The following is a 72089-nucleotide window of genomic DNA, read 5'->3' on the forward strand; positions in this document are numbered from 1 at the left end:
AGTGCCTTATAAGTAGAAAATATGAGCTCTAGCAGAAGCCATTTTTTTTTCCAACAAATAATACCACATGTTCCATCATTAGCCAATTGGCTTGTGCTAGAGCCCATACTTTCCCAATTATAAGCAACTCCATATGTTCATCCTTGATCCACATGGGACAAAATTCTCAGCAAGGTCAATATTCCTTGTGCCGAGCCACTGATTGGAAATGGAATCTTTGCCATATGCCAAAACCCACTAGAAGAACTTAATAAAAGGCACTTGTAGTATATATGCCTTTTTTCCTGTTTTCTTTTTAAGAGAATCATGCTTAAGCAGTTAATTTTAGTTATTGAAAGTCAAACAACAGTGACTACTCACTATTTGATCAAATCATATACTAGTGATATTATCAAATAGACATTATTGATTCAAAATCAGAGGAGAGTAATACATACTCTTGTATCCAGAGATTGCGGGCTGCTAGCAATCTTAGGTCTAAAAGCATTTGGATTGCGCTCTAAGGTAGCTCCAACAGCCTCTTGCCTAGCCTTCTCATTTGCCACATTATTGCAACAATTTAAGCAATTGCAACCGTTACAATAAATTCCAGCAGCAAAGCACTCGCAATACCTAAAAATTGCAAAGCTTCCTTCTTATAATAGCAAAAAGAAAGATGTATGAAAAACAAGATATAATAAATTGCGATGTCAACGAGAACTTTTTAACTGCAGCCTTGCAGGAATCTTATGAAAGGAGAAAAAGATTATTGGAACTGAATTATGTGTTTTTAAAGAGAAATTTGAGTAAACCATGTTGTTTAGGCTAATGGTTGACAAAATGGCCAGCCATAGGGAAGACAGGACAAAAACCAGGGAAGCAACTTTGATTTTTACACTAGACACCTTTCAAAAAGTAAGAATTATACAGATAACCTATGCCATTGACCATGGAGCATGTTAACATGTTGAAATTTATAAGAAGACAAGCACAAATAAAGCAAAATTCACGCTGAAAATGCATGCAAATAACTTACAACTTCAAGCATCGAGAATTTTTGCAATTACATTGCTTTGGTTTCTTAGGAGTACCATCTTTTGCTTCAACATTCTTTCTTGGACGTGGTCCAGGAGACTCTTGCTTGCTGAACAAAAACACATTTGTGCAACAATTAATATGGAAAACAGATCACCGATGAGAAAAGCAAAATAATAGTCACAATCAAATGGAGGAAAAAAGGCATTTGGTTAATACAAGAAAATGCAGATCAATTCAAAAAGTTTAGATGATCTTTAGATTGATTAATTTATTAAACTCCCTACCTAGCAATCACTTTGCACAATCTAATCATACATTAGCCACTCATAGTTCTCTTTCACAATATATTTTCGAGCTTCAAACAGAATTTAACCCGATTATTTTTCTTTCAACTTGTCGTAATTCTTATATTTGTATCAAAAGTTTGTTTTGCGCTAATCGCATCTTACGTCAGAACGAATTTATCTTCGAAATTGAATCTGTATTGAAATCTTCCATCATAAGAATGAGAGAAAGAAACTTACGCCAGCGGCATTGTTGGCAGCGGAAGTATCTGCACGGGGTGAGGAATCCGACGCACCACCGGCACTTGCTGTGGCAGGGCATGCAATTGCGGAATTGCCTGCGACTGCTTCGGTGGCGTTTGTAATTGTAAATGCAATAGAGGCTGCGGTTGAACCTGTTGGGGTGGCGGCTGCGGTGCATGTGTCTGTAACCTCAGATGTGATTGTGGCGCCTGCGACGGCGGCAAAACCACATTCGCTGATGCTCTACAAATTGCCGAAAAATCCAACTGCCGCGCCAATTTTTTTGGCGCAAAATCAGAAACCGCTTCACTTTGTTCCATCAATTTTTAAAATAAATCACAAAATCAGAATCCAATTGCCACGCAAATCTCAGTGTCTTTCAATACACAAACACAAGCTAGAACAAGTATTGAATCTTCAACCAACACTCAAATCCGCACGACAAGCACAGTGAAACGACGAGCTCGAGCTCAGCAATGGATGATGAGTTCTGAAAGATTAGGGAGCTAAGCTGAGGGTTTTCTTTTTTTCTCCCTCGTCAGTTTTGAAATTTTAATTTTAGCATTATTGGAGGGCAAGATGAGGATGGCGATTGATCTGACGGATGAACTTGAAAGTGTTCGATAAACGGTTCAGATTTGAGTAAGAGAGTACGATTGGTCAAAAGCCGTTGGATTAGCGATATAAGCTTTTGGGCCTTAGGTATTTAATTGGGAAAGCGATGATGGGGGAATTTGGCGGCAATGAAGTTTGATAACGATGGAATTTTGTTTCTGTTACACACGTGTACGGTAATGGTTAGTGATTACTTGACTTAAGGTATTAATCAACGGTCGATATTTGAAACTTTGGGGATGAGCAAGAAAAACTGTGTTTTATAGTTATTTTTTTTATTCATGATAAGGAATATTTATTTTATTAAAAAATAAAATCAATTTAAAATCTCCCAAAGAAAAGAATATATCCACAATTAATTTTGAAAGCGAGAATTCGTTGTGTCAAGGGAGTGTCGCAAACTGCTGGCTAAAACGCCGTCGTGTTAATGAATGGAATTGGAAGGGGATTTTGTCGTGCGGCATCATAATTATTGACTGGACAGAGCGGGGCCCTCCTCAAGATTTTTTTTCACAACAGAGACTGACAAAATCTTAAATTGTTATTGGAAAAAATCCAGAACGCACGGTCGCACAGTTGCAATGGTGAGAACGAAAGCTGGGCCATAATAATTTATATGGTGAGAAAGAGCTGGAACCAAGGTCTTTTATTTTAACAGGGGATTAAGAGGATGAGACTTGGAATTAAAATTTTAATTTTTTTTGAATTATATTTTTTAAAAATATATTTTTAAAAAATATAATATAAATATATTTAATATATAAATTAATTTTTTAGAACATATTTTATTTTTAAATTATAAAAAATAATAATATCATAAAATAATTTAAAATATAATAAATTAATAAATTTATTGTACTTAATCGAGGTTCCCACATATGAAAAGTACAGCACGAAATTAGTTTGGTAATGTAAATTAAATAAAAATATTTTTTTTATTTTCTAAGGAGTTATATTTTTTTAATTTATTTATTTATAATTAAATAAAATTTAAATATATTAAGTGAGTGATATGTTTTTAATTATATTATTTTTTATTATATAATAAAGATAATATATTTTTTAAAAAAAATTTAAATTTTGACACAAAATAAAAATTTATTATATACATAATAACATATTTATATATTAATAAATTTAATATTTTCACCATTTAAAAAACACTTGGGTAATTTTTATTTAATTCCAATGGATTCATTTTGTAATTTTTTTTTATAATTTAAGTGTGAACTTTATTTTTTAATTTATCAAAGAAAATAGCAGAAATTTGTGGTCTCAACTCAAAGAATATATTACTCGCCAGAGAAAGAAATCCAAGGGCTAACATGGCTCGTTGCGCGAACATGCGCTCACAATCATTACCCAATTATGATTCTCAAAAATTATAAATATTTAATGTAATAATGTAATTGAATATATATTTTTTTAAATATGCAACGTAATAAAATTTTAAAATAATAATTATTTTTATTGATATAAAATAATTCAATATATTGTTATATGTTATTTAAATACCTTAATTTTTTATTAGATGGATAATATCAAACATCTAATATACTTTATAGTTTTAACCTTTTAGATAATGATTTCATTAGAATTCTCATTTTTAAAATGAAATAAAATAAAAATAATTTGAATAAATAATTAGGGGATAAAGTCAATAATTTATCTTGTTAATATGTTTTTATCTTTTTTTTTTTCTTAAATATCTCTCCCCCACTCCTTATCAAAAAGTTACTGTTTTCTTAAAGAGAATAAATTTCCGTTTTTTCTTTTTATTTTTTAAGAAAATTATCATTTTTATAAAAAATAAGAAATAATATAGAAAACGTGTTCACCTCAAATAAGTAAAAAATGATGTGCTAAATTTAAAAAAAAATTATTCATATTTTTATAATTAAAAAAATAAATTATTATAAAACATATATTTTATTTTATTTTTAAATTTTTAATATGTATTATTCATTTATTTTATAATAATCTGATTAATTTTTTATTATCTTAAATAAATATTTTTTAAATAATTATTCAATTTTAAATTGTAAAAAATAACATAATTTTAGTTATATAAAAGTTACAATTTATAAGGGAAAATAATAGAAATGTTGATTAAGGAAAAAGTGAGAATCCAAAGGAGTTTTTTTTTTTTTTAAATATAAGCAAAGAATTTTATTAAAATAAAGAGTTCAAACAAAGCAAGCCGCAAAACAACCAAATTAAAACCAAACTGGGAGACAACTAAACTCATAAAAAAGCAAGATAAAGACTATTAAACACAAAAAGAAAGAAAATAGAAGACATGTCAAAGCAAGTGTTGAATAGTAGCAGCTTTGATTTGAGATGAGATAGAACAGTATAGAAAAATTCTTATCTAAATTTGATCTATTATAAATTTAAGTTATAAATATGTAAGACTCATAAATTTAACAGATGAATCTCACTGTATATCTTGAAATTTGAGTCTATAATAAATCAAATTTAGGTAAAAAAAAACTGAACAATATAATATATTTAGCAATGTTTTTATTCAATTTTTTTGCTCAATGTGATTATTGAGAAAAAAGAAAAAAACAACAAGAAACAAAACGGTACGTTTTGAAGGTACGCTTTCTGGAAGAAAATTCACTTGCCTCTTTTTATGGATATGTATTGCTGAGAAAGTAAAATTGTGTTTTATTATTATAAAATACACAAATTTAGGGATATATTAAATTTTTTGAAAAATTTGGAGGTCTGATAGGTTAAAATGCACAAATTTAAGGCGCGTATATGTTCTTGACAAAAAAAAAAGTGCTATAAATATTAAGAAATTAAATGAATTTCTAATTTTGTGATCAATTGCATAAAATTGTAATTGATTTGATTAAATTAATTTAAATTCAATTAATGTTGTGTATCTTTTCTGCCTTTGTACGTGTTTTTAACCAATTAAAAAAAATCAGATTAAATTGTAATTTCATGAAAAGATTTAGCATTTTTTGCTAGTTAAGACGCGTGATAATTAATAAAGTTTAATTTAATTATTTTTAAAATTGTGAGATGTCAAATTTAAATCTTAATTAAAATTAATTATATAAAAAAAACATGATTGATCATGTCAAACATTCTTCCGAGATCAATTTCAATTTTTATATAAAATTACAACTTTAAGAAATTTAATTTAAATTATCAAAATTAAAAAATATATATATTACAATGGATTTACACCAAAAAAATTTTAATTTCTTTAATTATCACAATTTAGAATTTTTAGCGTATTTACGTAATATGTTGTGGTCTATAAATTAAAATATCTTAAATTTTAGTTTTAATATGAGTGAATCATAATTACCTTTTATTCTAATTACTTTTCTACATATCTAAATTTAATATGCATGATTTTTTAAATTAAAATTATGGGTTCACCTTTACAAACTGTAAATATAAATAAAATTAAATATAAAATCAAATCAGTTATCACTCTCGATGAGTAAAAATTTTTATTTTAAAATTAATACAAACTATAATTAATAAATATATAGTCTATCACCGATTAATGAAAAACAAAAACTTCTATTTCAGAACTAATATAAATAGCAGCCAATAAATGATTTATTAATTATTTATTATAATTTTAATAAATTTATTAAATAAATTAATTTAATTATTTAAATATTTATATGTTATAAGCTTCATATGAGGTGGTATGTATTTAATTATTAGAGATATCATAGATGAATCCGTTTAAAAAAAAAAAAAAAAAAGCTAAGTTTGTTTTAATCCACAGCCTATTCGGCATTGTTTTTTTTTTCTCTCTCTCTCTTCGTCACGCTTATAAAGGAGAAATATATATATATATATATATATATATATATATATATATATATATATGATGAAACTCGCAACGTAAACAACGTACGGCGGGTGGGTCACAGCTCCCTCCGCTTTATACAACAGCCACTATCCCTCTGCAACCTACGGCGGGTGGGTCACAGCTCCCTCCGCTTTATACAACAGCTACTATCCCCCTGCAACCACATCAAGCACAGGAGATCAGGTGCCATGCACATGCTCTCTTATATATATATATATATATATATATATGCTATCTGTTATAGGCCTAACATTATTATAGCATGAGTGCATGTCTGATATATGCACATTCATCTGTTAAGATGAGATGCTACTCATCTTTTATGCGTGTAGGATAGAAATCTTTACTTTTATATATCTTCATCATTTAAAAAAAAAATAAATTGCAAAAATATATATTATATATTTGAATTTAATAATTTTAGTTAATATAAAAAAATTAACATGAAAAATAAAATAAAATTGCATAATATATATGTATGGTTAGGTAATGGTGGACAGATAATAATAAAAGAAAAGAAACGTGGCAGTGGAAAGCTCATTGGAGAAGGTAGGAGTGGTCTCTCTCTCTCTCTCTCTCTCTCGAGTATGGTCACAACTCGCAAATGTATATGGCAAATGGGTAATGAGGTAGGTGGAGCTATTGGACTGCGATTTCTCACCCAACCTTTGCCCTCTATATATACACATTAATTACATAATTTAATGAAAATTAAAGTCATTCAATTCTTAAAAGGAAATATTTCCTATAAAATTCATTAACTAGAATAATCAAAATTTCCTGCATAATTATATATAATTAAACATAAAAATCTAATATTTATAATTATATGCATACCATTATTAAGGGAACAATAGGATTGAAATAAATGCGATGGTCCTCAATAAAAATGTATCTATCATATAAATTATGATCAATTAAAGACTCAGTATACAAAATAATATACGGTGAAACTCAAGATTTAAAAATAATTAAATTTAGGTAAAAATATATAGTGAACTACATTAAACATAATTAATCCTAATAACACATGCATGCATGCACGTATAAATCATTTGTTAACTTTCTTTTTTATAATGTGGATGTGATTTCGTGAAATCGTTTAATGGAAAATATTACACAATATTAAGATAAGCAAAGAACCTAACAGTATATATAGATATGAGATGATATTTTGGTCTCTTCTCTCTCTAGCATATGTCCCATATTCACAAAATTGTTTTGGACGCAACACAGTACTGTGCATCTGTGCATATGTTTGCACAAATTATCACATCAATTCGATTGGTTTTCATACATACAGACCTGTTCATCAATTAGCTATACCAAAATTCTTCTTTTCATGAAAATAACATATATAGATTCTTTATACTTGATGATTTTTTGGAAGGTTCCATCGAAATGTCCAGGTTTAATTCTCATGTACCTTTCTTAATTATTAGCGTCTTCTTAGCTATATGTCAAATTTCCATTATTTTAGTAAATAAAGGTTAGGGTTTTCAATTTTCCTTTGAATTAACAGTTTTACTAGCTGATCTAATAATTGTAATTATTCTATTAGCTATTAACAGTTAAATATTAATTATTTATATAGTTATTTAAACTATAAGTGTTCTAGTAAAAATGAATGTTGTTAATCATAATCGAAACACTCTTTTAATCTCTAAAATTTAGCAGGTAACTTTTTATGAATTTACTGTTTTAACTGCTAAATGCTAATATAAATAAGAAAGCTAATGTTTTAACTATACTAAACATTACCTAATAAGTTATTGCCGAGAGTAAAATCCAGATTGAGTAATTAAGAATATAATAAGAATTTAACAACACTAGTGCCTGCAAAGGAGAGAGACAACTCGAAAGGAGTAAACTCACCAAATAGACTGCACAATTCTAAAGGTAGTGTTCAACGCCAAGTTGGCCAATTTATCGACAGCTGTATCTGCTTCCCTATAGCAATGGCACAAAAGCAATGGCCAAAAACTATTTAAAAGACCTCTACACTGGGAAGTCAAGTTCACAATACACAAGTTCAGCTCCTTTATGCTAGAAAGCAAATCCAAAACTATCTTAGAATCCAATTCAATTATCAATCTCCTGAAACCCATATACCACCCAGGTTCGATGCCATGGATAAGTGCCTGAAATTCAGCTTGCATCGAATTACAAATCTCAGCCTACACTTTTTCTTTAAATCTATGCTTAGTGGAAAATAAAAATAAGATAAAAAAAAGATTATCTAGGACCATATTATTGAAAAGAAAAAGACAAGCATTTGTATAAAATTAAAGTGAGTTCTCCAAAAAGACGATAATTAATTTATAATCCTGAACAGCGAACTACTCCTGTGATGGGTGTTGCAGTTGCTCTATTTTTTATATTTTTATTTATTATTTTATCAATAAATATATATAAGCAGAGAAGAAGAAGAAGAATTGGACAAAGCAGCTGATGGTACTTGATGCATAAAGGTCCAAAAAAGCTCCGAATAAGACTAAGATATACTTCTCAAAGTAAAAGCATGATTTGATTAATTAATTAATTAAGTATAGTTTAACATAATCAACAATTAAGGTTGTATCTAAAAGCAAAAAGCAGGGCTTAATTGGAAAATAAAAGGCAACGTACAGTAATCATATAGGAAGGTAAAAAGTACAACTTCACTTATGGGTCTAGCTAGGCCATGGATGTCTTGTGTATGTATATTTGGCGGAGAACCCAATAAAGCTGATGAATGAGTAAGATTCAGAAAAATCCACGGATATTGGGTCCCTCAACAGTGCTCATCACTCATCAGCCACACCAAACCACCACCGGCACCGCCACCACCACAGAAAGGATCGATCGGCACACCAGGTTATTGGGTTTTCAAGATATTTAGCAGATTGCAACAAATTCATATAATTATAATCAGTTTTCTGAAGACTTTTTATTTGGTAGTGGAAGGAAAGGCCTTAGGTTGTGGAAGCATTTCCCATCTGAAAGCATTATACTATTTGATGTATCTGCTGGAACTATTCATGCATCATCATGATGATGATGATGAGGGCATTTTCATATTTCACATATGGAGATTGAGGGTTGAAGTATCCCTTTCAAGTTTCAACCAAAAAAGAAAAGAACATTATATGAGTTTTTAGTTTAAAGGGAATAACAAATAATAAAAGCAGCATATGTAAAGAGCTAGCTAGCACAGCATGAGAAATATATGAGAAAGGAGAGAACTATACACATGCATATTACATAATGAGAAATTATTAAGTGCTTTCAGCGTATATGTATTTTCTCTTCTCTTATAATTATGTGAAGTTTATTCTCTATATTATAAAAAGAACTCACATTTTTATAAAAGAAAGAATATTATTTTATATTTTTTCCGCATAACTTATACGATAAAAGATAATAAAGATTTAATGCATCTATTGTTCCACGTAAAATTATTATTTGCTAAAAAGAAATGTGATAGCAGCCATATGCAAATCATATAATTGTAATTCATGGCCAATGGTATATTCATATGGCGATGAATATTTGTGCCAAGGGATTAAATACTTCATGGATAAATTTAATTTCTTAAATATATCTCTTTGATGTATAGCTTATATTTAATTAATATTCTCTATCGTTATAAATATTTATTGCATTTTTGTTTTGTTGGTTAACATTTAGATAATTACATCTACCAGATTTTATAGAGCATTGAATGTTAATATGGCCCTTTGATGTAATGGCATCTCTTTTGATGTGGGCTAATTTGTTACAATTATGTAATTAACTAAATAAAATTTTAATGAAATAATAAATTAATTTTTTTTATTACATTTAATTATATTAAATCAAATATGTATTTGATATTAATTCCTTAATTCTTCTTTTTAATTATTATGAACATATATTTAATAAACATTGAAAATTATATAAAAGTATCATGTCAAACCACATGGTTCTTTAATTTGTAATATAAGTTGCTATTTATATTATTATATTTTATATATTCAAAACATTTTATTTTTGGTAAAGAAAAGAAATAAGAGTTCATATATAATTAGCAAATCAAAGCACACATTTGGTGAATGATGGGTTGAAAAAAAAAATTTTTCTCTTCTATTTGCAAATTTATCAAAATGGGTTCACATAATTGGACATGTTAATTTCAAGTCTGTATAAATTTGGCCACTAATCACTTCTCCAACTCTCTCCATTCAAGCTTATTATGTGACTTTCCTCCATTTCTAGCCCAATGCCTAGGGTTAGATATTTATTCACCAACAATGGCCTAGGGTTACATCTGCCCAAATAATTTAAAAGTTAAAAAAAATAAAGTTAGGGTTTTTAAGTCTAACTAATCCCACTCTCTCACAAGACGCCTGGTCAACACGTGCCAATTAGAGGCAACCTTTGTGGAAAAGGCATCTTTGGACTAGGATGACATGACAAGGACTAGTTTATGTTATCCTGCAACAGAGCGTGTAAAGTACGCGTCAGGGAGACAGTGACTTTCACTATTTGCATCTAGGGTTTTTCCTTTTAGCCTCACAAAGCGTAATGGATTGTGATAAGACCCGCACCTTCCGACCACGTGGAGTAGTTCCATTGGGTGGATTTCTATTCACGCAGGTTCTCTCTCTACCTTTCTCTCTTTCTCTCTCTAAAAATCTGTGAATAAAATAAAAAAAATTAAATAAATATTTATTATGACATGGCATGGGCATGTGTAATGGATGATTTTAATACACCAAAAACCTGCTTTCAAAGGCACAATATACAAACACTCTCTCTCCTTCTTCTCTCTCTCTCTCTCTCTCCCTACCTAAGGAATCGAAAACCTCTAAGCTTAGGGTTTCTCGAATACCGCACTCTAATTCTTCTCCGCTACCTTTGAATCTCTGCTCATAGCTTGTACCTTCTTCTTTGCCGCTAAATGCTCCATCTGTTAGTACCATTTGTTTGGCTAGCCGTGAAGAATCGAGCCCAAGTCTGTGGAAGATAGAGTCTGTTGATGGTTAGCTGAGATAAGGTGCGTATTATGCTTTAATTACTGTTTTTTGTATTTGTTCGTGTGTTTGGGGTGGGTTTTTTTGGGTGATTTTTATTGGTTTTAGCTGAGTTTCAGCTGGTTTGTTTGAGGTATTTAGGTCATTTCACTGTATTTAGTACGTCAACTTTGGTCATAATTGTGTATTTTGTCATCTGGGTATTATTTGAGGGATGAATCTGCGGATTTCTGCGGTATTTCATGTAGTATTTTGTTGGTCTTCTTGTGGTGGAAGATGTATGGACTGTTCACTGGTCATCAATTTTATATGCGACGAAACCCTAAGTTAAGTTTTTCATTTTGTGGATTGAGGCGCGCTATTATGATATGTAAGTTGCAGCTTTTAGTAGTCTTTTTTGAAAGTGGGTCTGTGTTTCTTATTGTTATTATCATGAGATTAACAACTGCTTGTCTTGTGCGGAACACTATAATTAGTTTTGTGTAACCCTAATCTTATGCTTTGTCTTACTGTTGTCATTTTCTGATTTAATCTGCAATTGAAATGAATGGGTTCAATTCCATGTTTGAATGTGTTCTTTGTAAAGCATCAATATATGGTAAGTGCATGCCTAGATTTGTTATCATGGGAACCTAGGGTTTCTAATTAAGTTTTTCCTTTTTAATATCATGTGCTTTTATTTTTTAAGAGGTTGTTATTTTATGTCTTAAATCACTCTAAATGGTGATCTTTTGGTTTCTTACCTATTCAGAATGAGATTCACAGATGGAATGATTAGTTTTCACCATAATTATCTTTACAATAAATTAACCCTAACATGATGGTTTGGGATTTTTTTTCTTAAGATCATTTGATGTACTAGAATTTGCATAGCTTGCGTTTCATCCGTATTTTATTTTTTAAACTGAACTGTTTATAGTATTTAGCATATGATTATAGTGTCACTTAAGATTTTGGTCGTGTGCTCATAGGTAATTCAGTTTTTGAACACTTGAGGATTAGTTAACTCTAACATGGAGAAGAATGTTGTGGTGGAGGAGAATAATCAAAGTAACAGTTCTAACCTTCTTTCCAAGTCTGTGGAGTCATCCATTAAGATTGACTCAATATCTATAGATCTCATCAATGCCAATCAGAAGACAGATGCAGAAAACTGTCAACATTTTTCAATACGGTAAGCCTTGATTGGAATTTTTTTAAATAGTTTTGTAGGCTTTAAATTAATAGTATTATGCTGTATGGCTTAGTTACTCATGTATCACATGAGTAGGGATGGTGCATTTGGTCTTTCTTCATAGAATTTGTCTGGCAATCATTGACAGTCTATCGTTAATTAATGACTGAGTTTTTAGCACCTTGTTTATAAGGAATTTTTATATATATTGTTACTCCTTTAGGGTTCTTAATAACATCATTTTATGTTCATATACACAATCTCAGGTTTCCATATGTATATTTTTGTTTTACCATTGAATATACTGTCAATGACAACTGAAAAGGAGAATTTGTTTGTGGCCTAGTCATCTAGTGATAATTGAGCTGCTTACTGTTTGTTGAAGTGAAATTATAAATACAATTAGATATTGTGGAATGTAAAAAATGAGATTTGGTATGTTGAGATTTTTTTACTGGCTACTGAGAGTACCTTGTTAGGCATTATCATGTTACTGCTATAAATGATTATGGATTTTCTACCAAACTATGCCTTACACATTGCCTTTATTGCAGTGGATATGTATCTGAATTTCGCAAAAAAGACTGGAAGATGTGTTGGCCATTTGCTCCAGACAGTGACTGTAACAAGCATGATGAACAAGCACGTGGGCTTCCTTCCTTACATGTTCCAAAGTTTAGATATTGGCGTTGCCATAACTGCCTGTCAGATATTGGTGCCAAAGGCATTGGAAATGATTATGGGACCATCCTTACGTCTTGTACTGGTGCATTAAAATCAAATAGCATTTGTTCCCATGCATCGATCCTTGAAAATGTTGCAATGCTACTATCTGATTTTCAGCAATCTCCACAGCTACACATTCTTGAGGAGAAAAAGGTTGATGCTAATGTTTCAGCTAATCTGAATAACGCCACTGAATATCATCCTGTGCCATGCATTGATAAAAAAGAAAAGAAAACTGAAGTTGCAAGTCCCACCGTAGGTATATATATACTCCAATCTGACCTCTGGTGCAGCATCATGTTCACCTTATTAAATTATTTGGTTCATTTTTGTCTTCTCTCCAGGGCACAATATGGAGTCCGCTGGTAATTTGAATGAGGAAATGCATAGATTGACTACAGAAATTCCAAGCCTGACGCAGAAAACATATCATACAGAAGACATAGGTAATTTCGCTAATGATAACATAAACATGCCTATTGGAATCTGCTGCTAATTAAAACAATGTTTGTGCTAGCTTTGATACTTCTACACTCATTCCAGTAATAATGCTCCTGATATCTGCTGCAGTAAATCTAAAATCAAAGTGTAATGGATCTATAGACCTATTCAAGCCAGCCTGTGGACATCATGAAGTTGCTGACGCTGAATTGACTGGAAGTCTCAATTGCATGGTTAAAAGTTCTTCTAAGATTCATGAAACTGGGAAAATAATTTCTCTGGATGATCAACACAATGGGTTAACAGCTTGTGGAAAATCAGAAGAAGCAGGTAATATTGACAAGGCATGTAGTGCAGACAAAGGTCAAGCAAGTGGGCATCCTTCCCTGAAATTGGATGAGTGTGATTATGCTTCATCTGAGAGTGCTGAGATCATGGTTGGGAATAATCTTCAGGATCTTCATCATGATAATTCAAGTGGGTTGCATCGGAGAAAAACTAGAAAAGTGCGTCTGCTAACTGAATTGTTATGTGAAAATGGTGATGGAGACACAGATAATGTTAGGACTGATGATTCTTTATCCACTGTCATTCCTGATGCATTGACAGTAGGTGATAAGCTCCGTGCTCCCCTAAGTCAGGTGGCTATCTCAGGAAATGTCAGAAGGGGTTTGGGTCAACATAGGAAAAGGAAGTTGGATCAGGATGAAGACTGGAGACCCCTGGAAACGAGCTCTCCCATTAAAGCATGTAAAGAAGCTAGGATCTTAAAGAGAGATCTGGAATCCACTGATGCAATTGAAAAGGCATTTGCTAGAATGCACTTACAAACTAGTATGAAGAATGGTTGCACCAAACGTAGAATTGATGGAAGTCCTAGTATAGGTAAGAAGAAAAGCAAAAAATCCCTGATTTCAAATGAAAGCTCATCTTTAGCAATTATACAAGAAAAGGTGCCTAATGGAATTGGGAACAAAACTGGAGACATATCAAATGGTAATGCCGCTGATGGAGTTTTGCTCAAATCCATGCATAATGAAGTTACAGACAGAGAGGCAGATTTTTTCCCTTTGTCCACTCAAAGAAATGATAGGAAATCAAGTTTTAAGAAGAAAAGTAAGATGCCTCAAGTTGATGATCCACAGGCTTCCTTAATTCCTTGGAATCATGGCATGCTCAAAGAAGATCTCATAAGTAGAAAAGATGCTGAGTTCTTGCAGACTGAGCCTTTAAGGCTTCCATATCATTCAGCACAGGTTACAGCCAGTGAAAAAGGACTAAATCTTTCTCTTAACAGCTACATGACCAAGCAAAAGTATGACATGCGGCACAATCTACAGGTTGAAGACAGGCGAATGTCTTTGATTACTCAGCAAGAGGGCACTGCAGAAGATCAAGTAAACAGGAATGCTGCAGAAACCACATACGTTGGCAATTTCAGTTTTGCTTCTAAGCCAATATTGGATATACCTTGTGGCAAGGGAGAATATATCGGCATGAGTAGCAAGAGAACTACCGGTAGAATGCCCTTCCATAACGAGAAGCAGAACTACACATCTCAGTTTGATATCGGCAATTGTTCTCACCTGCAGCAAAAGGTTATAGTTTTCACATTCTTGCTAGAATACCATGGTTTTATATGTTTTCATGATTTATATATGGAGAGGGACAAGCATTTTCTCCCCGATTTTCATCATTGTTTATGTTTTGCTGGTTTCGTCACTTATTATTATTATTATTATTATTAATAAAATTTGAATATATGATTCATTAGTGCACTATAGGAAAGTAACTTGAACTTTGATAATTGATTAATGTGAAATTGAAAATTTCTGATTTTTCAGATAATTCATTGAATGATGATGACAGCTCTCTTTCCATTTTGATCATGGAGTGAATGTTATGGCATAATCTTCTTAGTGGTTTCATAATATGGCTTATGTATGCTGCATTGTTGACTCACGCAATGCACTGAAGTGAATTGTGTGTGTTGCGCCAAGAATGTAGCTTATTCATTGGTCATATTTGTAGCACATATTTGGATATTTATAAAGCAACGTGTGCGAATTGTGTGTGTTCCTTTTAAATCATGCAGAATTAAAATGATTTAAGTGTATCAATGCTTGCCTTGATTGGAACAACATCTTTATTTCTTTTTTCCAGAATTTTTATGGTACAACCGGCAACATGAAAACAATTGGAATTCAGGAATGTTCAGTACTTGCAAGGAAAGACGGTGACCAGAGAGCTAATAAGGTGTCTGAACAGGGAGCTTTAGATGACATTCCCATGGAAATTGTTGAACTCATGGCAAAGCATCAATATGAGAGGTGTCAACCTGATGGTGAACATGATAGATGCCAATTAGAAATGACTAATAATACTAAGATTGGTCAGGCAATGGATTTTAGTAAAGCATATGGGAGTGGAGAGATGAGCTTATTTCAGCAGGAAACTTCTCAAAAACGAAATCTTCCTGTTAAAAATGGAATAACCAAGAGGGGTGAAAATCTGGGACCTGCCAAACAGAAGTCAGTTGAATACTTTTCCCGGGCTGATCTAAACCAATTCAATATGAGCAAGCTGCAACAAACTCCTGCTCCTCCAGGGTTTAAGGCATTTTTTCAGTGTCAAGAAAAGCCATCAAGTGGATTCCACCATTCTGCTTCCAGTTCTGGCAGGCAAAATAGTGCTCAAAATTGCAAGTGGGTTGGGGATGTGGTGGGGAAGAGGTCCTTTCATAACTGTTTGCAGACCTCAGGAACATGTAATGCATGCCAGGGCATTCCCCAGCAGAGTAAAGAAACAAATCATCTTTGGTCCACCATGATGCCAAATCACATGCCTTTTGTGTACAACATTCCTCAAAAGTGTGCTGCGCTATCTCCCAATTTAGATGTCCTCTCGAATTCTCCTTGCAGTATGCCTAAGGAAAATAGAAGCGGTGATCATGGTCTGAAGCTTCTAAATCAGAATGCTGCCAGCTTTGGAAGGCCAAATAGAAATGGTTCTGAGACTCTCAGGACATGTTCAGAGTACCCATTTCCTTGCAAACATAATGGGATTGAGCTTAATCAAAAGCCTATGGGATCTTTAGATCTGTATTCTAATGAAACCATACCAGCAATGCATTTGCTTAGCCTCATGGATGCAGGACTTCGGTCTCGTGCACCAATAAATCTGGATGTAACCCCGAAGTTCCTGAAAAGGCCTTCCATAACTCATGATCAAGAGCCTATTGAGTTTTCTAGGCTGGATTCTGGAGCCTATCAAGCCACCAATACCATGAAGCACACATCATATGATTATCAGGGTAAAAATAAACTTGCAGAGGATTCCCATGGACGAATTTCTGCCATTCCAGCAGTTGTTGGTCCATCTGCTTCTTCATTTAAACATGATAAATGTTTCAAGGCCACTGATTTTTTCAGTCAGGTTTCTCAAGAAAAAGTAAAGGGAGAAGGCTTTGATTCACGCACACAGAATAAAGGCTGTAGATCACAGAAGTCTATAGGTCCAGGTGGAAATTTCGGCACCAATTGTGGATCCATTCCAGTTCATAGCATGCAGACAATGTTTTTTGGTGCATCAGATTCTATGTTTCCTTTACAGTTTCAGGGACTGGAAAATTTAACTAAAAACAAGTTGGAGGTCCCTAGTGGCACTCGGCCTGTTCATCCCCACAAAAGCAGTTCTGAGACTGGAATCTGCAGTGTGAATAGAAATCCTGCTGATTTTAGTGTGCCAGAAGCTGGAAATTTATACATGATTGCAGGTGAAGATCTAAAATTTGGAAAGCTGGTTCCTTTTGCAAATGGGTATGGCTCGAATAAATTGATTGGGCAGAAGCGACCAAAGAAGCATTCTGCTGTGAAAGACCATCGGCGACATCTAACTTCATGAACCTCACCGGTTTCAATGCTGGTAGCTCTTTCTAAAACCTCTATAATCTTGCTGGCTGACTATTTAATTGGCTGTTGATTATATGGCTTATCTTTCTAATGATCATGCTTGGGCATGTTCTTGAATTTTGCTCTTACTTCAATTTCTGTTTTCTCAGCAGGTAAAGACTCGGTTTACCGGCTTCTTCAAAATGAAATCAGATGGTAAATGCCAAAGTAATATTTTGCATACAGGTCGATTTTTAATTCTGTAACCATGATTCCATTTACTTCAGGTCTTGCTGAGTTATGGAGGCCATACTGGGCATAAGGTTGGGCTTGTATATATCTACATGTGCCTTGACCTCCACAAGCAACTTTATATGTATGTATTTTTTGTATGTTTCTTGTATTTTAGTGTGCTTATTATACATGGTTTTGTGGATTATTTTAAAAGGTTCTATAAAAGCCTAATGCTGCCCTTAGCTCTCAAAAGAACGCTTCTTTGTACTACAATGAGGGCATTTGCTCCAATCTTGAGCGGGAATTTAGGGTGGAAACAAGCAGCAGTACATTAGATACTATGATGTACTTGAATACCTGTGGCCAGAGATTGGTAACAGGTTCATCAATAAATTAGCAGTCAAAGGGTTCACTTGTTTTTTTCATTTTTTTTTTATCTTTGTTTATGAAGGGATGATGCAACAGTAAAATTTTGGGTTTGGAAAATAACCCATTTAGATATCATTTCATAAAGACAAGCATGTCATATATACCGTTGATATAATGAACATGTATTTGATATGTGTTGAAGAAACTATGCATTGAGCACCTCTTAAAGATTTGCTGCTTGATGTGGGTATGTTTTTTGTTCCAATAACACATCAGCATCTGGATATGTTAGTTAGAGAATGCCAAGTTCTATGTTTAGTTGTGATGTGTATTATCCATGGAAAAACTCAGTTCCCACTTGTGTATCCAATGCTTTCTGCTCATTAATCCATGTTTGGGTAGTTTTTCATAATAATTTTCATTCTGTCATTTTAATCTGCTGGATCCAGATTGTGAAAACAGTTTGAATTCTCACGAGCAAGGCCGTTGCTTAATATTGGTACAAATTACCAGTTTTTCTTTTCATTGAAAAGCATTATTTTTTTTTTTTTTTGTGGGATTTCCTGACCATTTATTCTTATCAAAATGATCAAAATGCACTATTTTTATTTTTGAAAGTAAAAATAATTAAAAAAAAAGTGAGGGAAGATTATTTAGCACAATTTTTTAACTGTTATATTTTTTTGAAATTAGTATAAATATTTATGTGCATAGCATGTATTATAAAATTAAAAGAAGGGGAGGGACGGTTTCAACTTAAAATTTTCTAAATATTTTTGTATAGAATGGGATTAATTAAGAATCAATGAATTTTTTTTTTTAAAAAAAAAGGTAAATAAAATTTGGTTCATAAAATAAAAAAACCCATCTCATGCATTAATTCACCATTGGAGTGTGAAATAGTTAACGTCTTTTACTTAAAAAAAAATTGCATCATTTTGGTTTGTTGTAATTTTAATTTACTGGTGAACTTTCGACATATTTATAATATTCATATATTGACGTAGAATAGTAATTAGCAATATTTATTATGTTATTAATTGATTTATATTTACAAATTATGTAATTACAAATCCCATAAGAGTTTAAAATGTTAATGAAATCAAATATTAAGAATTAATTAATTTAAATTTAAAAACACAGAAACGTAGTCATCAAATTCGAATAACTAATAAATAATTTACCATATTAAATGTCAAATCACGATTTTTGCATAAAAAGTTGCGTTTTATCCAAGTGGTTAAAGAACAAATATATTAAACATTTTGCATAAAGGTATTGCATATTAAATATCAAACAACAACTCATGCAATAATAATATTCCAACTAAAAACCTTTTATTATTGCTTAGTTTTTTTTAATGTTAATTACAAATTATTATATTCATTATATAAATTCATAATTTATTTTTTTATATATAATATAATATTATCATAAATTATATTTAATTATTTAAATTACAATATTAATTTAAATATTATTTTAATTAATTATATAAATAAAAATATTTATTAATTTAAAAATTATTATTTTTATTGAATCATATTTTTATGGAAATCATATGTTATATTGTTAATGTATAATATCAACTTAATTAATTATAAATTTAAATATAACACAATAAGAAATATAATAATAAATTTTAAATTTTAAATGAATGAAGACGTTTAAAAATTAAAATAAATTAATAATAAATATAAATTAATTTATTGAATTAAATTAATTTAAATTCTATTATTTTACCTTTTTTTAAAAAAATTTTAATTTTTATATATTTTATTTATTTCATAATGCAAAATAATATTAATTAATGAAACAGGTAGGTAAATAAGAAAATTATTTATAAAATTAAAAAATAATAACTTTTAAAATGTGATGCATTATCATTATAATTTTTTTATTTTCATTATATTAATATTTTAAAATATAACAACATTATATTTTTTAATATAAATAAATTTAAAATATATATATTTAATAAACATTTTTATTTTATTTAAATTATAAATTATATTATAAATATTATAAATACATTATAAATAAAAATAGATATATAAATTTAATCATGTATTTTTAATTATTTCATAATAATTATATAATAATATTTTCAAGCAGTTAAATTATTTTTTTCTTTTTTTTCCGTATCTTTCTCTATTTTTATTATTTTAAAACTACAAAACATAATAACTTCAAATTAATATTGAAAGGAGTATAACTTTTCATATAAATATATACAAAAATATAATTAAACTTTCTTGTAACCACATGGTTAAAATAAACAATTTATCTAAGATTGATTAATAAATTAAAAATAAAAAATATGTTCTTGCGCATAAATATATTAACAAAATAATTAATCTACATTTAAACTAAGTAGATACAAGATAATTAAAATATCATATAATCACATCTAAAATATACTTTTTTATGTAAAAATATATTAATAATCTCAAATATTATTAGATGCATCAATATTAAACATTAAAAAAATAAGAAAATTAATCTATTTTAGCCTATATAAATATCATTGAATTTCTCAATATATTGATTTCATTTAGGGATGATAGGGTATCCAATTCGACCGAACTCTAACAAAATATGTTTTAGTGGTATATATAATCAGATTTTTGATAGGTTTATTTTCAGAATTAATACCTATATCAGGTTTGGGTTGAATTCAGATTTTACATATTAGTTATCCATCACTCAAAGTTATTTATATAAATAAATAATTAAATTTAAAAAATATATTTTTATAATAACATTTATAAATTTTTATATATTATATTTTAAATAAATAGAATTTGAGTATTTTATAGAATTATTAAATTTTAAAATATAAATTATTAATAAAAATGATATAAATTATTAATTAAAAATATATAAAATTAAAAGATTTAGGTATTTTTTGGATAATATTATCAGGTTTGAAACAAATTTAATATTGAGAATATTAATCAGGTTTAGATTCGGATTTAGATAAGATGCTTTTCGTGAGTACTCTATTTGCATCACTAATTTCATTTGATATTGGCAATAATAGTAAAATTTTAATGATCACATTTACATACATTTATCTTATAAGAATGATACATGTGACATATAAAAACTCAAAACATTTAAAAATTTATAAATAAATTTTGCCCATTATAAAAAAAAATATAGTAAAAAAAACACATTATTTGTCAAAGTTAATTAGGCTTGCATCTATCAAAAAAATAGAGTGTTTAAATATAAAATTTATCTATTATATTTAAAAAAAAAAGCTATAAATTTATAATAAATAAATATTTGACATTAGTAGGATTAGAATTTCATATATAATAATATAAATATAAATTTTGTTCAATTAAATATTTATTTTTTAATGTAATTTTACAATCTAATATTATAAATTTGTAAATATTTAAAATGATTAAAATGATAAATTAGTAGAAGTGAAATTTGGTAATTTTATTATAATAAATTAAATACTATTTAATGAAATAATAATACTTATAAAAATAAAAATATATAATTATAATAGGATTTTCTATGTAAATTGAATTTTTATTAAAATAATATTAAAATTTTTATTTTTATTAACTATATATATTAATGTTAAAACTTAAAATTATTTACAAAGATAGATAAGTCGTTAAAAATTATGAGTAACAAATTTGTATATGATAGTAAGTGCAAATAAGATGTCACTAAAACTCAGCAATAAATTTATATATAATAGTTTTTTCGCCATTAAAAGTATTAACAATAAATACATTATCATTAAACCTGTGACATTAATATATTTTTATTAATATTTTTATAAATAATATAAATTATAAATAATATTTTTAGTAAAATCAATATTTCTCTTCATTCATTATATATATTACAGACACTTTAAATTAAATAATTTATTGTTAAAACTCTTAATACATAATAACACTACTGTACAATGGCCGGCTTGTGTATTGATGGAATCATCAATGATACACAAAGAATATTTGTATATATATATATATATAGAGAGAGAGAGAGAGAGAGAGAGAGAGAGTGAAGCTCATTAATTATATGCAGATTAATTACAACACGGAGGAGATTTTAAGAAAGCTCAGAGACCTTTATCAAGCATTATGATCAGTAGTTTCTTTGAAGATGGTAGATCTATAAAAGAAAATGCTCCTAACTCAAAATTTTTACATGATTTGTACATTTCCTCTTCTATCCTTGTCATTAATACAACACCAACCGAAGCTCCTTCATCAACCCAAACAAACCACACACGTTCTTATCTCTCAACAGGCATGAATATAGGGCCTAACCAATAACATTACGCACGCGCCACCTAGCTCCAAATAATCTGCACTTTTGCTGGCCAGCCATAGGCAAGGCAGTAGCCAAGAAAACCGCACGTAACAGACGCGCCACCAAACACAACCACCCACAGGAAAATAATGGTAATAATGTTAATGATGACTGGTGAGTAGAGTACAGTTTCGTTCCATGAGCTAGCTAGCCTAGGGTCCACTGGTGGTTCTTGATCTGCATGTACCCAATAATACAATTTGAAAAATAAAAAATTAGTATTCCCCCAAATCCAGGATTAATAATTAAAATAGTATAATTTTAAAAATTATTTACAAATTTAATATAAATTTAAAATTAATTATAAAATAATATTTATTTAAAGAAACGATATTTGAAAATATATTTTTAAGTAATATTACATTGTATTAAAATAATTAAAAAAATATCATTTTAAATAGTATTTTTTAAAATAGTTTCATATCATATTAGATAATGTAAAAATTATTCAATAAAATGTAATTTGAAATGGACTTTTTAAAGCGCTATCATCTTAATTTCTTTTCTCTTTAATATGGTATGACATTGCTTCATATGACATTGCTTCAGAGAATGTTATTTCAAATGGTATTTTATTGAGTAATTTTTGTATTATTTAACGTGATGTGATACTATTTCATAAAATATCATTTTAAATGATACTTTTTAACATTTTGATGTAACGTGACATCACTTATAAATATTTTATTAATTAGCATTTTAATCATTCTTAATATATTTATCTCTTCCTTACTAACTTTCAACATTTTAAGGGTATTTAATTAATTATTTTTTTTATAAAAAGTAATATTATTTAATCATTTCCTATTTTTTTATGAAAAACCTTAAAAAATATCTAAAATAGGATGGAGGGAATATATAATTTCACATTTTTATTTCATGAAACCTAAAATTTAATTTGTAACACTTTAATATCCCTTATTTAGATAAATAGGAAATAAGAGAGAAAAAAAATATATCTTTCATTTTTTTTTTATTTAGAAGGAAAAATGAAGAAAAGAAATTAAGAAAAAAAAATAAAATTTTAAGCTCTTTTCTATTTCTCTTCAAATTAAAAAAAATTGAGATTAAATATATTTCTAAATTTTATAGTTAGTTTTTTTTTAATTTTAAAAATAAAATTATAAATTTATTATTATAAAATAAATTTCCTTCATATATATATATATATATCTATTATTAATAAATTAATTATTTTTTATATTTAAATAATTAAAGATTCTAGTTTTAACAGAAAAATACATTATTAAAATTATGTTTAAAATTTATATATCTCACTTGTAATTTATTTTTTATTTAAAATTTATATTATATAATAATAAATTGAAATTAAAAAAAAATTTATGTTAAGAACTCACTCCATCCACCCTTTAATGGAGAAGACCTCGATCCTCTGCAAAAGGAGGATGAGAGAGCGATCCTCTCCCTCAGTCTATCACTTTGCCATCCTTACTTTTTTTACTTTTATTTTCCTTCTTTTTCACTTCAAATTGATAAGAAATATTTAAAAAAAATTAAATAAAAATTAATAAATCTAATTTCCATTACTTCCTCCTCCTTTCCTTTCTCTAATTGCAAAGCTACACTTCCTATCTTTACTCCAATTCCTTCCTCGTTTTGATTGAATCTCCTTCAACCTATCGGCCCACTTACAAAATTTCTCTCTTTTTTTTCTACATTGTGATTCGGCTTTCCCTTAATTTGTCTAATTCTCTCTCCCATGAGTATCCCATCTTTGTTTCTCTTAGAATTTTTTTTTTTATATTTTTTTCTCAATAATAATAATAATAATAATAATAATAATAATAATAATTATTATTATTATTATTATTATTATTATTATTATTATTATTATTAAAAATTGTATATTTAATTTAAGGTTGCATTTATAGATGCTTTCAAAATGCTTGTTCTTTTGTTATTTTCATTAGACTCTAACCATATACAAGCATTAATTAAGATTGTGCACGGTTTAATTTGAAAATTATTAATTTTTGAAAATATATGTAATTATAATTGTTAAAAAAATTAATAACAACAAAAAACTAAATCAAATTAAAATTTCAATTCTCACCTCATGAGAATCAAAGTCGATATTAGATTTTGCTTGATTTAATTTTCAATTCTCAGCACCTCATGAAAATTGAATTATTAATCTCTGATTATAAATGTAATTATTGTTATTAAAAAAATTAATAACAATAAGAACTAAATCAAACTAAAATTTCAGTTCTCAACTTGTGAGAATTAAAATTGATATTAGATTCTACTAACATGAAAAGCCTCAACATTAAGCAACATCAAACAATAACAACTCAATTAAATTCTAGCAGTCTTTTATTTTTATTTTATCAGTTATTTATTTTTTTAAAACTTTTGTATTTAATTTCAAACCTTGTACTCTCTTTTTAATTAATTTAACATCCTTTCAATTTCCAATTTACTTACCCTTTTAATTTTGTAGTGAAATTGGTGAAAATGCTTTCAGTATAATTTATTCTCATAATTATTTGATTCATAAGTCAGAGCATAATTTCAGATGATATATTCAATATCTGGCATAGTACACATATTTCCTAAACTATTAGCTAGCTAAATTGTTTTCATTCTCACTCATAATAATCAAAGTTGATATTAGATTTTGCTTGATTTAATTTTCAATTCTCATCATCTCACAAGATAAATTTTTTTTTAATACTTGTAGAGCCCATATGAGCAGGGAGCAATTTTTTATTTAAATTAAAAAATTAAACTGAATTGATTTTTTTAAAATTTTTCTATTTGATTTTAATTAACTTTTTTTTTTAAATCAATTTTATGATTAGGTTAGAGCAATTCAATCAAAAAATTAAATTAAATTAATCGAACTTGATATAAAAGAAAAATCTATACCCCTTCGAATTACGTTACGTGTCCACGGCCTTTTAACATTAGAATACAAGTCGTATACAAACCATAGAGATTTGCGTAGACCCACGAATAGGATCCATGGGGCTTACGATGGTGATATTCAGAAAAGGAAATTTGATAAATTAGAGCTGTGAGTTTCGAGTTTGGAGAAAGATATAATATTTTTTATGAGTATAGAGTCATTATTAACTTTCATAATTCTCAGGATTTCTGAGGAATTTTTGAGAGAAAAAAGATTTGTAAAGTTGATGGTATCTACGTGGAAAATCCTATGACTTAATAATTGATGGTCAAAATATAAGAATTATATTTATTTATTTATTGATTTATGTGAATTGCTAAATATTTTTAAAATTTCAGTAATTAATTTTTTCATAAATAAAAGTTTTTTCTTTTTTTTGTTAGAGACTTATAATTAGAAACGGACCATTTTTTCTGTTTCAAACTCAATTAACAATGCGTGTCATATAAACAAATTATTTCTATTTCCTATCCATCTCTAACCAAAATTAGAAACGGTCAAATGGATTGGCCGTGATTACAAATGAAAATTTCCGTTTCTAATCACACGATAGTTCTCACAGTGAAGGAGCAAATTTAGATTTTAGGAAAAAGTATAAAGGAAAATGGACTATTATATAAACTTTTTTTTTGTTTACATGATGACCTCTTTTTATATTGTATAATTTATTAATTTAATTAGTATACAATATTTATAAATATATATAAATAATAAACTTTTATATTATTATATAATTTATTAATCTAATCAATATAATATTTATCTATAAAATTTTATTATAAGTTATTAAAAAAAGTTATGTTAAAACCACACACACACATATATATATATATAAACATATTGTAATAATTATTCTTAAAAATTTAGAACACATAAAGATGAAGTATTAATATAATTAAAAATGATAGACAATTATTTTCAATTAAAAATATCATTAAGATTATTTGAATTATTTAATTTATAATTAAAAAGAAATTTCATTGATAAAATAAATTAATAACGTAATTATTTATAATTTAATAATAAATAAATTAACATATGATTTTGAAAAACCTACGAGCTTATAATTTACTCTAATAATTAACCTTGTGAATATTTATTTTCCTTCCATCTATCGGAATTCCTTTTTATATTTTGTTAAAATATTACTCCACAGCCAAAATTTTGACAATTGAATTCTTTCGGTTTGGTCGGCAAAATCTCTCATACTAAGCTATGATCTGAGATTCTCAATAGAGTAAACTGATATGAAATTGCACAAAGCTACAGCCACAAAATCTATCAAGAACTTTTATACACCTAAAAATATTACACACATTTCAACAAAAAATTCAAAATAGAAAATACCCAAATGGACTGGATTGGACTGCCATTGTTTTCACCTTCTCTGCCTTTCTCTCTCCCCTCAAATCAAATTATAGCCCTTCATTTCCATCCAGGGTTGAGTCCAACCGTCCATAATCTTGCAGAGCCTTCAACAGCTGGGCCCCTTTCCTCCTCGCTCTTGCAGTGCAATCCCCTTGTAACGCTAATACCACCGCACGCGCCACCTCCTCCGGAGGTGCGTGCTGCACCTGTTCATGCGGTGTACCACCACCGTAAATCACAGAAAGCGCGCTTATGGCATATTCTTTCCCCCTTCCCTCCATTTCCCCCATCTTAGCAACCATGACAGGCATGGCCAGCGCGTGGGCCCGCAGTTCCGCCGCCCCTTCCTCCACAGTACACGCTAGCTCCAACGCCGCTAATGCACGCTCCGCTGTAGGCCCTTCCAGCTCCATCGCAACTTCGACCACAGAGCCTACAGTCCCAGCTTTTACCGCCACGTGGCGATTTTCTTCCGCCAAACAAAGAGCTAACAAAATTTTCGTTGCCAGTTTCGCACCCGCCTTGTTTTTCAAATTTACCACCACCCCGCGCATAACTTCGAGCGGGCAAACCGGCTCAGTTGGCGGGTTGGGAACTAGTGAGCGTTCTAATAGGTGAAGAGCAGCGACCTTCTCTGATTCAGACTCACTACTGAGTTGGAGCTCCGCTACATGGAAGATTTCTTGGAGTTCAGAAGAATGAATCGGCGGCGGGAGTGGTTGTGTAACAGATGAGAGGGATTCGGATCTTGGGTCGGTCTTGGGTTGTGCGAGAGACTCGGGAGGTGAGTGTTGGTGGAGAGGAGAGATTACAAGAGGGAACCTCCACTGGGTAAAGCTCTGGGAAGCAGAGGAAGAGGAAGACGAGGAGGATTCGGCTTGTGGAGCTTTTAAGAGCGGGCGTTGAGCTTGCGGCTGAGGTGGTAAAACTAATGTCAGCGAGGCTGGTGGAGGAGGGGGTGAAGGGGGTAAAGGTGGAGGGGCAGAGGATGAGAGAGGAAGAGAAGGGGAGTGAGGAGCAGTAGGACTGAGAGCAGTTTGGGCGCAGTGGCGAAAGAAACCGCAAGAAAAGAAGGGACGAGGTTGGGTTTTGAGCTTTGGGCGCTGTGTTTTCATGGCGACTAGTAGCTATAGTAGAGAGGTTGGGGGCAATAAAAGCAAAGAGAAGGTTTTCATTTCAATGTTTAGACGTGTGAGGGTTGAAGAAGTTGCAGAATTATCAATCATGGAAGAGAGAGAAAGATGAGAGTGGCAGAGGTAATGAACTGTGAGTACTTACAGACAGTGTGAAACACTGCAGAAACAGCAGAGATATTCACGATAGTGTGTTCGAGTCCCCAGTGAGACAGACGCCAATTGGAACCAACAGTTCCAGTACCAGTATCAGAGAGTACGTGTCAATATAGTTTTTCAACTACATGATTTTCTTTCTCCTTTTTTTCATTTAAAAAAGGCTTAAGCTTCGGGCCCTAGGATCAGTATTAGGATGCACTACCGTGACCCCATCCTTCCCTGCTCATGACCTTATAAAGTTATGAACACTGAACTTTTTTGTTTACCCTTGTTTTCCTTCTCCAACTAGCTTACGAAGATTTTATGCCCTTATGGAACCCAGATATGGTGCGGCCTCATATCTTGGGCCCACTTTCAACCCCCGTTCTTGAATTGTTCCCAAAGGAATCTTATGTTGGGTCATCCTTGAAGCAACAGTCAGCGAAGATATAATTTCCCATGGAAAAAAAAGTTTTCCCGCATATTTTGGCATTTTCCTCCTGCTTAATTAGTTAAAGACACTTTTTTAATCTATAAATTATATTAATAATATCCCGTCATGTCATATTAAAATAGTGATAAATAAAACTTATCATTTATTAAGAAAAAAATGTTGTAAAATTAAATTACGTATTAAAATTAGGACTACACTTCCTAGTGTAATAATGATGGGAAAAATTGCATCTACAAGTGGACAAGCTACAAAATCAGTTAAAATTACAAGTTCGGGGTGAATCTTCTAATCTAATTCCATAGCAAAATAATGATGACGTTTTTGTCTAAAAGTGAGGAATATATAGTTATGGCAAAGAGACTTGAGAAACAAATTCACCTCCACTTGTCTCGTAGCTCTTTCTTCTCTGACAAAATCCATGTGACGAAAGTTGCCACGACGAGTGCAACAATTGTTATAAGCAACGAATCATAGTTAAAATCCTCAGTAAGTGAATCGTAGGTCCTTGATGGCGCAAGGCGAGTGAAAAAGAGACGAACACCATACGCAAAGACTAGCGCGGTTGATTCAAGCTTAGCAGGCGCTGTTACTACTCCTCGGAGACCCTCCACTTGAAGAGCATGTGTAACATACGACTGCAAAATAATTTTCAAATAAGATTAAAGGATAAACCAGTAGACAAGGGAAAAGAAAAGGATAAACCGGTAGACAAGGGAAAAGAAAATGACGCAGCAACCACCAAATACAGTGGCATAAAAGCAAACATGAACCCCGTGTTGCTACACCGCAAGAGCTTAAGTTGACTTGTTTCAGCTATGATTTTATACTCGAGACTAGCAAGTAGACCCATGCCTCAAGATACTAATTATCCATCTTCGAGTGTGATAAGTTTCAACTTGCAAGTCCTAAGAAAAGCCATTTTAATTTCATCCACAAGTGCCTTAGTTTAGGATATTCTTTTAGATTCTTCCCTCCAAGAATCCTACTTTGACATGAACACAAGTACGGACTTGATATAGCCCACCTAGAAAATTGAGTCATATAGCTCGATCAAAATGTCAAACGGTTTGGTCAACCGGTCCAAACGAGATATGAGATACAATTCAATCACCATGACCAAATAGTTGCACAAGCCAATACAACCCAATACAATGGTCCGCATCGCTCAAATAGCTCAGCAAGATAACTTGGCTAACTAACTCATGTGATCACAAGCCTAATCAGAGATGCACTCTCCGAGAATCTCGGGGTCACAATCGAATAACACTAAGATTCTCGCAACCACCTACAATAGTCACTAAACATTAGCGCATGTGTATATATATATAAAAGAGCAAAACCAGAAGTCAGGTATGCTTTTCTCATTCTTCTACTGAAATCTCTACATACATTACTCTCTCAATCAATTATATGACTTGAGCATCGGAATGACTAATCATAGGCCACCGGCCTCACATTGTGTTTACTTGTAGGCTTACATCCCTTAGGCTAGTCAAAGGAGCTCACAGTTGCATTAGTACTTGACAGCTTTTAATGCATACATAAACTCATGCTTAGGATGACCTATCCCCAAGTAAAAACCATTGCATGCAGCAATTCCCAACTCAGAGCCAAATCACTTCCCCATCCATCAATAAATTACAAATTTTGAAATTCACAGCTCCTTATCACAGAAACTAGGTAGTTTGGAGAAACCTTATCTAAAAAATAGTACCAAAAAAGCCAGATGAATTCTTAGACAAAGCTTTTATAGCAAGTGCACCCATAATACAAGTGTGCTGAAAAGCTCAATACATAGAATGTTACTAAGCAAGTATGAATATTTGGCTCTGCAACTCGCTTTTAGTTTCTATCATTCTCATTTTCTTTTCCTGGTCATTCTAGGGAGGATATCTGATTCAAAACTTTCACCCCTTGCTAGGGGAAAGCATTGGTCAATTCGCACTGAAAAATTGAAAACCAAACAAATTGAAATTTTTAACAAATCAAACGAAACCAAACTGAATTAGGAAGAAAACAGGATCAAACCAAAGCCAAACTGGTCCGGTTCGATTTATTGGTTTGGGCTTCATCTTTGGCCCTTTTCTGGGCCTATTTTAGACTCATTTTTGGACCGAATTTAAGTATATTTCCTATTTTTAACTCTAATTTTAAACATAATAATAATTAATTAAGAAAAAAAGCTATTCAGTTTGGTTCTACTGATTTTTTCTCAGAAAACCGAACTGAATTGAACAGACTAAATTTCTTAAAATAAAAAACTGAACCAATTTACCAAGAAAATGAATTAGATATGCTCAGCCGGTTTTTTTAAGTTTGAACCGAATTCTATTCGGCCCTACCCCTTGCCAAATAAGTGTTTTTGCAGTTGTGTTCCTACCTCCTATACAAGTTCATTCAAACTTAATTCCAAATTCCTGAAACTCTTTTTTTTCTTTTTCACAATCTTGATATTTCCAAAATATCTTTTGCCATGACCAAATTCAGCCAAAAAATGTGCTTGTTACGGTCAGTTATCCCACCGAAATATGTCCAGGTCAAGTCATTACCAGCTTATTTGAATCCTCCTCAGCTAAATAAATCATTTACACATAAGAGTTGGGAGGAAGAACAAGATAATGAACCCAACATCAATTGATCACCCTCTATCTTTATATGAACTACTGTAGAATCCATTTTATGAAGCATGCTCAAAAAGAAGAAGATGATCAAACCAAAATGAATGTGTGCTCCCAAGAAAACAATAAAACTAAGCACTGATTATTGCACAGGAGAAACAGGAGAAAAACAGGAAGATATCAGGCAACTAACCTGAGGAATGATAGGCAATGAATCTGTAAGAGGTATAATTCCTTCTTCTCTCTCAGCTTGTGTGGGATTAATCGACCGACGGGGATCCAAGAAATGCTTATTCAGTGCCAAAACCTGTAAAGCATTCACTTGCATTTAGTGCACAATAAAGCATAGCTGTCATCTAAGATGCCCATGTCCGCATTTCCAGAAGGCACAAAAATATTTAAACCAGAACAAAAATCAAAGTCTCGCAAAAGAAATCATTTAACAACTTTAGAATTTCAGATAGTTTGAAGATGTTAACCAACCTGATCACCAATAGTTCCAATAAGCAACTGCTTTGAAGTTATACCCTTGGCCGTAGAAGTAACAGCTATTGCTTTCACAGAATAGGTAAAAAAGTAAGACTTGTGACTTTGTTATGACCTCTGGTCGAGAATAGGAAGAAATGGGAGAAGCGAGATTATGCTTTCCCACAGCAAGCTTCCAAACATCTTTGTTGTCCTGCATTCAATTAGCAAAAAGCTGAACAGTTTGGAATAAAAATGAACATAAATATTGCATAAAGTATTCCCCGATTGTACGCTTACTGCCCGAGACTGGTCAAAAATTTCAACGACTGACATCTCATATCTGTGCGCTCTAAGGTTAAAGTAGTGGTAGACAACCCAATTTTCACTAAACACCTGCAAAAAGTGAATATGCATCAGGCAATATATCTATATTCAAAACAGAGAAAAAACACAAGAAACTTACCGCATGTACAGGACCATGTGAGCCATGATGGGTCATGCGATGCAACATATGACCAGTTACAGTATCAACAAGATAAGCAACCAACCATGATTCCTCTGGAGTGGCTGATCCAATACCTCCAGTGGCCTTTGGTGCAACGGTCACCACAAAAAGTAAATTTTTAGATATATATTTATACATCACATCTCGTTCAGCTATAACCTTTGCCTGAGTATGAACCACCTGGAGAAAAAAAAAATGGAATGACAACTTTTAGAATTAAAATATACAGTAGCACCTACCAAAGCAATCGGTGAACACCATAAATTCCTATAGAGACAGATAAAGGAAGCAACAATTATAAATCATGTCACATATTAATCTAGGTAGCACACATTTTACAGTGCCTAATAGCCCAGAAATCTTAAGGTAAAATTCAGGTGGGGATACATAACAAGGAATCTGCAATTAAATGATTTGCTCTTCACAGTTCAACTCAACTCAACTCAACTCAACTAAGCCTTTATCCAAAAAATTTAGAGTCGGCTATATGGATTCCCTTTCTCCACTCTAAACGATTTTGGGTTAAATCCTTGAAAATGTGTAATTAAATGATTTGCTCTTCACAGTTCAACTCAACTCAAATCAACTAAGCCTTTATCCAAAAAATTTGGGGTCAGCTATACAGATTCCCTTTCTCCACTCTAAACGATTTTGGGTTAAATCCTTGGAAATGTGTAATGCTTCTAGGTCATGTTGTACTACTCTCATTCAAGTCTGTTTAGGTCTACCCCTTCTTTTCTTTCTATCCTCTAACCTAATGTGCTCTACTTGTTTAACTGGAATCTCCGTATGTCTACGCTTTACATGAACAAACCACCTCAATCTTCCTTCTCTCAACTTATTCTCAATTGCACCACTCCAACCTTTTCTCTAATACTCTCATTACGGACTTTATCTAGTCTAGTATGGCCACTCATCCACCTTACCATTCTCATCTCCGTAACTCTTATCTTAAACACATACGACTCCTTCAGTGCCCAACACTCACTACTATATAACATGGTCGGTCGTATGGCTGTACGATAAAATTTTCCTTATAACCTATTGGGAATCTTGCGATCACATAAAACTCTCATTACACATCTCCACTTCAACTATCTGGCTTTAATCCTATGACTAACATTCTCCTCACATCCCCCATCTACTTGAAGGACTGAGCCGAGATATATAAAATGATTACTTTGGGACAGTTCCACTCCATCCAAACTAACTCCTTCCCTACCACCAGTTCTGCCTTTACTGAACTTGCAATGAATGTATTCTCTCTTTGTTCTACTTACTTAAAGCCCTTTGACTCTAGAGTACTTATCCAAAACTCTAGCTTTCTATTGACTCCTTCTCGCGTCTCATCTATCAAAACTATATCATCCGCAAACATCATGCACCAAAGGATACTCTATTGTATATATTTCGTCAATTCATCTAAAACTAATGTAAAAAGGTAAGGGCTTGCAGCTGACCTTGGTGCAATCCAACTGAGATAGGAAAATCTCTTGTGTCCCCTCCCACTGTGCGCACAATAGTAGTTGTTCCTTCATACATATCTTTCAACACTTGTATGTACCTAATAAATCCAACTGAGATAGGAAAATCTCTTGTGTCCCCTCCCACTGTGCGCACAATAGTAGTTGTTCCTTCATACATATCTTTCAACACTTGTATGTACCTAATAGATACCCTCTTTTGTTCTAACACTCCCCATAAGACATCTCTTAGAACACTATCATATGCCTTCTCCAAATCGATAAAAATCATGTGTGGATCTTTCTTCCCATCTCTATATTTCTCCATCAAGTTTCTAATGAGAAATATCGCTTCCATAGTTGAACGATTGGGCATGAAGCCAAATTGATTAAGAGAGATAGAAGTATCATGACGTAGTCGATGTTCTACAACTCTCTCCCACAACTTCATAGTATGGCTCATGAGTTTAATTCTCCTATAGTTTGAGCAACTCTGTATGTCTCTCTTATTTTTAAAAATAGGTACTAAAATACTCATCCTTCATTTATCAGTCATTTTCTTTGAGTTTAGAATCTTATTAAACAATTTAGTTAACCATGCCACTCCCATATCTCCCAAACACTTCCACACTTCAATTGGTATTCCATCGGGTCCACAGGCTTTATTTTCTTTCATTCTCTCAAGTGCTTCCTTTACTTCTAAAGATCTAATCCTTCTAGTATAATTCATATTCTTTTCTATTGCTCTGTAATCTATATTTACGCTATTACCATTTTGACTATTATTAAAAAGATCATCGAAATAATTTCTCCATCTTTCTTTAATGTCCTCATTTTTCACCAACACTTTTCATTTTTTATCCTTAATGCACCTGACTTGATTGAGTTCTTGACATTTTTTTCTCTCTTCCTTGCTAATCTATAAATATCTTTCTCTCCTTCTTTAGTTACAAGTTTCTCATATAACTTTTCAGAGGCCTGCACTCTTGCTTGATTAACTGCCTTTTTTGCCTCTTTCTTTGCTATCTTGTACTATTCGTATGCCTCATTATTATCACACTTGGATAATTTCTTATATCATTCCCTCTTTCTTTTCACTGACTTTTGCACTTCCTCATTCCACCACCATTTCTCTTGAGGGTGGTCCATGTCCTCTAAACTCTTCAAATACTTTTCTAGCTACTTCTCTAACCTTTGATGCCATCTGTATCCACATACCATTGGCCTCCATATCCAGCTTCCATGCTTTGAACTCAAGAAGCTCATTTTTGAACTTCACTTGCTTTACTCCTTTAAACTCCTACCACTTTGTTCGAGCTACACTATTTCTTCTAACTTTACTTGAATTGTTCCTAAATTTGACATCCAAAACCACAGACCAATGTTGACTTGTTAAAGCCTCTCCCGGAATGACCTTGCAATCCTTGCATAGAGCTCTATTTGTCTTCCCGGTTAAGAGAAAGTCAATTTGGCTTCTATGTTGCCAACTTTTGAAAGTCACTAAATGTGACTCTCTTTTTATAAAGTAGGCATTTGCTAGTATTAGGTCGTATGCCATAGTAAAATTCATGATGTTTTTTCCCTCCTCATTTCGGCTGCCAAAACCAAAACCTCCATGAACATTCTTATAACCTCGTCTATCACTTCCTACACGTCCATTCAAATCTCCACTGATGAAAACATTCTCTTCATTCGGTATGCTTTGCATTAGATCATCCATATCTTCCCAAAACTTTTGCTTACTCTCACTATCTAGTACTATTTGTGGGGCATAAGCACTAACTACACTTATTATTTCTCCTTCTAGTACTACCTTTACTAGTATAATTCTATCTCCTACTCTTTTCACAACTATTACAGCATCTTTCAATGTCTTGTCTATGATTATGCTCACTCCGTTCTTATTTCTCTCTTTTCCGGTAAACCACAGTTTGTGCCCTGAATTACCCACTTCCTTGCTTTTCTCTCTTACCCATTTAGTCTCCTGAATGTAAGCAATATTCATCCTTCTCTTTTCCAAGGTATCCACAAGCTCCATTAATTTTCCTATACGTGATCTAACATTCCAAGTACCAACCCTGATTTTCCTCCTATCCTGTTCCTTCCTAATTGATCTCCTTCTATGATACCTTCTATTGTTCTCTATGCCTATTTTGTGTTCTGTTCCACTATCTGTTCTACTATCTGTCCTATGAACTAACTTCTCTTCACAATTTTTTTTTTAAAAAAAAAAACAACAACAATAACAACATGCGCACGCACACACGCACCCCCCTCATTTTGCGGAAGAAATAGTGATATCTTAATTCACTATAAAACACCCTCTTTTCTTCAGCAGCAAAAAGTTAAGAGAAATAATAGTAGATAGACAGTGTCATGCATATATATGAGTTATCTAGTCAAAATCCACGTATCAAATGTCACTCCATTAAATTTCAAAAAATTATGCCTACTTGTCAGTCTGCCCCAATTAAAAGACTTTGGGTGATTCAAAACAACCGGTTTAAGAACCAATTAACAATGATGGTTGATGAATTAAGAACTGCAATTCTGCAGAATAGAATAGCCGAGCAACAACAGTTTTTAGGACAAAGAAAGAAAGAGATACCTCATTCAACTTTCTTGTCACAGTTGTTAAAATCTTTTCCGACTCCAAAGGAAATACAATCGACCACATATCCTTGGTTTCAAAGCAATATTCATCTGATACTTGACCAACACAATTGCCCTTCAATGCATGTCCTTTAATAATGCCGTCATCAGCCTCAACTGAGTACCAATAAATGTTAGAAAACTCACGTTGAAAAATACCAACAGCCTCTGGTGTTTTGGGGTATAAATGTGCTTGTTGTTGAGCATCTATTAGTAGATGCAGCCTTTGTTCAGTTGAATCTGTAAATGGAAGCGAAATCACTTGCACAATGGAATGAACAAGACTGGAAGAACTAAGCTCCTTCCCCGTGTAAATATAAACAAAAGAAAGTACACCTGGTGAATCCGAACTTGATCCACACCTGCAAACTACCAGCACAGATGGATTCTCACCCATTGCATGATGATGAGGAACCTGCCACTGATACAAATTAACCCTAGTTGGGTTTACACATGTTTCTGATTTACGCAGAGAATTCAGCAAGAGAGACCACACAATTCGTCCATCTCCAGTATGCAAGGCAAAAACCTTCCCAGATTTAGCAAGCACAATTAGTCATTTTCGGAATCCATTATGGTCTCGGGTCATTTTGCTCTTCTCAAAGCTTTTCAACCTCATGGCTTGTATGGCAACTACATCCTCAGGGCTTGCAAGCATTAAAGTGCCCTTAATCTTCAGAATGTGTCCCTTACAATAATAAAACATCATGTGTCAAATCACAAGTACCAGAGAAGAACCAGTCGATGACATCTATCACCACAATCACACAATACACACAGTAGTAAACCAAAAAAAGAAGAAGAAGAAGATATCCAACCATGCAATCATATATCCTGCCATTGCAAAATGTACATTCCCATTTCTTAATAAGGGGGCATAAGCAGATGTTCGAAAGGAATTGACTTAATCTTCAAAAATGTATAACCAGTTAAATAAGGATAAGAGAAATCGATCATTCTATTGTCAAAATTTCTCATTTGTACTGGTAATAGGCATCATAGGGCCCCAAACCTATGACCTCATTGCAGTAATGCAAAAGGGAAGAAATCAAAAACTATATGGAAAATCTTTTAAATATAAAACACGGGTTCATGGAAAACTATAATCTCTGTAAAGCCTTGTTGGATAGACAGCAAACACATGCAGGCAGTGACACTAAAGAGCATTGCTTTTGAACAATGATTGTTGTGATTAAAGTAGAGTATCCAGAAAGTGCGTGGTAATAAAGAATAATTTAAGAAAATGCAATACAACATGAAAAAGTCATTTGAAAGAAACAGAAATCACACCTTTCTATGTACAATCCAATATTCAACCAAAACAGTACCAATCTTTTATGAAAATTAAGTCAACAATGAAAAAAAGTAATCAAGGAAGAAAAGGGAATAGAGAGCAAAATAGAATTTGATAGATGTCCACATGCAACACACACACACACAAACACACACACAGAGATAAAGGAAGAAGAGAAGGAGCAATTTGGTAGCTTTAACCATGACCTCATTCAAGCCCAAGCAGGGTTATATTATGCTTCACCCTGAAATTTCACAAAGCCATCTTAGTAGTTAGATCATACCTTGAGCCATTCAAAAAGGTTCTGTTCCACTTTTGCTACCGATACACCTTTCTTTTCCACAGGAAGTTCCGACATTGTTACATCTATAACCGAAGCAAGGCCATCCTCTCTACTCCAGACAATCTCACCTTGTTGCAACAGTAACAGAGAATGATCTTCCATGACAATCAAAGCCCTAAACCCATGAGACTTATCAGTTCGGATATAATTGTTTATGAAAACCTTATGGACCATTCCTCTTTGGCGGTCCAGTTTAATGCTCTCCTTAAGCAAATCACTATTCCACTCTTGCCCAAGTTTCAGTGTAACGTAAATGTCATTGTAGTGATGTTCAACCAGTGCAAATGCTTGTTGACCCTCAGAGAATGACACAGCATCACTAACAGCTGTTACATGATTGATTTCATCTACCACCTCCAACTTCCCTTCCCTTGTCACTCTTATAAATATTGTAAATGTACTGGTTTTCAAAGCAAACATTCCTGTAAGCTTTGAAGGTAATATCATTGCCATCCCTAAGGTCTCTTCAATCAGATCTGATATGTGTGTTTTCTGAAAGTTGATCTCTCCATTATGAAAGTTCACTGTTATCAAAGTTGACCCAGTGGAATCCAGCATCACAAGTGTGCTACTTGAAACTAAAGAAACTTCCCCTGAAAATCCACCAGAAAATGCTGCACTTTCGTGTTTCAGTAGCTCTCCATTTTTAGCATTCATTTGGTAGACATTAAACTGAGATGAATCAACAAATCCTACAACATATATTATATCACTGCCAAGAGGTTGAATCACATGCTGAACATCAAAACTGCAACCAAGACGATCACAGAATCAATGGTATGGGGTTTGCTGAAAACAAAACGTAAAACTTCAAATTGGCCAAACCTTTCAGCAGCAAAATCCTTCATCCAGAGAATCTCACCATGTATGCTTGAAATAGCATGGAGACATCCTTTGCCAAACACAAGAATCACATTGTCCTTGTCAATTTTCAAGCTGGTCTGCAGATTGAAACCTTAGTTAACCACAAATTCTTTCGAAAATTTGTAGATTGCATGATGTTATTATAAGAGCATACTTCTAAGTAGAATTGAGATCCCCTAGGAAGGGTGAATTGTGCTAACAAAGAAGGTATGAAAAATAAATTTTCATCACAGGAATGAGATTATGATAAATGATCTCAGCATTATCTGATTTAGCAAATGACCCAAGACATATTTGATTGTAATTGGAAAAAAAAATATGGCAGGAAGACCTCGTAAAATTGCTCATTAACTGTAATTCAATTACCATTGTATCATTAAGAGATTATAATAGGTAACAAATAAAAACTTTCATTTACTGACCGGCACCAACAATAATGATTTTGAGTGATTTGGGCTATGAAGAAATGATTCCCACACCATCTGCCCATCAGGAAGGTTCCATGCTCTTAAGATACTCCCCTCTGAAGAAAGGGTAATGATGTCTGAGAAAATGAGGCAGAAGATTTAAGAATTTGAATAACTAGAACAGTCAGATGCTCATTCCTTCCAGGGTACAAGCGAAGGAAAAAACATTGTCTATACAAAATAACAATAAGATGATCAATACTCCAAATATAATAAAATCATAAACAAATTTTTAATTAGCTCAAAATACACTAATATATATGTGTACATAATTCAGACCACTATTCTGCAAACCAGATTACCAATTTTGTTTTCTACAATCTTTAACTAAACAAAAAGATTTAAGGAATGACGCCTATTCTCTATTTTTGTAAGGTGGGCATGCTAAGGATAAAAGAGTGGGGGGATAGGAATCACAGATAATATCACAAACATAAAGCAACCAAGTCGAAAAAGTTGATGGCCAAGAGATTCCTAGATTGACCATCGTCCTTCTAAGATGAAGAACAAATAATGCATCCCAATAAAACCACAATCAAGAAAAAAAATAGTCATGTAGAACATCATTTATGATCCAGTAACTACATGCTCACGAATGAAATCTATCATGTACGACAGATTATACATATAAGCATAATTACATTTCCCCATGGCGATATCAATTCCATCAATAGCAGCATTGGCTCCAAGAACATGCCTCCAAACTGCATAAAGAAACATCAATTAGAATCCTTCCAACAACAAACATAAACATGGACAACAAAATGGAAAAATTACCTATACATCGATACTAACCATTCCAAACTACTAGCTAATAAAACAAAGAACTACTCCTCAATTACCTCAAGACATAAAACACTACTTACAAATCTCGACGTGCCTAAGATCAAGAGAAGCTATAACATTCTTTTCAGTAGAAACAACAACACGCTTTCGGCCAGTCTTCTGTGTGTGAAATACAGCGTCCCTCACTTTACCAACGTACTGTTGATGCCTACATTAAAATTAAACTAAGAATCTGAGTATTCAGCAGGTTGATGATCATAAAAAGCGAAGTTCATTACTAACAAGGTTGAGTTCAATAATAGAACAAAGGCAATTAGCTCCACTCGGAATCAGCGAATTCAACGCGAGGATACAAATCAGAGCTACACACCACGAAGCAGCGACTGTATAAGCAAGTTTTCTTTACTATTTTCTGTGGTTTTTCTCGAGAACCAAACAAAGCTGAAATCGAGTAAAATTAGGAGCTCACCAATCCATGAGACCTACTTGATCTTCGTAAAGCGAGAAGGTAGAGATTGTAGTCGATAAGAGCATTAGGGAGATAAGAAAAACCATAATCACCATGTCCATGGCCAGCAGACCTCTGTTTCCTCTCTCTTTACTCGGTGAAGAGAGAGACAGTTCTGAGAAGACGATGCGTGTCAGCGTGTGCTCTGTATGAAGTGAAGAGACGAACCATGCTTTTGTCGCCGGCTTTAATAATGATGATGATAATAATGATAATAATAAATAAACAAATTTGATAATGTTTAATTTTTATTTTTTTTTAAATTAATTTAAAATTTTTAAAAGAAAAAAATTAAATTTTTAGTTTTTGAATTTAAATTAAAAAAATAAAAAATTTTAATTTAAAAATAAAAAAATTGAATGCATTTGGAATTACCGTGCCTTTTTTTGTTTTTTATTTTTCTAAAACCTAAAAACTTTTTATAGTTTTGATTTTATGTTTTCCAAAAACTGTTTTTTAATAATTTTTTTAAAGTCATTAAAAAATAAATAAATATAAAAATTATTTAAAAAATAAAATAAATAAAAATACTCAATTTTTTTTACACATTGACAAATAAATAAATTTTAAAATTAAAAATAATATTAATTATAATAATTTATTAATTTATTTATACATATTTAAAAGTACAATTAAAAATAAAAAATAATGAAAAAAAGAAACTAATATATAAAAGAGCTCCACTATAAATTATTACTAAATTTAAATAAATTTTATTACTATAATTATTAAGTTATTAGAGAAATTTAATAAAAATCATTAAAAAACCTCAACGGTCCTATAATAGTAGAGAGAGGGGCATGAAATAAAACGAGTAAATTACATTGACGGACCCCAACTTTGTAGTATGTAACAATAAGATACACTAACTTTAAATTGTAGCAAAAAACCCTCCAACATTAAAGAATATAACAGTAAACACCATATTACCTCTTATAGCTAGTTTATCTGTTATATGATCACGTGACATACCAACCTGGAAGTATTGTTTCTCACCCTTTAGTATTCTCTCTCTTCCAATGTGGCAATCGAATTAAAGAAACACCATCTTTCTCCTCCATGCAAACCATGCTCTTTCCTCTATACTTTACCCTTTCTTCCGTTAATATCACTTTATTCTCCCACATATTTTGATCTCATTAGACTAATTTAAGGTTTAGATTTTGTTTGAGCTTTCATATGATTTCATTTGGGTAAACACTGCTTTGTAAATCGAAAAGAGTTTACTCCACAAATTATAATTTCATTTCCACTTACTCATATTTAGGACAACCATAGAACCTAGTTCCAGGGTGTTCATTAGTCTAAGAAGCTATAAGCTTTGCTTCTTCATTGCATCAGAACAAAGGAATGCTATTCGGTGAAAGCTGTCTACCATTAAAAATTAGCATCTCCGGCTCCTTCATTTTGAAGATTGTTTGATCTTTCTTCTTTGATAGCAACCTTTATCTTTTGGCAAACTTCATCTCTCGTAAAGAGAGAAAGCGAAATGAGTATGGTATTTTTTAGAGAGAAAGCCGAGAGAATCTTTAAGGAAGATGCCATGTTGGATGAGAGAGAAGCATATAGAGAGAGAAGGAAGCTCTCAGGTTGCCAAGCCTGCTCAACACAATATCAGGTAACCAGCTAGAATAAGTAACATTGTGCTTACTGTTACATTTTTTTTTTTATGTTGGGGAGTTTTTCTATTACAATTTAAAGTTTGGATACCTTACTATTACATACTATAAAGTTGGGGTATCGTCAATATAATTTACCCTAATAAAACTAAAACACAGAAATCCACTATTCTTGTTTCTTACAATTTGTTGCGGTGTTTCAAAAATGAATAAGATAATAATAAAAACAAAAAACATAAGGTAACTGAACAAGTTTTTCAATTTTTTAGAAGGATAAAAACAAAAAATAGAAATCCAAATCCAACCATAAATTTTTTGATTTTTTATTTAAATAAAAAAAATTTAGCTTATAAATTTTAATTTTTAGGCTAAATTGAGGTTAAATTGAAACTTCTAGCTAATTTGAACAAAAAGTTAAAAATAATTTAAATTGAACTTCCCCAATAAGTATAGGGGAGGAATTGAACATTTTACTAATTTGATATCAATTTCTGATTAGAAAAGAAATTGATATCAAGCTAATTTCCGGCTTATGTAAAATTTTGGATAAATTACATGTTGCCCTCCATATTTGCCAAATACCAACCTATTCAATTCAAACCCAAATAAATAACCAAACTAACTCAATTCAGAATTTGATTTGGTTTAATTGAAAATTTGGTTTAGTTTGGTTATAGTTTTTAAAAATTTTGATTTATTCAATTTGGTTCATTTTTAAAGAGAAAAAATTTCAACAAATCAAATCGAACCAAAATACATTTAATATAAGGAGAGGTATAGCATATTTCCTCTTCTATCTCAATGGAAATTGCCTTTATAAGGCATTAGATGTCTCAGGTTTGTGTTAGTAGTATGCCGTAGGGCATATCATTTAGTATGTATTTTGTACATATTTGATTAATAAAAGGCAATTTCACTTTTCTATTTACATAATGTATTTATGTGTAATAGAAAAGGTTCATTAATATTTTGTTAGAAATTCTATTTTTAAGTCTTTAAGAATATGAGTGACAGTATTTTTAGCACAAAGTATCATAAATTGGTTCATAATTGAGGATACTTCACACAGGACATGACTTATCTAGAAATATTGTAATCATGTTTGTTCTCAAGGTATTTATATGAGATATAAATAAGATGGAGTGGTGAATCTCATGCCACATAACAAACATGATAGGCACTTATACATGATAAGTAGGCCGAACCAGTGACGCATATTACAAGCACATGGAGTTTACTCTTGTCAATGTATTGTCATATATCATATTAGTGCATATAATTTTTAGACTTGAAATAACACAGTTATTTTGTATATAGGTGGTTTGAGTTTGATACTGCTTTCATACTTGCACTGTGTATGGGTATATGGGCATATGTTGGCTCCTACTAGTTATATATGGAGATAAGTGTTGATCAAGATGGAATCTGTTACCCTAAGTAAATAGGGATAAAATCCTATGTTCATTTAATTATTCTTAATGTTTCAAGTTCCTGGTCAGGACAGACAGATTTAGTCGAAAAAAGAGTTTCTGACAAGAAAATCTAATTAATCAAGAACTGGAATTAAAAGAGAACATAATATTTATAGCGAATGGGGTTTGACATTAACCATGACTCCAACTCGAATTGGCATTTTGTAACAGAGATATTCTTGTGCATGGTAACATATGATTATAGGTTCATTTAAGGCATTCCTTGTTACTAATTGGGTGGTCATGGCACGCTATGCTAGGTGTCAATCATGGTTTATGAGATGCCTAAAATGATTTAGAGAAATCATTCATGGTAAGAAAGAGTTCTGATGATATTAAGAGTTGATATCATATCTCATTGCCAATTAGTGATGAGTCTAGTGAGTCACATATATACAAGTTAATCACCAAGTTCAATGTGATTTAATTGATTAATTAAAGAGTTTAATTAATTAATTAAATAGGTTTGTTTTGTAATAAAATTACAAAGTCCCTAGTATGGCTTGAAATCAAATCTAGATTATTGGATGTATAGTATAAGTTAAATTTATATTTAAAGTGTTTAAATATGAATTTAATTGTGAGAAATTAATTAATAGAGATTAATTAATTTATATTTAATATAAATTGATTAAAAGAGGAGAAATAATGATTTTGGGTTGAGAACTCAAAATTACAACATAAGGGTAATTTGGTCATTTCACATGGTGATATGTGGCACCATGAGATGGTAACACATGGCACCATATAAGTTTGCCATTTGTCTTCCTATCATGCAAGGTGATCAAAGTCAAGATTAAGTCTAGCTTTGACACTTGGCTTAATGAGATTAAGTCGATTAAAAATAAGATGCAATGTGATGGTGACATGTGGCAAAGGGTTTAAGTGACTACTTGATCTAATTATAAAAGGGAAAAGAAAAGAAGAAAAAAACAATTTTCTCTCTTGTCTAAAAGGTGGTGGCACCTCTCTCCCTCTCCTTCTTGCTTTTCTTCATCAATTCAAAGAGAATCACTCTATTCCCTTTAAATTAAAATTACTAGAAATTGTTTCTAGTGTCCTATACACACATATAATCTCTCTAAAAGTAAAACCCCAAATTATAATTGGTTGGCAAGGCTTAAGAAGCAAAGTTGGAGGCTGCCCATTGGTGATCTTGGTGTGGACAAGCTAGAGGGATAACACTTGGGGTCCTAGGTGCTTCCTAAAGGTGCCAATTACATCCATAGTACATCAAAGATGTTAGTGCTCAAACTCCTCTTTTAAACTAAGGTTTAAATGAATTAATTTGTTAATTCACAATCTTGAATGACAAACATAGATTCTAACATATATTAAAAGTATTTTAATATGCAATTGAGTATTGAAATTAATTAGGCACATAAAAGATGTGGCATGATGCATGAAACCCTAGAAGAAAATTTTTAAATTCAATGCTCCAATGCACCAATTTCCATACTTTCGCTCCTTCAGTTTGAGACTTAGCTTCTCCATCTAATATTTTTTTTTGTAAACTTTTACAAAACCTTTAAATTAATTATAACCATCCATCTTGAAATAATCTTAGCCATATAATTTCTATTATATAATCATTCTTTCACTTCACAAACCCTAAGTCTCTTATGTCATTTTTTCTCCTTTCCCGCTACCCAACCCCTTCTCCTCTCTTCTTTTGTCTTTTGCTTTCTTTTAAGGAGTGGAAGCATGAAAATTGTTAGATTAGAACATTGAATTCAAAAATTTTTCTTCTAGGGTCTCATGCATCATGCAACATTCATTATGTACCTAATTGATTTCAATGTTCAATTGCATATTAAAATACTTTTAATATGTATTAAGATCTACATTTGCCATTTAAGATTTTAGAATTAACAAATTAATTCATTAGAATTCCAGATTGATACAAGAATATGTGCACTAACCTAGATTGATACAAAATATGTGCACTAACCTTTTGATGCACTGTAGATGTGATTGGTACCTTTGTGAAGCACCTAGGACCCCAAATGTTGTCCCTCTAGCTTGTCCATACCAAGATCACCAATGGGCAGCCCCTAAACTAGCTTCTCAAGCCTTGCCAACCAATTAGAAATTAGAGATTTACCTTTAGAGAGGTTAAAGATGTGTATAGGACACTAAAAATAATTTCTAGAGAGTTTAATTCAAAGAAACTTGGATCATTCTCTTTGAATTGATGAGAGAATATGAAGAGAGGAGAAGCACATAGAGGTGGCGGCACACTTAAGAGAAAATAAGAAGAGTGGCTAATTATTTTATTTTCTCATAACATCACTTTATATAATTAGGTCATCACTTAAAACCCTTGCCACATGTCATTACCTGATTGCTTCTTAATTTTAATTGACCTAATAATATTAAGCCAAGTGTCAAAGCTAGACTTAATCTTGACTTTGATCATTTTGCATAATAGGAAGATAAATGACAAATCATGATGCCATATGTCACCATCTCATGGTGCCACATGTCACCTTGTGAAATGACCAAACTACCCTTGTGTTGATATTTTGAGTTCTCAACCCAAAATAATTATTTCTCCTCTTCTAATCAATTTATATCAAATATAAATTAATTAATTAATCACTATTAATTAATTTCTCATAATTAAATTCATATTTAAACACTTTAAATATAAATTTAACTTATACTATACATCCAATAACCTAGATTTGGTTTCAAGCCTCGCTAGGAACTTTGCAATCTAATTGCAAATCAAACCTATTTAATTAATCAATTAAGCTCTTTAACTAATTAATTAAATCACATTTAACTTGGTGATTACTTGTATATGTGTGTGACTCACTAGGCTCATCACTAATTGGCAATGAGATATGATATGAACTCTTAATATCATCAGAATTTTTTCTTACCATAAATGATTTCTCTAAATCATTTTAAGCACCTCATAGACCATGGTTAACACCTAGCATAGCATGCCATGGCCACCCAATCAGTAATAAGGAATACCTTAAATGAACCTCTAATCATATGTTACCATGCACTAGAATCTCTCTGTTACAAAATCCCAATTCGAGCTGGAGTCATGATTTATGTTAAACTCTATTTGCTATGAATATTATATTCTCTTTTAATTCTAGTTCTTGATTAAAAAGATTTTCTCATCAAAAACTCTTTTCTGATTAAATCTGTCTGCCATGGCCAGGAACTTGAAACATCAAAAACAATTAAATGAACATAGGATTTTATCCTTATTTACTTAGGATAACAGATTCCATCTTGATCAACACCTATCTCTATATATAACTGGTAGGAGCCAACACATGCCCATATACCCATACACAGTACAAGTATGAAATCAGTATCAAACTCAAACCACCTATATACAAGATAACTGTGCTATCTTAGGTCTAAAGATTATATGCACTGATATTATTTATGACAATGCATTGACAAGAGTAAACTCCACGTGATTGTCATAAGTGTCACTGGTTCGGCCTACTTATTATGCATAAGTGCTTATCATGTTTGTTATATGGTATGAGACTCACCATTCCATCTTATTTATATCTCATACAAATAACTTGGAAACAAACATGATTACAATATTTCTAGATAAGTCATGTCCTTATTGTGAAGTATCCTCGATTGTGAACCAATTTATGATACTTTGTGCTAGAAATACTGTCACTCATATTCTTAACAACTTAATAATAGAATTTTTAACAAAATATCAATGAACCTTTTTTATTAAACATAAATATATTATGTAAATAGAAAAGTGAAATTGCCTTTTTATTAATAAAACATATACAAGATACATACTAAATGATATACTCCAGGCATACTACTAACAATCTCCTACTAGCACTAGAGCCATTCATTACAATACCTTAGACCCATCTTCTCAAGATGTCGGGCTGATTGAGCTTGTGACATAAGCTTAGTGAATGGATCAGCTGAATTTTTAGCTGATGCTATTTTCTGCATGGTTACATTGCCTCGCCCAACTATCTCTTTGATAATGTGGTAGCGCCTTTCTATGTGTTTGGATTTCTGGTGAGACCGGGGTTCCTTAGCCTGTATGACTGCTCCATTGTTGTCACAGTAGAGTGGAACTGCTGACTCAATGGAAGAAACTACTGTAAGTTCTGTCACGAACTTCTTTATCCAAATAACTTCTTTTGCAGCATCTGATGCAGTAATGTACTCGGCCTCTATAGTGGAATCTGCAGTGGTACTCTGTTTGGAACTCTTCCAACTGACTGTACCTCCATTTTAAATGAACACAAACCCAGAGGTAAACTTTCTATCATTGATATCTGATTGAAAATCAGAATCAGTGAAACCATCTAATTGTAAGTCACTACCTCCATAGATCAAGAATAAATCCTTAGTTCTTCTCAAGTACTTAAGGATATTCTTAATAGCTATCCAGTGTTCCAAACTTGGATTGGATTGAAATCTGCTAGTCAAATTAACAGCATGTGCAATATCCGGCTTAGTACACATCATTGCATACATCAAACTTCCAATAGCTGAAGCATATGGAATCATGGCCATTTTATCTCTTTCTTCAGGTGTCTTTGGAGATATCTCTTTAGAAAGATGGATACCATGTCTCACTGGTAACAATCCTCTCTTGCAATCAAACATTTTAAACCTCTTTAACACCTTTTCCAAGTATAGACTTTGGGATAAACCAATTATTCTTTTCACTCTATCTCTATAGATGCGAATCCCAAGAATATAGGTTGCCTCCCCTAAGTCTTTCATGGAGAATGTATTTGACAACCGCGAAAGTATGAAAAACACAAGTTTATACCATTGAATTCAAAAAATTTTCACCTAGAGCCACATGCATCATGCAAGATTTATTTTTATCTATTTGATTTCAATGATAAACAATATATTAAAACTCTTTTGATATGTTTTTGGATCTGTATTTGCCATTTAAGATTTTAGAATTAATCAGATTAATTTTAAAACCTTAGATTAAATCAAGAACAAATACACTAACCTCTTGATACACTGCAGCGTATTTGTGCCTTTGGGATGCGTCTTTAGGACACCAGATGTTGTCCCTCTAGCTTGTCCACACTAAATTCACCTATGACAGCCCTTGAACAGCTTCTAAAGCTTTTTCTATGAATTAGAAAATCAAGTTTTGCCTTTTGAGAGATTAAAGATGTAAACAGAACATTAGAAACGATTTCTAGTATTTTTAATTCAAGAGATTATTTGCTAATCTCTTGGAATTGATGAGAGATGAAGAAGAAGAGAGAATGGGAGCTTCAAGGGTGATGGCACAAAGGAGGCAGCAGCTGATTGTTATTTTTTTCTTTTCATAACAACACTTATATAGCTAGGTCAACGCTTAAAACCCTTGCCACAAGTCACATTCTGATTGGTTCTAGGTTTAATTGACCCAATAACATTGTGCCAAGTGTCAAACCTATATTTAATCTTAATTTTAATCATCTTACATGATTAAAAGATATTTGGCAAGCTTATGTGTAATGCCATGTGTCACCATCTCATGGTGCCACATGTCACCCTGTGAAATGACCAAAATGCCCCTGTGTCTTAATTTTGAGTTCTCAACCCAAAATAATTATTTCTCTTCTTCCAATCAATTTATATCAAATATAAATTAATTAATTAATCTCTATTAATTAATTTCTCATTAATTAAATTCATATTTAAACGCTTTAAATATAAATTTAACTTATACTATACATCCAATAACTTAGATTTGGTTTCAAGTCATGCTAGGGACTTCGCAATCTAATTACAAATCAAACCTAATTAATTAATTAATTAAACTCTTTAATTAATTAATTAATTAAATCATATTTAATTTGGTGATTGCTTGTGTATGTGTGTGACTTACTAGGCTCATCACTAATTGGCAATGAGACATGATATCAACTCTTAATATCATCAGAACTCTTTCTTACCATAAATGATTTCTCTAAATCATTTTATGCACCTCATAGACCATGGTTAACACCTAGCATAGCAAGCCATGGCCACCCAATCAGTAATAAGGTTTACCTTAAATGAACCTATAATCATATGTTACCATGCACTAAAATCTTTCTGTTACAAAATCCCAATTCAAGCTGGAGTCATGGTTTATGTCAAACCCCATTTGCTATGAATATTATGTTCTCTTTTAATTTCAGTTCTTGATTAAAAAGATTTTCTCATCAGAAACTCTTTTCTGATTAAATTTATCTATCATGGCCAGGAACTTGAAACATCAAAAATAATTAAATGAATATAGGATTTTATCCCTATTTACTTAGAGGAACAGATTCCATCTTGATCAACACCTACCTCCATATATAACTAGTAAGAGCCAACACATGCTCATATACCCATACACAGTACAAGTATGAAAGCAGTATCAAACTCAAACCACATGTATACAAGATAACTATGCTATCTCAGGTCTAAAGATTATATGCACTGATATGATTTATGACAATACATTGACAAGAGTAAACTCCATGTGCTTGTCATAAGTGTCACTGGTTCGGCCTACTTATCATGTATAAGTGCCTATCATGTTTGTTATATGGCATGAGACTCACCATTTCATCTTATTTATATCTCATATAAATAACTTGGGAACAAATGTGAATACAATCTTTCTGGATAAGTCATGTCTTTGTTATGAAGTATCCTCGATTGTGAACCTATTTATGATACTTTGTGCTAGAGATACTGTCACTCATATTCTTAATAACTTAAGAATAGAATTTTTAACAAAATATCAATGGACCTTTTCTATTACACATAAATATATTATGTAAATGGAAAAGTGGAAATGCCTTTTATTAATAAAAGATGTACAAGATACATACTAAATGATATGCTCTAGGCATACTACTAACAATCTCCTACTAGCACTAGAGCCATTCATTACAATACCTTAGACCCATCTTCTCAAGATGTCGGTCTAATTGAGCTTGTGACATAGGCTTAGTGAATGGATAAGCTGAATTTTTAGCTGATGCTATTTTCTGCATGGCTACATCACCTCGCCCAGCTATCTCTCTGATAATGTGGTAGCGCTTTTCTATGTGTTTGGATTTCTGGTAAGACCGAGGTTCCTTAGCCTGTATGACTGCTCCATTGTTTTCACAGTGTAGTGGAACTGCTGACTTAATGGAAGGAACTATTGCAAGTTCTGTCACGAACTTCTTTATCCAAACAGCTTCCTTTGCAACATTTGATGCAGCAATATACTCAGCCTCGGTAGTGGAATCTGCAGTTGTACTCTGTTTGGAACTCTTCCAACTGACTGCACCTCTATTACAAATGAACACATACCCAGAGTTAGACTTTCTATCATCGATATCTGATTGAAAATCAGAATCAGTATAACCATCCAATTGCAAGTCTCCGCCTTCATAAATCAAGAATAAATCCTTAGTTCTTCTCAAGTACTTAAGGATATTCTTGATAGCTATCCAGTGTTCCAAACCTGGATTAGATTAATACCTGCTAGTCAAACTAACAGCATATGCGATATCCGGCCTAGTACACAATATTGCATACATTAAACTTCCAATAGCCGAAGCATATGGAATCCTGGCCATTTTATCTCTTTCTTCAGGTGTCTTTGGAGACATCTCTTTAGAAAGATGGATACCATGTCTCACTGGTAACAATCTTCTCTTGGAATCAAGCATTTTAAACCTCTTTAACACCTTTTCCAAGTATAGACTTTAGGATAAACCAATTATTATTTTCGCTCTATCTCTATAGATGCGAATCCCAAGAATATAGGTTGCCTCCCCTAAATCTTTCATGGAGAATATATTTAACAACCATACCTTTACAGTTGTCAACATACCTGTATCATTACACATTAACAGTATGTCATCCACAAATAAGACAAGGAAAGTGATAGCACTGTCACTAACCTTCTTATATACACATGGCTTATCCTCATTTTTGATAAAACCAAATGATTTAATGGCTTCATCAAAACGGATGTTCCAACTCTTAAAAGCTTGTTTCAACCCAAAAATGGATCGCTTTAGCTTGCATACCTTGGAACCATCTTGGGATTCAAAACCCTTAGGTTGTTCCATGAAAATGTTTTCTTCAATGTATCCATTGAGAAAATCTATTTTGACATCCATCTGCCAAATCTCATAATCATAGTATGCAGCTATTGCTAATAGAATCCTAATTGATTTAAGCATGGCAACAGGCGAGAAAGTCTCCTCATAGTCGATTCCTTGCCTTCACTACTAGCCTTGCCTTATAGGTCTCTACCTTTCTATCAGAACCAATTTTCTTCTTGAAAACCTATTTCTTCCCTATAGGTACAATACCTTTAGGTGGATCAACAAGATCCCAAACTTGATTCTTATACATGGAATCAATTTCGGATTTCATAGCATCAATCCATTTTAAAGAGTCTATATCTGATATAGCTTCTTCATAGGTAAATGGATCATCTCCATGATCTACTTCTTCATGAGTAAACAACTCTTGTTCTTCTTCATGAAGGAAACCATATCTCACAGGTGGGTGAGATACCCTGGTTGTTCTACGAGGAATAACTATAGATGTTTCATCAATGGGTGTAGGTTGACTAGATAGATCTATATTCATCTGATCTGTTGGTCAGTCAGAATTCTCCAATTCTAACTCTATTTGCCTTCCTTTGTCTCCTTCTTAAATAAACTGTTGTTCAAGAAATGTGGCATCTCTATTTACCACAACCTTATGTGAAGTAGGCAAATAAAAATAATATCCAAAACTATCTTTTGAATATCTAACAAATCGACCATTTTCTGATCTAGTTTTCAATTTATCAGTGTTAAACTTTTTGATATAAGCTGGATAACCCCAAATCTTAACATGCTTAAGACTTGGTTTTCTTCCATGCCATATCTCATAAGGTGTGGAAGAAACTGATTTTGATGGAATCCTATTCAGAATATACAAAGCTGATTCTAATGCAAATCCCTAAAAGGAGATTGGCATATCAATATAGCTCATCATACTACGTACCATATCCAATAGGATACGATTTCTCCTTTCAAATACACCATTCAGCTGTGGTGTTCCTAGAGAAGTCAACTGGTAAACAATGCCGTGTTCTCTCAAGTATTCATCAAATTCAGTACTCAAATATTCACCTCCACGATCTGATCAAAGAGCTTTAATACTCTTTCCTGTTTGATTTTCTACTTCAGATTTAAATTCTTTGAACTTTTCAAAGGATTCATATTTGTATTTCGTTAAATACAAATACCCAAACCTTGATTTATCATTAGTAAAGGTAATAAAGTAATGAAAATCACCTCTAACCATTTCCTTAAATAGACCACATATATCACTATGTACTAGCTCTAAAATATTTTCAGCCCTTAACCCTTGTCCAACAAAGGGTGATCTAGTCATTTTACCCAGAAGGCAAGATTCACAAGTTGGAATAGGCTTAGAGCCCAATGAGGATAGAATCCCCATTTTCTCCAGTTTTGCAATCCTATCTTCTGCAGCATGACATAACCTTAAGTGCCAAATATATTTTAAACTTGAGTTGGTTTTCACCATGGCATTATATTCATTTAGATCACTTGCATTCATTTTGTGTTTATTATTATTATCTAAATAATAAAGACCATTATTCATATAACCCGAACCAACATATTTATTTCCAAAATAAATATTGCAAACATCATCTGTGAACTAAAATTGATAGCCATTTCTAGTCAAACTAGATATAGAAATGATGTTCTTAAAAGTATCAGATACATATAAAATATTATCCAAATACAAAACATGTCCAAACATGTAAAAAGATTTAAATCCTATGGCTAAAGCTTCAATAGTTGAGCCATTGCCAATCCAGAGTCTAACATCTTGAGAACGCAAGCTGCTACTATTTGCTAGTTCCTGCATATCATAAGAAATGTAAGAACTGGCACCAGTATCTAAAACCCAAGCTGCAGATGAACTATGAGTATTATCAGAATCTAAATAACAAGATATAGACATACCTTCCGAAGATCTATCCTTTTTATTCTTCAGAGAAGCAAGATACTCTAAGCAGTTTCTCTTCCAATGCCCATCTTTCTGGCAGTGGAAACACTTTCCTTTGCTTCCATCAGCTTTAGTCTTCCCTTTTTGTTTAGCTATTTTCTTGGAAGGACCAGGAATCTGAGGTTTCTTTTTCTTATTACCCTTTTTCTTATTACCCTTCTTCTTATTGGACTTTCCAGTAGAAGAAGATGCAATCAAAGCTACCTCTTTTCCTTTATTGCCCGACATATTCTTTTGGGCAATAACTAGCATGTTGAGTAAATCAGCCAAGGTGCATTCCTGTTTAGTCATATGAAAATTTGTCACAAAATTCCCAAAAGACTCAAGAAGGGACTGAAGGATCAAATCTGTCTGTAGTTGGAAATCCATATTGAAGTCAAGATGTTCCAACTGCTCAATCAGTCGAATTATCTTGTGGACATGATCCTCAACATTCTGTCCCTCAGACATCCTCATGCGAAACAGCTATCTAGATATCTCATAACTAGCATTCCTGCTGTGCTCACCATACAACTCTTATAGGTAAAGGAGGATCTCATTCGCACTCTGCATGTTTTCATGCTGCTTCTGTAACTCATTACTCATAGAAGCAAGTATGTAACACTTAGCTCTCATATCATGCTCCTTCCACTTGTCCAAAGTTTCATGTTCCTCTGGAGTGGCCTCTGGAGGTAAGGGACCAGGAACATTTGAGTCTAGAACATATCCTATATGTTCAAGGTTCAGGACAAGTTTTAAATTTCTTAGCCAATCAGAGAGATTATGTCCTGTCAACCTATTGCGATCAAGTATGCTTGCAAGGATATTGGATGATGGTGGTTGTTCTGTGCTCATTATTATCAGAAAATTAACTGTAGAAAATAACTAGATTAATTAGTAAATATATCATGTAATTAACCAAAATGATTATGGTCTTTTAATCAAATTGGTCCTTACACTAACTTAGCGAATCCTACACTTCCAAAGTAGAAAACGAAAATCATAGTTGGATGGATTTCTAGTGGGTGATTGAATTCTTATAATTCTATTGATCATTCTCAGGTACATCCATTATTGGAATTACAATAAACTATAAGTGAGCAACTCCTTGCCCATCACATCTCATGTGAAGTTCAATCCTTTAACTAGCCCCTAATGCTCAAAATCTCAGGTACATCCATTATTGACTTATCTTGCATTAGTTAAGTTGATCCCATTGAGCCAGTAATTATGGAAATAATTTTAATGTCCTCAGGTACATCCAATATTGGCCACCAAACCATTTATATATTTACAACATCTCATGCTTAACAATTATTCTTAAGAAAATCTCTTAAATTAATTGCATCTTATGCAACTATTTAAAATTTCTTAAAATAATTGCCCCAATAGAGGGCTTATATTATAATTACTTTAATTATAGCATTTCCAACTTAATTATTTGTTTAGAAGATTTTATGGTCATCCTAATTACTATTAAAGTCTCACTTTGCACATTATCCATTTAGCATGCATATATCATATAATTGCATACATTCCCATACATCTCATGCATTCATGGATAAACAGTAATTATGGTATAATCATAGACTTTCTAAGAGATTCAATTCTGAGCCACCAAGAATTGAATCAAGGCATTCCTAGGTGCATTTCATTCATTCATTTTACAAGAGTTGCTAAAGGAGTACATAATCAACACTTGATCTTGAATTCCTCCCACTGGTCCTACCAATGCTCTTGACCTCCTTGAACTTCTTGCAATCCAATTACATAGTAATCCTTGGCATACAAAGGCGAATTTACAAGAACTTAAATAAATGAAATTACAACCCAAAAATTATTACAACCTTAATAATACATGCCCAAAATAAATTAATTAATTTACAATCCCAAAGAAACATAAAATAAATAAATCCAATCACATTGGTCTTTTATAGTCCATGATCATTCATCATGCATATCACTATTTAACAATTAAATAAAAAATACATATATAAATTAAATTAAATATCTTATATTCAACTTAAAAATCCAGATTTGAATATGATTCAAACAAATTTAAAAATTCAGATTTGAATCACATTCAAACAAATTTAAAAATTCAGATTTGAATCACAACCAAACAATTTTTAAAAATCAGATTTGAATCACATTCAAACAATTTTTAAAAATTCAGATTTGAATATTATTCAAATAACTTTAAAAATTCAGATTTGAATATGATTCAAACAACTTTAAAAATTCAGATTTGAATCACATTCAAATAACTTTTAAAATTCATATTTGAATCACATTCAAACAATTTTTAAAATTCTGATTTGAATCAAAATTTAATTGTGTGATTAAAACTACTAATTAAACACTTTAATTAGTCATAGGATAGGCATTAAATCATACAACAATTGCAGAATTTAAAACCAAATCTAGCGCCACCCATGAAAGCCAAAGATAGCGCACCAATGATGGTGTTCATCACCCAAGTCGCCACCTTTCTTGCAACCAGCAATAGATCTATCATCTTATGATTATTCCACACAATTAAATCATATAATCAACAATCTAAATGGTAAATATAGTGGCTGTGTTACCAATTGAATTAGCGGAAGCATGAAAAACACAAGTTTATACCATTGAATTCAAAAAATTTTCACTTAGGGCCACATGCATAATGCAAGATTTATTTTTATCTATTTGATTTCAATAATAAACAACATATTAAAACTCTTTTAATATGTTTTTTGATCTGTATTTGCTATTTAAGATTTTAGAATTAATCACATTAATTTTAGAACCCTAGATTAAATCAAGAACAAATACACTAACCTCTTGATGCACTACAGCGTATTTGTGCCTTTGGGATGCGTCTTTAGGACACCAGATGTTGTCCCTCTAGCTTGTCCACACCAAGTTCACCTATGGCAGCCTTTGAACAGCTTCCAAAGCTTTTTCTATAAATTAGAAAATCAAGTTTTGCCTTTTGAGAGATTAAAGATGTAAATAGAACACTAGAAACGATTTCTAGTATTTTTAATTCAAGAGATTGTTTGCTAATCTCTTGGAATTGATGAGAGATGAAGAAGAAGAGAGAATGGGAGCTTCAAGGGTGGCGGCACAAAGGAGGCAGCAGCTGATTGTTATTTTTTTCTTTTCATAACAATACTTATATAGCTATGTCACTACTTAAAACCCTTGCCACATGTCACATTCTGATTGGTTCTAGGTTTAATTGACCCAATCACATTGTGCCAAGTGTCAAACTTATATTTAATCTTAATTTTAATCATCTTACATGATTAAAAGACATTTGGCAAGCTTATGTGTAATGCCATGTGTCACCATCTCATTATGCCACATGTCACCCTATGAAATGACCAAAATGCCCCTGTGTCTTAATTTTGAGTTCTCAACCCAAAATAATTATTTCTCTTATTCTAATCAATTTATATCAAATATAAATTAATTAATTAATCTCTATTAATTAATTTCTCATTAATTAAATTCATATTTAAAGACTTTAAATATAAATTTAACTTATACTATATATCTAATAACCTAGATTTGGTTTTAAGTCATGCTAGGGGCTTCGCAATCTAATTGCAAATCAAACCTATTTAATTAATCAATTAAACTCTTTAATTAATTAATTAAATAATATTTAATCTAACGATTATTTGTGTATGTGTGTGACTTACTAGGCTTATCACTCATTGGCAATGAGACATGATATCAACTCTTAATATCATCAGAACTCTTTCTTACCATAAATGATTTCTCTAAATCATTTTATGCACCTTATAGACCATGGTTAACACCTAGCATAGTATGCCATGACCACCCAATCAGTAATAAGGTTTACCTTAAATGAACCTATAATCATATGTTACCATGCACTAGAATCTCTCTGTTACAAAATTCCAATTCAAGCTGGAGTCATGGTTTATGTCAAACCCTATTTGCTATGAATATTATGTTCTCTTTTAATTCCAGTTCTTGATTAAAAAGATTTTCTCATCAGAAACTCTTTTCTGATTAAATCTATCTGTCCTGGCCAGGAACTTGAAACATCAAGAATAATTAAATGAACATAGGATTTTATTCCTATTTACTTAGAGGAACAGATTCCATCTTGATCAACATCTACCTCCATATATAACTAGTAGGAGCCAACACATGCCCCTATACCCATACACAGTACAAGTATGAAAGCAGTATTAAACTCAAACCACCTATATACAAGATAACTGTGCTATCTCAGGTCTAAAGATTATATACAGTGATATGATTTATGACAATATATTGACAAGAGTAAACTCCATGTACTTGTGATAAGTGTCACTGGTTCGGCCTACTTATCATGAATAAGTGCCTATCATGTTTGTTATATGGCATGAGACTTGCCATTCCATCTTATTTATATCTCATATAAATAACTTGGGAACAAATATGAATACAATCTTTCTGGATAAGTCATTTACTTATTATGAAGTATCCTCGATTGTGAACCTATTTATGATACTTTGTGCTAGAGATGCTGTCACTCATATTCTTAACAACTTAAGAATAGAATTTCTAACAAAATATCAATGGACCTTTTCTATTACACATAAATATATTATGTAAATGGAAAAGTGGAAATGCCTTTTATTAATAAAAGATATACAAGATACATACTAAATGATATGCCCTAGGGCATACTACTAACATCAACATACCTGTGTCATTACCCATCAACAAAATGTCATCCACAAATAAGACAAGGAAAGTGACAGCAGTATCACTAACCTTCTTATATACAAATGGCTCATCCTTATTTTTGATAAAACCAAATGATTTAATAGCTTTATCAAAATGGATGTTCCAACTCCTCGAAGCTTGTTTCAACCCATAAATGGATCGCTTTAGCTTGCATACTTTGGAACCATCTTGGGATTCAATGTAACACCCCTAAGTTCGGTAGTGCGTTCTACTGTTCTAGTGACCAGTGTTGTCCGGACAGCTAGGATGCCTAGAACTACACTTCGATATGAGTGAGGAGACATAAAATAATGAAATACAAGAAAAGAAAATACAAGAAAAACAAAGGAAAAATAATAGCAAAGAAATGTAACCAAGTTAAGTGAGTTGAGAACCCTAGCGATGGGTGACCGCACCGGGAAGTCACGGCGTGGACCGTTGACTGGCCCTGGACCACAGGGAACCCCGAAAAATATTTTTTTAGGGCTTAAATAGACACCTATTGAAGTATAAATTCCATTAGAAATATCAAAGAAAAATTAATTAATTAGTACAAAGAAAAGTGAGAAATCGAAAAACGGACAAAATCCGGTGTTACTGAAAAATCGGGAATGCAACCCGAACAGGGGCATTGTGGTCATTTGACACCCTGAGTTGTCTTTTGACCTAAATGTCCATTAAAAATAAATGATATTACACTTGGAAAATGTCATGAAAAATTAAATTAGTGGTACCTAATGTAAATAGCAAAAATGGGAAGCTTAATGTGGGAAAATGAAATCTTATATTAAACTAATATTTAATTTAAGCTTAGTGCTCCACTCACCCATCAAAGTGGACCACTAACTCATCATCTTAGGCAGAATATACATCTTCATCTTCAACCTTAGAACCAGCAGAAATTTGCTCCCAAAAAACTCCATTGACGCATGGTTTGAAGCTCCATGCATGTGAGATTCAAGCTCCTTTCTTGGCACTTTCCTTTATTAAAGATTGTCCATACACCTTGGCCAGTAGATAGGCAACAAGAAGACCAAGTTTTGGAGAGATTTTGAAGAGTTTCCAAAGTGGTAAGTTTGTGTTTTTGGGTTATGGCTTCATTAAAGTTAGTAAGAATGTTATGGGTACTTGAATTATGGAGAGATTTTTGAGGTTTGATGTTTAAAGGGAGAGGTGTATTTTTGGCAGCCATGGAAACTCCTTGAGGGCAGTTTACTCTTACTTGTAAATGGTAGATTAAAGGATTGATTAAATGTTTATGTGTGTAGGAATTAATTTGGGTGATGTATACTTAGTATATGTGAATGTGTACTTGAATTTGGAAGCTTGGAAATTAATGGACTGTAATGTATGAATCGGCAGCCTGGTTTGGTGAACCATAAAAATGTTATTTCATGTTTGTTTTATGGAATATTAAGGTTGAATTGTGATAGTTGTTATGGCAGCTTGGGTATATGCATGATGGTGTGAGGTTGGACATGTAAATGAGCTAGGTTAGGTGATTGAATTATTGTAATTTGAGCTTGAAAAATTATGTACATTATGGTACATATTGAGTGTGATTATAAGCTGCCAAAATGACCAACAATATACTGTGAAATGTATTTAGGTTAGGGTACAAACCAGAATTGGCATGAATGTATAGTTTGGTAAGTGTTGAAAGTATCCTTTGATGAGTAATGAATAAAATGCAATAGGGCAGTTTATGTTATGGGCCTAGAACCTTAAGTGTGTGTCTCCAATTGGTCTCATACCAATTGGTCTCATACCAATTGGAGGTGAAACTAGGCACAAAATATGCCAACTTTCATGAAGGAAGCTTACCAAAATTCTGCTTGTAAGGTAACTTGAAAAGTGACCAAATTCGGATTAGTGCATTTAAGGCCTGAAAATTGACCATTTGTGCAGCAGTTAGTATTTTGGCCATAACTCACTCAAAACAGGTCCAATTGACCTGAAATTTTGACCATGAATAGTTAAGACATATATCTACAAGTCTTATAAAGATACCAAAGCCCATAAATGACCATAAGCAAGTCAAAAAGCTTGCACAAGTTCGGGTCCAAAAACTGGCCGAACCTAAAATGACCTAAAGTGACCAATTTTGGTACATTCTGACTAGCAATAGTAAAATGACCATAACTTGGTCTAGTAAACTCAGAATGACCTGAAATTTGCCCCGCGTGTAATAAGACATAGGTCTACAAGTTTGTAGTTTTGACCAAAACCCGAAATCGAGCGAACTAGGTCGTCCGGCTAGGTCAAATTGGTATACCGAAATTCGACAAATTGCAATAAAACGCAATATACATAGAAATGAATTTGGTAACATATACCAATACAAAAAGGCTATAAAATGTGACATATTGGTAGCATTAAAACCTAATTCAGCTAGACTGCATCGAGGGTCAACATCATAGGTTAACTAAGGAAATAATAGAATTCAATAAGTTAATTATTAAGCTTTATTCTTAAAGATAGTTTAAATGAGTACTGAAACACTTCAAATTGTGTGTTTCAGTTAGCAAAGACTCAGGGAAGGGGAAAGAAACATTGAGTCAGAGCCAAGAGACAGTTATCAGAGGTTTGTGCACAACTAGTTTTTAACTGATTTTATTTTGAATATTTCATATGATTAAATGACATATTTTTCTTATGCATTATGTTTAACAAGCATTGGATTTAATTCAATGATTATTGAAATTGTTATAGTACGTATGAATTTAGCTTTGTGAAATAGTATTTCCACAAGTATTAAGCATTGTTATAGATTTAATAAATTATATTTTGGAAAATTGTGATAGAACATGTTTTGAATTGTGATGGTAATTTTCATGGAAAAATGCAAATTTATGATTTGAATTATAATGAGCATAAAAATTATTGGATATTGGAATTGAATTTGAATCGAATTATATTGTGATTTATGCTCACTAAAAGGATTGTGATATTGTTTTATATCTCACTATAGATGCTTGACTAGGTTATTACCCATCTCTCTCATTTGTTGAGAAGACAATGGAGTTAGTTGTGTTTTGATTACCATGGTACGTGCACAGGCTTAGATTTTCCTCTGATTTGAGGTTAGATCTAAGTTTTTTATCGTTATGGCCCTTGCGGAAGATTCATTATTGTGATGTGTACTGTGCACGATGATTCGACCTCCCCGACCATAGGGAGTTAAAATCTGATTCGACCTCCCCGACCATAGGGAGTTAGATTCACTTCGAATATGGCCCTTTCGGATTAGTCTTGCATAGTTAGTAAGATAAAGAATGATTTTTGAGATAAAGAATGATTTTTGAGATACAGCATGATTTTTGAGATACAACATGGTTTTTGAGATACAACATGGTTTTTGAGATACAAAATGTTTTTTAATAGTAAAGAATTGTGATTTCAGTTATGATTTATATATAATTGATTTTGTTGGAACTACCTTAAATGGTTAGTCATGATTTGATAAATTGAATTTCATGATCAAAGTCATTTCATACAAATGATTTACATTATTGGCAATGAATATTTTGAGTTTTGGAATTTGATGAGTATTCAGATTTCCAAATTATTTGCTATAAATTTTGTCAATGTATATTGTACTATGTTTTAAATTATAGTTATGCACCACTGAGTTCACCACTCAGCGATAGCTTTGTATGCTATCGCAGGTAAGAAGAGCATAGAGCAGTGAGTAAGTTTCTTTGAAGACACATTCAGATCAGCTCCAGGTATATCATAGGTATACCCATGTACATAGGTTTTGATGTATGCATGTAATAATATGTATGTAAATTATTTGAGCAGTTGTATAAAAACTCTTGTAAAATATTTTGGTATGTAATTAAATGTAAATTATTGTAAATGTAAATTTGGGATTTCATTTACCTAAATAGTTTTGTAATATTAATTTTGAGTCTTGTAATCAATGAAATGTTTCTTTTATGAGGAGATTGATTTGATTATTGAGATTTGAATTATGGGTTCAAATGAAGTTATTGAAGTTGTATTTGAGAAAACATATTGGGAGTGTGTTCTTTGCAGGTTTTGAAAAACTGTTTTCTCAAAATACAACCGGCACTTTGCCAAAATTTTGAAAAAAAATTTATAACACCAGATTTTAATCGATGATTTAAATTTCATGAAAATTGTTTTAAAATCCCTTGTAGTATATTTAATGGATTATCGGTAGGCGAAGTACGGTAATTCATTAGGTGTACTACGGGATCATGTTACATCTTACAGGGGAGTAGAGTGTGACATTCAAAACCCCTAGGTTGTTCCATGAAAATGTTTTCTTCAACGTATCCATTGAGAAAAGCTATTTTGACATCCATCTGCCAAATCTCATAATCATAGTATGCAGCTATTACTAATAGAATCCTAATTGATTTAAGCATGGCAACAGACGAGAAAGTCTCCTCATAGTCGATTCCTTGCCTTTGGCGAAACCCTTTTGCTACTAGCCTTACTTTATAAGTCTCTACCTTTCCATCAGAACCAATTTTCTTCTTGAAAACCCATTTATTCCTTATAGGTACAATACTTTCAGGTGGGTCAATAAGATCCCAAACTTGATTCTTATACATGGAATCTGTAACACCCCTCACCCGTCTACAGTGTAGCCGAGCAAGGCGTGCTACACGGCATGCCGGAGCACCTGATCTTATCTGATTTCATTACAGTTCTTGATTTATTTATACAAAAACCTTATTTAAGGTTTAGGCTATTTTTAATTTTATCAAAATCTAACTAATTTGGAAATTTCAAAAAATTTTAACGATAATCCGGCAGAATGCCAGCTGTAATTTGGACTAATAGTTCTTCTAAACCTGCCAAAAATAATTTCAAAATATGCTCAAATTCATAACTCAGATTATCTCAAAGCATTCTCATCAGTTTTTCAAACTCAGATTCAGTCTCAAAATTTCTCAAACTCAATCTCATTCAGAATCATTATAATTAGATAATCAATTCAAATATCAGAATTCTTATATTTCATTAACTTATATAATTTGTCAATTAAGTACATAAATTTATCAAGTACAGGATATACAAATGAAATTACAATTACTAATTTACATTACAATAATAGCAGTAATTATAATGTACAGATTATAAAACATGCTTAAAATGATCCCTATCTACATGCATTGCTGAGGAGGTGACAACCTTGAACTCTTCTAACACTTCTGTAGATCTAGACTCCAAAAATCTCAGTCAACTGTCTATTGGTTTTACCTTCAGTACTTGCGCGAGGAAACAATTCCATCACGCTAAGCATTTCTGCTTAGTGATGAAATAATATAACAAGAACAATATATACAAATAAAGAAAGAAATAAATCATAATTCGGATATCTAGGAATCAATTATTCTAACTGTATTGTATTTTAAGTCTCTACGATTCTGTAAATTGTATCTTTGTTATGTTTCTATTGCTAATCTCTTTTACTCATTTCATTCAATGCTTAATTTAATTGTACTGAAATTTCCGTATACTTAACTTAACTTAACTGCTTGGATTGAATAATGTTTTAATTGACTACTCGTGTAGCTTATACACTGACCAGACTGGATAAACGGATATACTAGCACTGGGTACCTAGTATCTCGGGCCGTCACACCATTGGTCACAAAGTATCTTCCAGTGTGCAAACAGTATGGCTAAAAAGTCATATAATCAATCAGGTGTTAAGCCGAGTATAATAACACAATCTGTATAGCCATAAGCTATTAAAATCATAGTATGACATAATAAGCCATAAAACACAATATGACGTAAAGCCATTTATAGAACAGCTTCCAGAATTCTATTGGCATGCCAACTTATCCAAACTAGTCAACTAGGTAAACTAGGGCATTTTACAAGATTAAATATTTATTTTTTTTATTTTTAGGGTTTACTGGTTATTATATAATTCACTGGTTAATGAAAATGTTAACCTTTTTAGATGTCATGGATAAGTTGATTCTAGTATCAACATGTCACAATTTACAATTCAATATGCTATCAATATAATGCAATTTACCATTTTCACAAGTTGGCATTCATTGCCAAATTACTTCAAGCATCAGTTTATGTAATTACCAAATTTTCAGTTTTGGTGTGCTAGATTGGTCTAGCTTATTGTCCTATTTCTCTTGGTTTTTAATTCAGGTCAAAGAAGCGAAATTGTAGCTCTATGTCTTATTACACTCTTGGCAAAATTTTAGGTCATTCTGAGTTGTATAGATCAAGATATGGTCAATTTACTAAAGCTGGATAGATTGCACCTTTAGTGCAAAATTTGATCAATTTTAGGTCACATTTAAGTTTTGGCAGTTTTGGTACCCAAACTTGTACAAGCTATTTGACTTGGTTCTGGACATTTCTGGGCTTTGGTGTCTTTATAAGAATTGTAGCTCTATGTCTAAGCTATCCATGGTAAAAATTTCAGGTCAATTGGACCTGTTTTGAGTGAGTTATGGTCATCCTAATGACTACTATTCATATGGTCAAAAATCTGGGTTTGCAAAGTTGCCATTCCGGATTTGGTCATTTTTAATGTTAGTTTCTAGGCAGAATTTTAGCAATATTTCTATATGAAAGTTGGTCTATTTGGTGTCTAGTTTCACCCCTCATTGGCCTCATACCAATTGGGTTCGTAGTTTTGCACTTATGACCTAATTTAGGTGCTGCCAACATACACAACCTGCATTTGAACATCACACTTCCAATTTTGACAATCCTCCTCCTCCCAATACTTCAACATTTAATCATGGCACTTATATATATATTGTACACAATTCCAGCAAGCATTTTGGGCAGAACAGTCAAGAGCTCAATGCACACAATACACCATTAAAGTTCAACATTTACTTCCACCGAAATTCAACATACCTCAACACCAATATTACACATTCACTTCCATGGCAACCACACATGCTACCCACAATTTAACATTATCACACCTCATTAATATATTAAATAAGATCACATACAATTTCATAAACATTATAGGCTTCCAAACATAGCAGTTTACCAAGGTATCAAAGTCCCATTTTTAAACCCTTAATTCAAGCACTAACTTGCACATACTTGGACATTAACCTACTACAACTTCCATTTGAGTTAATCAACCTTAATTCCCATCCATATAAATATAAGAATAAGTCACTAACCATGCATTTTCATGGCTGCCAAAACTAAGGTTCACCAATACTCAATCATTTCCTCAATTTTTCTTAGCCATTCAACTTACCCAAAGCTCAACACAAGGATTAGTGAAGGAAAATGGGAAGATTAAGCACTAACCTTTATTTGGAGCTTGCTAAACCTCACCAAAACTCTTCCTTTTTGTTCCCCATAATCTTCCCAAGGTGTGTGGACCACTTTTAATGAAGTGAGTTACAAGAACCATGGCTTGAAGATGAGGATTGAAGCTCTTGCATGTGGCTAGCCATGGAGGATTTAGGGAGAAAGACCATTCGGCCATGGATGGTGAAATGAAGAAAATGAGGTTTTTAAGTGATGGAATCTGTCCATATGTACTTATATACTCTACTAACTTTAGGTTAATTAATATAATAAGTAAAGTTTTATTATTTCAATTAGTCCCCCCTCATTTTTCTTTAATTATATTACCTATGTAATTTCATCTTTTTATGGGATTCTGAAATTTATTACGACTCATTTTTTTTAATGGACATTTAGGTCAAAGGTCAACTCTAGGTGTCAAATGACCAAAATGCCCCTCTTCTGGTTGCATTTCGAATTTTTCAGTGCTATCGATTTACTCATTGTACCGCTGATTCCTTAAATTTTCGTTTTTCATTTATACTAACTTACTAATTTTTCTTTGACATTTTAAATGTTAATTACACCTTAGTAGACCTTTAAATATGTCCCGAAAATATTTTCCTGAGTTGTCCACGGTCCAGGGCTAGTCAACGGTCCTCGCCGTAACTTCCCGGTGTGGTCACCCATCGCTACGGGTTCAGCTCGTTTAACTTAGTCACATTTTATCTCTTTTATTTTTCCTTAATTTTTCTCATCACATATTTCATTATTTTATGCTTCCTCACTGTCAATTAAGTGTAGTTCTAGACATTCTGACTTTCCGGGGCAGACATTAGCTATCGAAATAGTAGGATGTACGGGCTACGAAAATGAGGATGTTACAGAATCAATTTCTGATTTCATAGCATTAATCTATTTTGAAGAGTCTATATCTGATATAGCTTCTTCATAGGTAAGTGGATCATCTCCATGATCTACTTCTTCATGAGTAAACAACTCTTGTTCATCTTCATGAAGAAAACCATATCTCACTGGTGGGTGAGATATCCTAGTTGATTTGCGAGGAATAACTGTAGATGCTTCATCAATAGGTGTAGGTTGACTAGATGAATCTATATTCATCTGATCTATTGGTTGGTCAGAATTCTTCAATTCTAACTCTATTTGCCTTCCTTTGCCTCCTTCTTAAACAAAATATTGTTCAATAAATATGGCATCTCTATTTACCATAACCTTTTGTGATGTAGGCAAATAAAAATAATATCCAAAACTCTCTTTTGGATATCCAACAAATCGACCTTTTTCTGATCTAGTTTTTAATTTATCAGTGTTTAGCTTTTTGATATAAGCTGGATAACCCCAAATCTTAATATGTTCTTCCATACCATATCTCATAAGGTGTGGAAGATACTAATTTTGATGGAATCCTATTCAGAATATACAAAGCTGATTCTAATGCAAATCCCCAAAAGGAGATTGGCATATCAGTATAGCTCATCATACTACGTACCATATCTAATAAGGTACGATTTCTCCTTTCAGATACACCATTCAGCTGTGGCATTCCTAGAAGAGTCAGCTGGGAAATAATGCTATGGTCTTTCAAGTATTCATCAAATTCAATACTCAAGTATTCACCTTCACGATCTGATCAAAAAGCTTTAATACTTTTTTCTGTTTGATTTTCTACTTTAGATTTAAATTCTTTGAACTTTTCAAAGGATTAATGTTTGTATTTCATTAAATACAAACACCAAAACCTTGATTTGTTATCAGTAAAGGTAATAAAATAATGAAAACCGCCTCTAGCTATTTCTCTAAATGGGCCACATATATCGCTATGTATTAGCTCCAAAATATTTTTAGTTCTTAGCCCTTGTCCAACAAAGAGTGATCTAGTCATTTTGCCCTGAAGGCATGATTCACAAGTTAGAGTAGGTTCAGAACCCAATGAGGATAAAATCCCCATTTTCTCTAACTTTGCAATCCTATCTTCTGCAATATGACCTAACCTAAAGTGTCAAATATATTTTGAACTTGAGTCGATTTTCATCATGGTATTGCATTCATTTAGATCACTTGCATTCAATTTGTGTTTATCATTATTATCAAAGTAATAAAGACCATCATGCATATAACCCGAGCTAACATATTTATTTTCAAAATAAATATTGCAAACATCATCTATGAACTGAAATTCATATAGCAATTTTTAGTCAAACTAGATATAGAAATGATATTCTTAAAAGTATCAGGTACATATAAGATATTATTCAAACACAAAACATGTCTAGACATGTAAAAAGATTTAGATCCTGTGGTAAAAGCTTCAATAGTTGAGCCATCGCCAATCCGGAGTTTAACATCTCGAGAACTCAAGCTGCTACTGTTTGCTAGTTTCCTGTATATCATAAGAAATGTGAGAGCTGGCACTAGTATTAAAAACCCAAGCTGTAGATGAATTATGAGTATTCTCAGAATCTAAATAATAAGACACAAACATACCTTCTGAAGGTATATCCTTCTTGTCCTTCAGAGAAGCAAGATACTCTGGGTAGTTTCTTTTCCAGTGCCCATCTTTTTGGCAGTGGAAACACTTTCCTTTGCCTCCATCAGCTTTGGTCTTCCCCTTCTGTTTGGCTATGTTCTTGGAAGGACCAGGAATTTGAGGTTTCTTTTTCTTATTGCCCTTTTTCTTGTTAGACTTTCCAGCAGAAGAAGATGTAATCAAAGCTACCTCTTTTGCTTTATTGCCCGGCATATTCTTTTGGTTAATAACCAGCATGTCAAGTAAACTAGCCAAGGTGTATTTCTGCTTAGTCATATAGAAATTTGTCACAAAATTCCTAAATGACTCAGGAAGGGACTGAATGATCAAATCTATTTGCAGTTAGAAATCCATGTTAAAGTCAAGATGTTCCAGCTGCTTAATAAGTCGAATCATCTTGTGGACATGATCCCCAACATTCTGTCCCTCAGACATCCTCATTTGAAATAACTGCTTAAATATCTCATACTTGGCATTCCTGCTATGCTCACCATACAACTCTTGTAGGTGAAGAAGGATCTCACTTGCACTCTGCATGTTCTCATGCTGCTTCTGTAACTCATTACTCATTACTCATAGAAGCAAGCATGTAACACTTGACTCTCATATCATGCTCCTTCCACTTGTCCAAGGTATCATGTTCCTCTTGAGTGGCCTCTGGAGGTAAGGGACCAGGAATATTTGAGTCTAGAACATATCCTATATGTTCAAGGTTCAGGACAAGTTTCAAATTTCTAAGCCAATCAGAAAGATTAGGTTCTGTCAACCTATTGTGATCAAGTATGCTCGCAAGGATATTGGATGGTGGTGGTTGTTGTGTGCTCATTATTATCAGAAAATTAACTATAGAAAATAAACAGATTAATTAGTAAATGTATCATGTATTTAACCAAAATGATTATGGTCTTTTAATCAAATTGGTCCTCCCACTAACTTAGCGAATCCTACACTTCCAAAGTAGGAAACGGAAATCCTAGTTTGATAGATTTTTAGTAGGTGATTGAATTCTTATAGTCTTATTGATCATCCTCAGGCACATCCATTATTAGAATTACAATAAACTGTAATTGAGCAACTCCTTGCCCATCACATCTCATGTGAGGTTCAATCATTTACCTAGCCCCTAATGCTCAAAATCCTAGGTACATCCATTATTGACTTATCTCGTTTTAATTAAGTTGATCCCATTGAGCCAGTAAACATGCTAATAATTTTAATGTCCTCAGGCACATCCATTATTGGCCACCAAACCATTTACATATTTACAACATCTCATGCTTAACATTTATTCTCAAGAAAATCTCTTAAATTAATTGCAACATATGTAAGTATTTAAAATTTCTTAAAATAATTGCCTCAATGTAGGGCCCATGATATAATTACTTTAATTATACCATTTCCAACTTAATCATTTGTTTGGAAGATTTAGTGGTCGGCTTAATTACTATTATAGTCTCACTTTGCACATTATCCAATTAGCATTCATATATCATATACTTGCATACATTTCCATACATCTCATGCATACATAGATAAACAATAAATATGGTATGATCATGGACTTTCTAAGGGATTCAATTCTGAGCCACCAAGAATAGAATTAAGGCATTCCTAGGTGCATTTCATTCATTTATATTACAAGAGTTGCTGAAGGAGTACATAATCAACACTTGATCTTGAATTACTCCCACTGGTCCCACCAATGCTCTTGACCTCTTTAATCTTCTTACAATCCAATTACATGGTAATCCTTGGCATACCAAGGCGAATTTGCAAGAATATGGACTTTAAAGTCCTCAAATAAATGAAATTACAACCCAAAAATATTACAACAATTATAATACAATGCCACCAAAATAAAATTAATTATTTTACAACCTAAAGAAAATAAAAGAAATAAATCCAATCACATTGGTCTTTTATTGTCCATGATCATCCATCATGCATATTAACATTTAACAATTAAATAAAACATACATACTAAAATTAAATTGAATATCTCATATTCAACTAAAAAATCAAGATTTGAATCTCATTCAAACAAATTTAAAAATTCATATTTGAATCACATTCAAATAAATTTAAAAATTCAGATTTGAATCACATTCAAAAAAATTTAAAAATTCATATTTGAGTCATATTCAAACAAATTTAAAAATTCATATTTGAATCACATTCAAACATATTTAATTGTGTGATTTTAAATCTTAATTAAACAATTTGATTACTTATAAGCCTTAAAATATACAACAATTGTATATTTGAAGCCCAATACCATGCGCACCATGGAGGTTATAAACCATGCGCATCATATATGGATACAACACCTTGTCGCCACCATTGATGATTACAACCAGCAATATATCAATCAAATTTGATCCAATCACACAAATAAATCTCATATTAATCAATCTAAATGGTAAATATAGTGGCTCTGGTACCAATTGAAGGAGCGGAAGCATAAAAATTGTTAGATTAGAACATTGAATTCAAAAAATTTCTTCTAGGGTCTCATACATCATGCAACATTCATTATGTACCTAATTGATTTCAATGTTCAATTGCATATTAAAACACTTTTACTATGTATTAGGATCTACATTTTCCATTTAAGATTTTAGAAGTAACAAATTAATTTATTAGAACCCTAGATTGATATAAGAATATGTGCACTAACCTTTTGATGCAATATAGATATGATTGGTACATTTATGAAGCACCTAGGATCCCAAATGTTATCCCTCTAACTTGTCCACACCAAGATCACCAATGGGTAGCCCCTAAACCAGCTTCTTAAGCCTTGCCAACCAATTAGAAATTAGGGATTTGCCTTTAGAGAGGTTATAGATGTGTGTAGGACACTAGAAACAATTTCAAGTGATTTTAATTCAAAGAAACTTGGATCATTCTCTTTGAATTGATGAGAGAATATGAAGAGAGGAGAAACACATAGAGGTGGCGGCACACTTGAGAGAAAATAAGAAGAGTGGCTAATTGTTTTATTTTCTCATAACATCACTTTATATAATTAGGTCATCACTCAAAACCCTTGCAACATGTCATCACCTGATTGTTTCTTAATTTTAATTGACCAAATCACATTAAGCCAAGTGTCAAAGCTAGACTTAATCTTGACTTTGATCATCTTGCATGATAGGAAGAAAAATGACAAACCATGATGCCATGTGTCACCATCTCATGGTGCCACATGTCACTATATGAAATGATCAAATTACCCTTGCATTGTAATTTTGAGTTCTCAACCCAAAATAATTATTTCTTCTCTTCTAATCAATTTATATCAAATATAAATTAATTAATTAATCTCTATTAATTAATTTCTCATAATTAAATTCATATTTAAACACTTTAAATATAAATTTAACTTATACTATACGTCTAATAACCTAGATTTGGTTTCGAGCCACGCTAGGAACTTTGCAATCTAATTGCAAACCAAACCTATTTAATTAATCAATTAAACTCTTTAACTAATTAATTAAATCACATTTAACTTGGTGATTACTTGTGTATGTGTGTGACTCACTAGGCTCATCACTAATTGGTAATGAGATATGATATAAACTCCTAATATCATCATAACTTTTTCTTACCATAAATGATTTCTCTAAATTATTTTAGGCACCTCATAGACCATGGTTAGCACCTAGCATAACATGCCATGGCCACTCAATCAATAATAAGGAATACCTTAAATGAACCTATAATCATACGTTACCATGCACTAGAATCTCTCTGTTACAAAATCCCAATTCGAGCTGGAGTCATGATTTATGTCAAACTCCATTTGCTATGAATATTATGTTCTCTTTTAATTCCAGTTCTTGATTAAAAAGATTTTCTCATCAGAAACTCTTTTCTGATTAAATCTGTCTGTCCTGGCCAGGAACTTGAAACATCAAGAATAATTAAATGAACATAGGATTTTATCCCTATTTACTTAGTGTAACATATTCCATCTTGATCAACATCTATCTCCATATATAACTGGTAGGAGTCAACACATGCCCATATATCCATACACAGAACAAGTATGAAATTAGTATCAAATTCAAACCACCTATATACAAGATAACTGTGCTATCTCAGGTCTAAAGACTATATGCACTGATATGATTTATGACAATGCATTGATAAGAGTAAACTCCACGTGATTGTCATAAGTGTCACTAGTTCGGCCTACTTATCAGGCATAAGTGCCTATCATG

The 72089-nt window shown here is 32.1% G+C and overlaps 3 protein-coding genes and 1 pseudogene across 6 annotated transcripts in view; 1 reads left to right on the forward strand and 3 right to left on the reverse strand.

Moving 5' to 3' along the window:
* The window catches only part of LOC110648195 (protein tesmin/TSO1-like CXC 5), a 5793-nt gene extending 3694 nt beyond the window's left edge, over positions 1-2099 (reverse strand). Inside the window, exons 1-3 of the mRNA XM_021802343.2 lie at positions 1542-2099; positions 1016-1123; positions 438-612 (exon numbers count right to left, since the gene is read on the reverse strand). Of these exons, the coding sequence (XP_021658035.2) occupies positions 438-612; positions 1016-1123; positions 1542-1864 (606 nt within the window). The 5' untranslated portion in view covers positions 1865-2099. The remainder of the gene's footprint in view (positions 1-437; positions 613-1015; positions 1124-1541) is intronic.
* Positions 2100-10760: 8661 nt separating this feature from the next.
* LOC110648198 (protein EMBRYONIC FLOWER 1) lies at positions 10761-17883 on the forward strand. 4 transcript variants are annotated; one of them, XR_009141367.1, is made up of 8 exons: positions 10761-11029; positions 11978-12180; positions 12735-13165; positions 13251-13352; positions 13477-14945; positions 15511-17271; positions 17408-17453; positions 17525-17883. XR_009141367.1 is itself a non-coding variant. In XM_058129894.1 (7 exons), exons 2-6 carry the CDS (start codon positions 12020-12022, stop codon positions 17248-17250), a joined length of 3903 nt encoding a protein of 1300 aa, XP_057985877.1. In that variant the 5' UTR covers positions 10761-11029; positions 11978-12019; the 3' UTR covers positions 17251-17271; positions 17408-17883. The 4 variants fall into 4 exon arrangements, 2 of the variants coding, with proteins under 2 accessions (XP_057985877.1, XP_057985878.1); XR_009141368.1 differs by having other exon boundaries at positions 17411-17453; XM_058129894.1 differs by having other exon boundaries at positions 17408-17883.
* Positions 17884-26352: 8469 nt separating this feature from the next.
* LOC110665624 (uncharacterized) lies at positions 26353-28189 on the reverse strand. The gene has a single exon (XM_021825820.2). It carries the CDS (start codon positions 27600-27602, stop codon positions 26535-26537), a length of 1068 nt encoding a protein of 355 aa, XP_021681512.2. The 5' UTR covers positions 27603-28189; the 3' UTR covers positions 26353-26534.
* Positions 28190-28337: 148 nt separating this feature from the next.
* On the reverse strand, positions 28338-40380 carry LOC110665623 (uncharacterized; annotated as a pseudogene).
* Between the last annotated feature and the right edge of the window lie 31709 nt (positions 40381-72089).

Source organism: Hevea brasiliensis, chromosome 11 (assembly GCF_030052815.1).
Source record: "Hevea brasiliensis isolate MT/VB/25A 57/8 chromosome 11, ASM3005281v1, whole genome shotgun sequence".
NCBI classification, from domain to species: domain Eukaryota; kingdom Viridiplantae; phylum Streptophyta; class Magnoliopsida; order Malpighiales; family Euphorbiaceae; genus Hevea; species Hevea brasiliensis.

Excerpts from the sequence above, each read along its gene's own strand:
- LOC110648198 (XM_058129894.1), top strand. The coding sequence starts at position 12,020 with ATGGAGAAGAATGTTGTGGTGGAGGAGAATAATCAAAGTAACAGTTCT. Across the intron at positions 12,181-12,734 it reads TGTCAACATTTTTCAATACG|TGGATATGTATCTGAATTTC; the intron begins GTAAGCCTTGAT and ends CCTTTATTGCAG. Across the intron at positions 13,353-13,476 it reads ATATCATACAGAAGACATAG|TAAATCTAAAATCAAAGTGT; the intron begins GTAATTTCGCTA and ends TATCTGCTGCAG.
- LOC110665624 (XM_021825820.2), bottom strand. The coding sequence starts at position 27,602 with ATGAAAACACAGCGCCCAAAGCTCAAAACCCAACCTCGTCCCTTCTTT.